General features: G+C 48.0%; 4 protein-coding genes and 1 pseudogene across 4 annotated transcripts; 1 reads left to right on the top strand and 4 right to left on the bottom strand.

Annotated features, from left to right (window-relative positions):
- Positions 1-1,246: 1,246 nt before the first annotated feature.
- Positions 1,247-1,917, bottom strand: LOC102860378 (annotated as a pseudogene).
- Positions 1,918-1,957: 40 nt separating this feature from the next.
- On the bottom strand, positions 1,958-4,292 carry ARF3 (ADP-ribosylation factor 3). Its single transcript, XM_006902480.1, has 4 exons — positions 4,060-4,292; positions 3,189-3,299; positions 2,830-2,954; positions 1,958-2,178 (listed from the first exon to the last, which is right to left on the bottom strand). The coding sequence occupies exons 1-4, from the start codon at positions 4,205-4,207 to the stop codon at positions 2,017-2,019; spliced, it is 546 nt and encodes a 181-aa protein (XP_006902542.1). The 5' UTR covers positions 4,208-4,292; the 3' UTR covers positions 1,958-2,016.
- A 20,558-nt stretch (positions 4,293-24,850) lies between these two features.
- WNT10B (wingless-type MMTV integration site family, member 10B) lies at positions 24,851-28,632 on the bottom strand. The gene is made up of 4 exons (XM_006902479.1): positions 28,522-28,632; positions 28,157-28,419; positions 26,154-26,527; positions 24,851-25,634 (listed from the first exon to the last, which is right to left on the bottom strand). Exons 1-4 carry the CDS (start codon positions 28,593-28,595, stop codon positions 25,176-25,178), a joined length of 1,170 nt encoding a protein of 389 aa, XP_006902541.1. The 5' UTR covers positions 28,596-28,632; the 3' UTR covers positions 24,851-25,175.
- A 9,469-nt stretch (positions 28,633-38,101) lies between these two features.
- WNT1 (wingless-type MMTV integration site family, member 1) lies at positions 38,102-41,142 on the top strand. Its single transcript, XM_006902478.1, has 4 exons — positions 38,102-38,235; positions 39,062-39,315; positions 39,891-40,156; positions 40,632-41,142. Exons 1-4 carry the CDS (start codon positions 38,132-38,134, stop codon positions 41,118-41,120), a joined length of 1,113 nt encoding a protein of 370 aa, XP_006902540.1. The 5' UTR covers positions 38,102-38,131; the 3' UTR covers positions 41,121-41,142.
- Positions 41,143-63,526: 22,384 nt separating this feature from the next.
- On the bottom strand, positions 63,527-66,104 carry DDN (dendrin). The gene is made up of 2 exons (XM_006902499.1): positions 65,896-66,104; positions 63,527-65,462 (listed from the first exon to the last, which is right to left on the bottom strand). The coding sequence occupies exons 1-2, from the start codon at positions 66,102-66,104 to the stop codon at positions 63,527-63,529; spliced, it is 2,145 nt and encodes a 714-aa protein (XP_006902561.1).
- Between the last annotated feature and the right edge of the window lie 4,012 nt (positions 66,105-70,116).

The following is a 70,116-nucleotide window of genomic DNA, read 5'->3' as shown; positions in this document are numbered from 1 at the left end:
AGAAAAAGTGGAAGGGAGCATCTGTAGGGTGAGGAATGAAGACATTTTTAAATGAACTAGAACCTCCAGCTCCATGCCTGCCAACATACACACACGCAAACACACACAGGCCTGCATACACCAACTGTATCTTGAAACACATCACTAAATAACTGGCACTGAGGGAAATGCCCCTGGAACTTCTTTCACAGTTCAATCTATGGCTGGGTAAGGGGGGTATTAGACTGCTTGCTTTAGACAGAAGAGGCAGGAAATCTGGTCCCATGGAGGTGGGGCTTGGGGCAGCCCTTCTGGAAAGGGGTCCCTCAGTCATGCTGTAGGGAGACTCTGGATCCTGACCTCAGAAGGGTTATGGGTAGCCATCTTGAGCTCAGAGCGCAGCCAGCACACACAGGAGCCCAAAGAGAAGCTATGGCTTCACAGAAACCACAGAGATCAGAACCCAGGGCAGGCCCACAGGCACAAGCACCCCCTGTACACACAGAGGAAAAGTGTAGCAGCAGCTTCTGAAGGATTATATCATTATCAGGGAGGAGGAGGGGGCCTGCATACTGCATCCCCTAGCATTAACACCAACTTCAGGGTTCTATTTCCTCCACTCCAAATGCCAGGACCACTTATGAGAAATGGGTATGGAAGCATGGGAATGCTATTGGTAAGGGCCAAGACAGTCTGAGGGCCTGGAACAGTATAGAAAATCTTTATCCTTTAGCACAACCTTGACTAAAAAAAAGTAAAGAAATAAGGAGCGTGATACTAAAGTCTGTTATCTTCATTACACCTCCCTCCCAGCCAGCCCTGGTAAGGGCAGCAGGACTACTTGGGTGATAAAATTCAAGCCCTCAGGACCAGAGAAAAAGGTTAGGTAGGGATAAAGGGGCAGGAAGACAGGAGTGGGACTGGTCCATGTCTCAGTTTCTCCTAGTAATATAAGGGAATAAAGATGGAAAAACCTGAGGCCTTCCCCACAGTGCCCTGGGTCCTAAATATACACCATGGGCTTGCTTCCCCCACCTCTCCCTCAAGTTCCTGAGAAACAGATCTAAGTATGGTGGGGGAGGACCACTTGAACATTTTGGGCTGGTAAGAGTGAGTGGGTTCCTCTCTCCTTCCTACTAACAAGGCAGAGAAGAATAGCATCTCCTTGGGAACAGTCTTCTAGAGATAAATGTCACCTTCCTGCCCTAAGTGAAGTGGGGAGAGGGATACAAGAAAGAGGGTGATAGAGAATCTTTCATCTGTCCTATCACCCAGGAAATCTACCTGAAGAAAGAATAGAAACCAAGAGTCTAAGATTAGGGCAGCCCAGCCTGACTAAAACTCTGCCATCTTCTTCCCTTTATCTCACAAACATGGGAGGGGCAGAAGATAGGGTAGAGTGGGCAGTGTCCTGGCTCTGAGCCTGAGCTGCACTCCACCTCCTCCACCCTTCTCCCTGGCCCCCACAAATAAATACACACACACACACACACACACACACACACACACACACACATACATATACAAACATACATGTATATACACACGCACACATGCACGCACACACAGAGAGGCCCGTGCAATCTCCATGTAGAACAGGAAGAGGGTGGCAAAGAAAGGGGAGGCAGGAAGTAAGAGATGGGTTTTGGGGAACAGGAAAGGAATTCAGATGCCAAGAACACAGCAACCAGAGCCAAACAAAGCAAAGAGAGAAAATATCCCACCACCCACCCGCCCCCAAACACTAGGGAGTGAGAGGGGGTGGAGGGCCATCCCATGAAACTATAACAATCTTGGTTTTGTTTTAAATCCAGTTAATTGGAATGATTCAACATCAGGACAGCAAGTGGGAAACTGGACTGGTCATGTCAGTGGACAGAGGAGGGGAGGGGCTGGGGATGGGATGAGAGGCAAGGTTCTTGCTGGATGTACGGACATGGTATCCAGGGCCCTTGCCACACTCGCAGTTGGAAGAAAAGGGTAGGGAGACAGGCGTGTCAGGGATGGGTGGGGCAGTCAGATAGGACTGTCTGGCTCTCACTTCTTGTTTTTTAGTTGATTGGCCAACCAGTCCAGGCCTTCATACAGCCCGTCCCCACTGGTGGCACAGGTGGCCTGAATATACCAGTTGCGATGACGAAGGGAATGGAGGCCCAGCTTGTCTGTGATCTCTGCAGCATTCATAGCATTAGGCAGATCCTGCAGTAGAAAGAAGACACACAAAAAAGAAGCCTCAGCAGTGGTAATCAATCAATGTTTATGAATTATTGTACAAAACACAATGTGCATGAATTAAACACAATGTAAAAGAAAATTAATAATAATAATAAAAGGAGCCTCAGGAGCTCCATTCACCAAAAAGAAAAAAAATTAGACCTCCCATATTTCTATTCTCCAATAGAAAACCAGGACATATCCTAAGGAGATGTTTGGACTTAGTCACCCCAAAACTTAAGATCCAAGTGTTAGAGGTCATTCTACTGGGGAGTTGGGAAACAAAAGTGGGGCTAATAGCAAAGCGGAGAGGTGGTTCAGACTAGGTGAAGGATCATGCTGTGTGACCCTAGGAGCACAGGCAGCTCCAATAAAGCAAAAAAACAGGGAAGATAAGCCAGTGCTCTGATGTGATATATTTACCACACAAGCCTGGAGGGCTAGAGGGCTGTTTGTTTTTTTTTAAAAAGGTAAGTGTGGGGACCAGAAGAGTGGCATAAGTAAGCTGATTGCTCCTATTTCCCACACTCCCTGAGTGTGCAGTCATAGGGCTTCACATACAGTGAGCCCCAAGGCCCCATGATTTCCATGGCCAAGCTGCTCTCTCCCAAATTCTAGGGTGAGGAGAAGTTATACCTGTTTGTTTGCAAAAACAAGGAGCACAGCATCCCGAAGCTCGTCCTCCGCCAGCATCCTCATCAGCTCCTCTCGGGCCTCATTTACTCGCTCTCGATCATTGCTGTCCACCACAAATATCAACCCTAGGGAGGGAGAGCATGGCTGCACAGAGGTAAGAGATGACCCTCCCTCACCAATACCAGAATACATCCTGGTCCTCATACCACCCAAATGGCTGTTCCCTTCGGCCTCCTTTCCCCAACCCCAAGAAGCTGCAGCCTAGCAGGGCAAGAATTGGCAGCCTATATCCAAGGAAAATTGCTACACTCTGCTCACACCAAGGGTGTGCCCATTCCTGGACAGTTCGTATGCCATACCTTGTGTGTTCTGGAAGTAGTGTCTCCAGAGAGGCCGAATCTTGTCTTGGCCACCCACGTCCCACACTGTGAAGCTGATGTTCTTGTATTCCACTGTCTCCACATTGAATCCTTTGGAAAAAGTAGGTATTGGCCACTAGACCTCAAATATCAAGCCTGGAAACAATGTCCTGATGGGTTTGTTTCTATTTCCCCCAGACTTGGCCATGACCCCAGCAAAAAAAGGCTAAAATTTCCCCAGACCTGGTGTTTCTCGAATAGTAGCTTAAAAGCTATAAAGTGGAAGTTGACAAGAAGGACAATTGCATAGGTAACTTGAGCTAGCCTTCTCCACCCATTCTCTTCCTCCTCTATAGTTTGGCCTCACTCCTACACACCTCAGCTACTCAGAGTCTGTCTGAGCAAAGTGAGGCAGAATGAAATCAGTAAAGCAAGCTCGATCCCAGCAACCCCAAATGGAAAACTATCAGGAGCCCCATTCATACGGCAAATGTTCTCCTTCCCATAAACAGGTCTTAACCATGATCAGGGCCACCAAAGATCTAAACTGAAGCAATTTCAGGCCTCTGGCAGAAACATCAAAGCCCCTTCACCTGCTTCCCAAACAACACAGAGAACAAACCAACTCTGGTGCCTGAGGGTGACTGTTGTGTGCCAGGCTGTGGAAGTTCCCCACATTGGGGAGGGCCAGGGTAGGTGGGCAAACAGAGTCCTAGCACCTGCTAGTGAGCTAAATAATCTTTTTTCCTGAACCCCACAGACTGCATGGACTTGCCTGGGGAGAAGAGGCCAGGTGGGGAGATCTAGAAATAGGCTGTCTGCCCTATCTCAGCCTTTAGCATGAAAGCCCACATGCAAATTGTACCCTTACCAATGGTAGGGATGGTGGTGACGATCTCCCCTAGTTTTAGCTTGTACAGGATGGTGGTCTTCCCTGCAGCATCAAGGCCCACCATCAGGATGCGCATCTCCTTCTTCCCAATCAGGCTCTTAAGAAGGTTTCCAAAGATATTCCCCATGATCACAGCAGCTGCTTTCTGAGGACAGTGAAGCCCAACTGGGGCAGTGGAAATCTGGTTTGGGCCTCGTCCCTGGTGTGGAAGACTTAACCTTAGGCAAAGAAAATCGAAGCTTGTTACCACCATTTGCTTGTTAGGGCTTCATGTACATACAGTTTGTCAAAGGAACACTGAAGTCCACTAAGAACCAACAGAAAGCCCATGGAGACTTAATATCAAGACCCATGTTAGAGACCACTCCAAAGTAATAAAAAGCAATGCTGTCACTGGAGACCAAGGTGTGCCTGATACAGGCTATGGTCTTTGCAACTACTTACTGAGACAGAAAGCTGAACAATGACTAGGGAGGATAGAAGGAGAACTGATGTCTTTGAGCTGTGGTGTTGTAGAAGAGTATTGAATATACCATGGGCTGCTAAGAAAATGAACAGGTTCGTCCTAGAGAGAGTTAAACCAGGCTGCTCCTTGGAAGCAAGGATTCTGAAGCTTTGTCTGACATACTTTGGACATGTTGCAAGGAGGGACCAATCCTTGGAGAAGGACGTCATGTTCAGGAGGGTGGAGAGACAGTGCAGGAGAGGAAGACCCTTTATGAGGTGGATTCATTAAGTGACTGGGGTTATTGGGGTGGGTATGTTGGAGACAGTGCCACTGGCAAAGGACAGAGCAGGGTTTAGGGCTGTTGTACATAGGGTCAATATGAGTTGCAGGCGATGCAACAGCACAAAACAACATACATATCCAGAGTCAAAGCAGTAAACAACTGTGTGACATCAACAGATTACTCCACCTTTACAGATCTGCAATTGTAAATTGAAGGTGCTAGACAAGATGATTTTATAAAGTCCCTTCAGTTCTGACATGCTATACTGTATCCAAAGGCACTGTGGGAACATCATTAACGCTCCTCCCTCCCTCAACCTCAGCCTGAGACTTCTAGAAAGGGTGGAAGAGGAGGGAGTGGAATGAGGAGTGGCTCTCTGTGACTTCTGACAAGGTTCAGGCTTGCCAGGTTCCCAAGGTTTGTACTCTCTGCTGTAATCAAGACAATCTGTTTGTTCCTTCCCCGTATTTTTTTAAATTCCCTTTTTCTTTATATACACTAAAATAACTGAGAGAGAAAGGGGGCAGCAGCACTCCTAAGCAAGATTGACTCTTTCTACTCTGTAAAATAGCTACTGCTGAAGTTGTACCCTAGCCATACCGAGAATTGGGGCATCCTTCACTTCTCAGCAGAGTAAATCCTTACCCATCCAAGGAAAGCTGCTCGACATACTTACCTGCATGCACTGAGGTACCCCTCCTGTACCTACTTCTTCCCTAACCTCTTCCAATCTACTCTCCAAATAGCAGTCAGAGTAATTATAAACCCAAAGTAATGTCATATTATTCCTCTATTCAAAATCCTCTCTTGGTTTTTTTCCCTTTTAGTGAAATCCAAAGTCTGTCATGCATGTCCTACAAGGTCTTGCTCAATCCATCCTCCCCCTAGTTGTACATAATCACCTATAGAAAACATACTCCATTCAATACCCTATGTGTCCCACTTTTCTATATATTACTTAACACTATCTCATATATTACATATTTTATTCTTGCTGTACTATTTTACTCTTCCTAGTACGTCAGTTCCTAGTTTTGGTCACTGCTATGTCTCCTATACCATGAATAGTGCCTGGCACATAGCAGCTGGAAACTAAATTAACTGACAGGGTCTTTTCTGGCACTATGAGACAGCCCTCACAGACAGGATGCCTGGTATATATGAGGCACTCATATTCCTGCTGAAAGAATGAAGTGGGGCATAAGGATCACTGAAGGCACAAAATGTCTATCTACGCAGCCAGTGCCTTCAACAACAGACTCATAGATTCCTTCATTCACTCCCTCTTTTACTGCCTCCCTCTATAGCACAGGGCAACCACAGAAATGCCTCTTTGAAACAATAATGACATGAGGGTACAGAATCTCCAGTGCTAGACAGTCCTCTGTGCCTGCAGGAGGCATGCGTCAGCGGGCAGCTTATTCAGCAATCACCATATGCCAGCTGCTGGCATTCTCTATAGAGTCTGGAAACCAGAGAGACACACACACCCCAAACCCAGCAGGCAAAGGAACAGGTCAAGACAAAGTGCATTTAAACCCAAGAATGTGAAAGGTAGATGCAGAGAGATCTCACAAGCTAAAGCATGGACATTTGATGCAAGTTTGGTCGTTGTTTCAAAAACTTCTGCAGGTTTGTTTGCTTGCTTTGGTTTTCCCCCCTACTCTTCTCAGTTTGCAGCAAATTCCAAACTAGTGCAAAAGAGCCAGATCAACAGCCCCTGGAGACCAAAGTACTAGTTTGTCCAAAAAACAGAAACAACCAGCACTTATGGAGTGTTTCATCTTCAAAGCCCTCTCCAAACATCCACTAATGAGCCAGGCTTGGTGCTCTCAGTAGGTTCCCCCAGATTAGCCCTGCCCATGACCCAGAGGGCTCTAGGGAGAGGGCGCGGGCCTGGCTCAACCTCAGCCAAGTCGCCCACTAGCTATCTTCCCTGCCCTTCCTGCCTCAACCCATCCACGCAGACAGACTCCCGAGAATGCCTGAGGATCCCCAAGGTAAGAGGTGACACCTGCCATGCTAGGAGATCCAATCTCACCAACCTTCGACAATCTGTGGGAATTAAGATTTCTGGTTCTGCTATTATCACCTCCAGATAGTTAAACCTTCCCCAAAGTTTCCTAGTCTTTATCTAGCCTCCTGCTCAGGTGACCTTTCCTTCAGTTCTGTATGATACTTTGCTTTGAAAGTCTGAGAACAGGCTTGAGCCCAGATTCTCAGTTGAATCTATACCACACATTTATCTTGCTGTCCTCTATGGCTGGAACTGCTGCTGATTAAATGACTACCAGCTGTGAGTATAGCAGTGGGCGGAAAAGATATAAGCAACCACTATCCCTTGCCCCAGAACGCGCATACACTGCCCTCTAGTTTGCTCCTTTGCTAAACTGTCATGCTGAAATCTTGGTTCAAAAGCTGATAACCGTGTTCCACTTATTTCTATTTCCTGGCCATCACATCAAAGGCCCTGAATTATCTAAACCGCTCGTGTAGTACTTACTACCTTACGGAGTTTCAGTTTGGGGTGAATTTTTCCCCCCTTCTTTTGTAAATCCATGTATTTTACTATATCCCCAAAATAGACTGTGTACTCCCTATGGGCAAGGATGGTGCCTTTTATTTTCAAGCTGCATTCATTCCCAGTGCCAAACCCACTGCAGGAGTTCAGTCAAACACATGGGCTAATTTAAGCCTCATTTGAAGATGTCCTTATAGGATTTCTCCCGACCTAGCAGTACTTGGTATCTCTATGTAAGGCCAGATGGCTGCTTATATATCCTGCTGATTTGTAGCCATTTTCCACACATATCTGATACCAGTACTTGTTTAAGAACACCATGAAAGACCAAAACAATGGGTGGGAATGTTCTCTCACTATTTAACATGTATGTGGTTAATGTTTGTCTGATGAAATATCCTGAGTAGCTACCATGTATTCTTTGGAGTAGCCCAGGGCCCTGAAATGAACAGACATTATGACTCTTCTTTAAGCATAACCAGGAGCTTGACTCAACATGAGCATTCCAAAGGGGAATGTTGCAAACTTTCTTGTACTGGCTTTCTCCATCCTTGCATATCACCAGGTAGTATTCTACCCTGCCACCAGGGCCGGAACAGCTTTCAGCTTTGGGCCATGTACAAGTTTTTTACTATACAGCCAGTTTTAAATTTTACCATAATGCATTGGTTAAGAAAAAAAGCTTGGGGTGGGGGTGGGGGTGGGGGTATGTAAGGTGGCAAAAAACCAAAAATCACCAAACAAGCCAACACTCCATTGTTTCCTTATGAACTATATAGCCTACAGTCACTTGCTATACTACAGATGATACTTCTGTGAAGACTGCTAGAAACCAGAATCCCGAGTTAAAACAGAAAATGAGTGGCCCAAAATAAAAAAACAAAACAAAAAAAAACAACACAAAACAGTGATGTATCTATTAACAAAAAAGAATAGCTTTACATTATATTGTATAGTCAGAAACTTTTATTTAACTTTTTATTGTTATTCTGAATGAAGGTTTACAGAGAAAATGGGTTTTCCATTCAATAGTTGGTACACATTATAATAGGCAGAAACTTTGTTATCAGAGCTAAAAATAACAATAGTTCTAAAAATATACTCCTAATTAATTTTTTAAAATATACTTCAGTACAAGAGCCCCACTTAGTAGATCTCTTTGGGGTTCAAGATGCAAGCTAGCACTTTGAGTCTTCAGCCACCTTGGCTTGTATGTTCTACCAAAATATATCTGCCTTACTCTCTGGGTGATTGAGAGTCACAGTTCAGTCTGTCATGCACACTTGCTTCAGCCAAATCCAACGGCTGACTCGGTCACCTCTAAGACACCCTGGAAGAGATCCCTCATTCGGTTTCCAGTTCAAGATGCATAGGTCCAGGTAACAAAGGAAGAAGCATCTCCCAAGCTCTCTGCTGGCAGATGGGTTGCACATCTCTTGACGAATGAACTTTAAAAAAAAACCAAAAAATGAATCTGCCTGCATTTAGATTTCCTTTAGGAAAGCTGCCTTATAACCTCTGTAAATATTCCAAGTTTCTTGTCTCAGAGCACTATAATCAATGCACAAAAATTCTAGATTAGTGCCTCAACAATTTCTACTGGATTCAAGAATTTCACAAAGCCAAGAAATAGTTTCAGATGTCAGCTTCCATCATTCATCAAACATCCTTTGAGCTTTGGTGCTAGAGGAGTGTTGAATATACCATGGACTGCTAGGCAAACAGGTTTGTCCTAGAGAGGGTGAAACCAGGCTTCTCCTTGGAGGCAAGGATTCTGAAGCTTCATCTGACGTACTTTGCGGATGTGGGAAGGAGGGACCAATCCTTGGAGAGGGACATCATGCTTGGGAGGGTGGAGTGAACAGCACAGGAGAGGAAAACCCTGGATGAAATGGATTGATTCAGTGACGGGGGTAATAGGGCTAAGTGTGTCAAGAGACAGTAAGGTTGGCTCAAGACAGAGCAGAGTTCAAAGCTACTGTACATAGGGTCGCTAAGAGTCGCAAGCCAACCTGACAGCACATAACAATAGCCACAACAACATGGAACTGGGGAGACAGAAAGGAAGATAACTGGCGAGCTCTGGTGGCCTAGTGGCAGGAAATTGCACTGCAATCCCAGAGGTGCACGGTTCAAATCCACCAGATGCTCTGCTGAAGAAGGAGGAACAATTGCCTCCTGTACCAGTCATATCCAATTTGATGGTACACACATTAAATAAATAAATAAAAATTAAAAAAAGAAAAGAAAAAAAACACACACCAAAAAAAAAAGGAAGGAAGATAATTAGATAATTTTGGCCTTCCTAAAATTCAGACTAGTGGGAAAGAAAGATTAGTAAAAAGAGAATTACAAAGCAGTGTGAGGATAAGAGTCATAAGGCACAGTATCAGGCACACAGAAACCTGGGGCAAGTAAAACTAGGGGAGCAAAGAGCAATTTTCAGACATGATTCACAGGTCACATCTGAGTTGATTCCTATTATCAAAGCAGAAAGTAATCAGACAACAATGAAGAGGGAATAGGAAATGACCATATATAGGTCTGGCAGACGGTGTTTCTACATTCAGATCAGTATATGCTATAAATACATCAATGTAGTTGAGCCAACAGAGGGCAAAACTTAGTAAACTTCTTAATCATAACCAAACACCCTGAAGGAATGAGGTGCTGTTCTTGGAACTTTAGGACCACAGAGGACATCCAGGTCAACTGGCATAACATAGTCCACAATCCTACTTTGCTGAGAAGTAACTGGAGTCTTAAATGCTTACCAAAAACAATCTAGGATGCAACTATTGCTCTCTGTGTCCTTAACAAAGTGGTTTCTGTTGTTATGTGCCCTCGAGTCTGAAGTGAGTCTCAACAGCCAACCCTCCAGTGGGTTTTCAGAGGCTGTAAATCACATGAGAGTATCCATTTTCCTCCCAAAGAGCAGCTAATGAATATGAACTGCCTGCCTTTAAATTGGCAATGCCACTCCTTACTCACTAAGCACCAGATCTCACGTCATTGAATAGTTCCACAACGAAGAGGGAAGAAAAGCAAAGACATATAGAAACAAATAGTGTAAGGAGCTAATGGGCCACTCAAACCTCAAACTCACTTTCATGACCCTGAGATCTAAAGAACTAGTGGTGCCCAGCCACCACCACTGACTACTCTAAAAGATAGCATAATAGAAGATCCTGGATAGAGTAGTGAAAATATGGAACAAAATTCAAAAACATTTAAAAAGCCAAGTTTACTGGTCCAATAGAGATGTGGAATCTCTGAGACTGTGGTCCTCAGTTACTCTGAAACAAAACTTACCCCCAGGGCTCAAATGTCAGCCAAACAATAGAGAGGTCTAACAAAGGTGAACCAACGGGGGCTGCAACAACAAACAAATCTGTCTTGGAAGAAGTGCAACCTGAGTGCTTCTTAGAGTCAAGGACGATGAAACTTCATCTTACAGACTTTGGGCATGTTGTTAGCAAGGACCAGTCCTTGGGGAAAAGACATCATGCTTTGAAATTTAGAAGGTCTGCCAAATGTGTTCAACTCTATCAGATGATAAGAATGACACAGGTTAGGAAGGGGGCAGACCCGTGAACTAGACAGTACCTAACAACATAAGATAATCAATATTAGGGGAGGCATTCTTTTTTTTTTCTTTATTAATTTTAATAGACATTTACAGAGGTTTTGGATTTCCATTCGTTCACTGCCGCACTTTTCTCCCTGCCCACCCCTCCCCACCAGTTTGCTCCCCTCTCCCAAAAGAAAAAAAAAATTCCTTCATTAGTATACAATTCCCCCATCCCTTTACTCCCACCCTGATCCCCAGGGAGGCATTCTTAAGAATTAACAACATGAGGGCAAAAGAGCAGCAACTGCCTAAAGTTAAAGCACAGAAGACAGAAAGGAGTAGGCTAGGATTAATAGAAGTGAGAGTCTGGGGAGGAAGTGAGAAGACTGCTGATTAAATTTATGGGTATTATAATTAATGCAGGTGAGCACTTTAACATCCTTATGACCTCTGATATGCTTGAGCCTAACATATTAATTAAAATTAGCTCCCACTTAACATAATTAAAGGAGCCGTGGTGGCATAGTGCGTAATGTGTCTGCTGCTAATTGAAAGGCTGGCAGTTTGAATCTACCATTCGTTCCATGGGAGAAAGTCTCCTCTTACAAAGATTTATAGCCTCAGAAACCCAACAGAGAATTGTTATGAATCGGAATCAACTCAACGGCAGTGAGTTTTGGGTATTTTTTAAAAAACAAAATTAGGGAGCCCTCGTGGTACAGTGGGTTAAGCATCGGGCCAGTCCAATCCACCAGCTGCTCCACAGGAGAAAGACGAGGCAGTCTGCTTCCACAAAGATTTACAGCCTTGCAAACCCAAAGGAACAGCTCTACTCTGTTTTATACAGTTACTAAGAACTACAATCTACAAGAAACTGAGTTCTTTGTGTTGCAATTAATGCAGATGACACAACCTTGCTTGCTGAAACTGAGGAGGACCTCATGCACTTGCTGCAAAGGGTCAAGGACTGCAGCCTTCAGTATGGACTAAGGCTCAATGTCAAGAAGACAAAGATTCTCGCCACTGGACCAATTAGCAGCGTCAGGATGGATGACGAAGAGATTGAGAGTGTTCACAGCTTCAGTTTGCTCGGCTCCACAGTCAACACTCTTGGTACCAGCAGTCAGGAAATCAAAAAGCGTATTGCGATGGGAAAGTCTGCTGTTAGGGACCTCTCAAAGGTACTCAGAAGCAACAGTGTCTCTCTGGAGACTAAGGTGCGCCTGATACAGGCCATGGTATTTGCAGTCGCTTGTTATGCATCAGAGAGTTGGACAATGACTAGGGAGGACAGAAGGAGAGTGGATGCTTTTGAGCTGTGGTGCTGGAGAAGGGTACTGAATGTACCATGGACTGCCAGGAAAACAAACAGATTCATCTTGGAGAGGATTAAACCAAGCTACTCCTTGGAGGCAAAGATTCTGGGGCTTCGTCTGACATACTTGGAGAGGGACATCATGCTTGGGAGGGTGGAGGGACAGGGCAGGAGGGGAAGACCCTCTATGAGATGGATTGATTCGGTGACTGGGGTAATCGGGATGGGTGTGTCAGAGGCAGTGCGGTTGGCGCAGGATAGAGCAGGGTTTAGAGCTGTTGTGCATAGGGTCGCTATGAGTCGGAAACATAACAACAACAACAACAGGTGACCTGGTGGGGCAGTGAGTAAGCATTTTACTGCTAACTGAAAGGCCTGCCACTTCATGGGAGAAGATATGGCAGTCTGCTTCCGGGAAGATTTACAGCCTTGGAAACTAACTCTATAGGGGCAGTTCTACTCTGTCCTATAGAGTCGCTCTGAGTTGGAATCAACTCAGTCATTTTCTCTCCCGTTGCCTTCTAGTGGGACTGACTCTCCAGCGGATTTTCCGAGGCTGTAAATGACACAGGAGAAGACTGCCCATCTTTTTCCCACAGAGCAGCTGGTGGACTTGAACCACTTGCTTTTGGATTGGCAGCACAACTCTTTACCCACTACGTCACCAAAGCTCTTTCAACTCAGCAGGAATCAGCTGGTAATTCAGTTGGTAGTTTTTAGGCTCAGGACAGAAATGTTATGCCCATTTCCCTTCTAGTTTTCAACAGAAACAAAAAGGGTCCTGGAGAATTCTCCAGTACAGGAAAGCTCAAAGGATGCTACCAAGGAAGATCCTGAAGAACCAACACTGTGGGAAGGGTCAAACTTTACCATGAACAACTCTCAGCCAGTGAGTCAGAACAGCACTCAGGGTCCATTCTGAATGCACGGACTCAGACAGATCAAACAGTGACCAGATAAAAACTAGGTTCACCTGTTTCCTAGGAATAGTCTGTAGCACCTCCTCTTTGACCAAAGCTTTCAAGCTTACCCTGTTCTGAGAATATGACCAGTTTACAACTAACTGTTCCACCTCAATAGTCTTGATCTTATGATAATCTTGGATAATGAGTCTTCCAATGCTCACACTCATAGCCTTAGGTAAGTAGCTCTGCTATAGAATGTAACATCTCAAGTTACTAACAGAAAGTCCAATGGTTTCAATCTACCAGTAAGATTTACAATCTCAGAAACCCAGTGGAGGGTCATAAGGAGAAAAGACTCAAAGACAGTGTTTTATAGGGATTCTCCCCATTTTTTTAGTTATAACCTTAGACATCTAGAAAACTCAGCTTTCACAATTTCAAAATAAAACGAAATTCCATGGCTAGTTAGTCTAAAGCTCTAAACCAATCTGGTCCCAATTAGCAGATTTCTTGTTCTGACAGTGAATTGGGGGGGGGGGGAAGACACTAATATAAGAGAACAGTCAAAGGTCAAAAAGGGAAAGTGCCTACCTTGGGGGAAAGGGGCTGTCTGTACCCTCAGCACCTGAAACACATTTCTACCACAATATGTCTAATTCATGTTTGTAGGTTTCTCTCGCTGGAGCTGAAACTTCCTCTAATGGAAACAGTTGGAGATACTAATTCTGTCAACCACTAGATGGTTGGGCAGGGAATGGAGTGGCTAGGGGTCCTGGCCAGTCATCTCAGGTTTCACTGTATAGATATTATCAGTAGTACTACTTTCTGTGTATGCCACAGTGGAGAAAAGGCTAGCAAGCATTTCCCTAAAACTATGAGATACTTACTAGAAGGGATCATGCTTTATTGTATTTTGTATCCAGCACCAAGACTGACCTCTAGCCAGTGACTGACATGCTTGTTGTTTAAGTTCAGTGTTCTCATTATTGTGGCAAAACATGGATGAAGTTGAAAAAGAATTCTAGAAGTATTTCCCTGTATCTGAAAAACTGAAGACTTCATTTCTGTTTTCAGAGCCCAGGACTTCCTGGAAGATGAGGACTATGAGGGCTCTAATAGTCTCCCAACTCCACACTACTACAAGAGTAACTCTAATTTCATCCATTTTATATATATATGAGCAAGCAAAAGTTTACATAAAGAAAGGTTTAACTGCTTTAAAACAAACAAAAACTCCACTGCTTTATGTACAAATGCTCTATTACATCCTAAATACACTCTGTACATAAATTAATAAAGGAAGAGTTGTGCCAGGCTATCAACAGTAAGGAATGATACAAAGTATCAAGAAACCTCACTCCTCATCTCAGCTTTCTTTAGGAATATGCTGATAATAGTGGATTATCAGCACTTGATTAATTTAAAGCAGTTCTTTTCTGGTCCATATGATATGGCACTCTTTAGAGAAGTCCATTATGAAGTTCTGATGTATTTGTCAAATCCCTCAGTCAGAATTTAAGTTCTTTCTCAAACTAGGTACCAAAGCTTCCAAACACTTTATTTTTCCAAAAGCTCTTTTTTTTAATTTTATTATTTTTTGTGTGTGTACCATCAAATCGGATCTGACTGGTACAGGAGAAGATTGCCCTTCCTTCTCCAGCAAAGCATCTGGTAGATTCGAACTTCGCGACTCTGGGATTACACTGCAGCTTCTTGCTACTAGGCCACCAGAGCTCCTGATTTTCCAAAAGCATTTTTTTTCCAAAAGCATTATTAATACTCTATATTTGTGGCAGATAAAATATTGTGTATTTACTTTGTAAAAATGCTCTGTATTTCTGGCAGATGCTGAAAAAGTTATAGTAGACAAAGTACTAAAAAGATACCACATTTTGGGCATTTAAAGAAGATACAACTAAAAAAAGAAAAAAGAAGATACAACTAAATAGAAAGCTTGATTCGGGAAATATAGACTCCTAAAATTCTCACGGAAGTATTTTAATCTCAAGTCTTGACCTAAGTTAATCAGGATGCCCTTTTTTTTTAGATTTTAATGAAAATGTACAAAGAACTTGGATTTCCATTCATTCATTGTTGCACATTTTCCTCCCTATTCCCCCTCCCAGCCCCAGTTCACTTTTTTCTTTGGAAAAATAGTTCTTTCATTGTTATACAGTCCCTCCCCACCCTGGACCACATTACTATGTCATGTCAATAATACCTAATTATATATTCTTTTTATATAGTTCTCTCCTTCATCTGTTTCAATGCCGTGTACATTATTTATCCCCTCTTTTGTTTCTCCTAACCCCCACATCAGCCCTGTTCTCTAATAGTGGCATTATGCAGTATTTGTCTTTTTGTGACTGAGATATTTCACTCAACATAATGTCCTCCATGGTAACCCATTTTGTATTTCATGAATTCTTTGGTTTTCAGTGCTGCATAATATTCCATTGTGTGAATATATCAGTTTCTCTATCCATTTATTTGTTGATGGACACTTGGACTGTTTCCAATTCTTTGCTATTGTGAACAAAAACCAGGATGTGCATCTATCTGCTTAGGTGGCAGTTCTGGTTTCTTTAGGGTATATTCCCAGTAGTAGAATTGCTGGGTCAAATGGTATTTCTATTTCCAACTTTTTGAGAAAGCGCCATACTGCCTTCCATAGTTGTTGCACCATTTTACACTTCCACCAACAGAGAATAAGGGTTCCAGTTTCTCCACAACCTTGCCAACATTTGTTGTTTGCTGTCCTGTTAAATTTTGCTATTCTTTTTTTTATAATTTTTTAAATAATTATACCTCTTTTTAAATTTTTATTTTATTGTTTTTTGTGCATGTACCGTCAAATCAGATGTGACAGGTACAGGAGGAGATTCTCCCTCCTTCTCCAGTAGAGCATCTGGCGGATTCGAACCACACACCTCTGGGATTGATTGCAGTGTAGCTTCTTGCCACTAGGCCACCAGAGCTCCCTAAATTTTGCTATTCTTACTGGGGTGAGATGCTATTTCATAGTTGTTTTGATTTGCACCTCTCTTAGAGCTAGGGATTTTAAACATTTCTTCATGGGTTTGTTCGCCATCTGAATGTTTTCTTTGGTGAAGTGTCTGTTCATGTTCTGTGACCATTTTGCAATTGGGTTGTTTCTCATGTTGTGGCATTCAAGTATTCTATAAATTTTAGATAAAAGTCCCTTATCAGACCTGTCATTACCAAATATTTTTCCCCCAGTTTATAGCTTCCCTTTACTCCCAGCTGGAGAAGTTTTTGGATGTGCCGGAGTGCTTTTTATGGAAGACTCAACCAACAATTCAGAATCACGTGGACTTTTCTAACAGGAGCATTATTCTCAAACCCCATGTCCTCATCCTACATCCATGCTGATGGTTTAGGGTCCCTGCCTGGCTCCAGTTTCGCCTCCTACTCAGGCAGCAGGAGCTACTTCTATGAGGTTGATAATGAAAAAATATCTCACTGCTCAAAAGCTTACAACTAGCACAGAAAGTCACCATAACAATCATCTCTCCACACAGGGATCTCAGGGTGTAGGATGTTCTATTGTAAAACTCTGAGTGTCCATATTATTATTACTATCATGATGACAATTATTACCAACAGTTAATAACTGGTGCTTACTATGTGCTTTGCACAATACTATGCACTTTAGAAGTATCTTCTCATTTTATTCTCATCACAACCCTAGAAGTGTTCCTCTTCACAGATGAAAACGCAGCTATGGAAGAACAAGTAATGTCACCAAAAATATGCAACCAGTAACTCCCTGAGGCAATATTTAAATGCAATTTTGTCTGATTCCAAAGCCCACATTTTCAATTACCACAGTATTCTGCCTCTAAATTCACCCACAACCAAAATGGTGAGAACTACACACAGCAATATACTTAGAGTCTTGGACCTCTTGGCCTCCATTTCTATTATTTGGGAAGGCAGATAGCAGATTTCTCTCAACTACATACTCAACTTTAAAAACCTGGTTTTAAAGAAGTCCTTCCTTCCAACCAACAAATCCCACCTAATGTTCTCATAGTTCTATTTCCTCTTATTCTGACACTAGTGGGAAAGAGAACCACAAATGAACACCTAAATACAACCCTTTGTGTACTTAAGATAGTACTTCCACTCCTTCAATCCTCCTGTATGCTTTCCTTTATATCTGTACTCAGCTACAATCCATTGGGACCAGTACTGTGCCAGGTACCATACACTGGCCTCTCCCCTGTTATCTCCAGAATCCCAATTGCTGACAGCACTGGAATTTTTTTTCTTTTTTAGTACTGGAATTTTAAGTGTAATGGAGAATCCCTTCCCCCACAAAGGAGAAGTAGGAACTCTGTGATTTCAGATTAATGATTTTATATACTAAAAAGATTTTTTCTTTAGGTATTAGCTTACAGACATTATCCAAGTCTGTGTTATGCCTCTCAGGAAGGCAGAAAGATTAGGATTTCTTAATTATAGAGTCCAAAGGGTCTCTATGTCCTTGTGTGGTTATCTTCAGACACACTTTCTGGCAGCCAACGAAACTCCTTCCCTTTTTTTAACTATTGAGTTCCAGCTCATCATGCTGGGAAAGACAAGGTGGTCAGTGAAAGGGAGGAAGACCTTCAACAAGACAGACAAATACAATAATTAAATGTGGGCTTGAGTATGGTAGAGACTGTGATTATGGAGGCCAGATAGGGCAACGTTCCAATCTATTGTCAATGTGAGTCGAAGGTCACTTGACAGCACCTAACAATAACCATCTATTCACAATTTTTATTCACTTACGCATTCATTTTAAGTGCATACTGTATACGAAAGCATTCTGGGAGACAAGAAATAAGATCTAATTTCTGTGCTCAAAACTTTCTAGTATCTTTGGACAATGGTTTACATGTTTAAAACTTCTGACTATGCAAAGTACTAAATCTATGCAGGGAGATAGAAGCATCTGAATAGATAATACATGGAAGTCTTTTCAAGCTGAATCTGAGTTCAAGAACTCTTTCTGAACTTCAAGAGATCAGCTTCTTTCATAGAATGAGCTTTCACACAAGAGTCATTCAGCTTTGGATCTAATACTGTGCAGTGACCATTCTACTGTCTTAGTTCAGTCACAGCAAGTGCAGACATTTGCCCCTAGAACGGCAAGCAAGAACTATCACCACCTACCTGGGGACAAGGAAGAAGGTATTCAAAACCAGGATTGAGTCCTGTTGCACTGACCCAAGCAATCAGACTCCTACAGCAGATCTCCTCCCAATAAAACTTTCATGCCATAGACCAGGGGTGACCCAATCCAACAGCAGCAGAGGGCGGTTTTAAATTACACCCGGATGATCTCACTATTTCTTCTCACTTCTGACCACCGACCACACTCCTCCAGGCCTGGCTTGATGGAAGATGAGCAAGCGGGTAGTAATATAACCCGAAAATAAGGAAACTCCCCAGAAAAGAGGTGCTGCTACTGTGCTAATCAACCGGTACGTTTATAACAGGGAGGTCCACGACCTGTCCCCCTCGTTCCCTCAAAACCATCAATGCAAGCAATGGCTCCATTTTCTGTTCCGGGATTCTTGATACTTCCTAAAGAAAGAAAGCGGATTGGAAGATACAAACTCTGGGCCAGCCACAAGATGCGCCCTCCTCCTGAGAGACCGCCTCCGCTTTGCCTGGGGGAGGAAAGCCCCACCTCTGTTCTCCAAGCAAGATCTGATCCCCCCCTCCCCCTTCTCCTGCCTCCTCTCCTCCCTCTCTCCACCTGCTGCCCTTTTCCCTACCAGCGATTCTCAAGACCCAATAGCGCTACCAGAACAGCGACCCCCGGGGTGCCCCAGTAGCCAGCTCTGCCAGCTACTCCCTAAACCCTTCGTTCCCATCCCTTCATCATGACTGGGAACAAGGTGTCACCTCAGCAAGGCTTCTCTCTCCTGTCTCCGACTGCTATGGGGTGGAGGAGAGAAAAGCGGCATTCCCTAGCCCTTTAATAGAAAAGAGATACAAAACATACATCACCGCCCCCGCATCAGCCTAAGGACCGCTTTCCTCCTTCCTTATACCGACCCCCGCAAGTCCACCTCTCTCAGGAAAGAGAAACCTAACTGCAAACCCAGCCCGTCCCTTGTGTGAGGCAGAGGACAAACCCGTGTGCGCCCCCCACCCCCATCCCCACCCCAGCTCTGCGTCCTTCAAATGCGGAGACAGGCGTGGGACTGGCCTTGCACCCCTTTTTCGAAACCGTAAAGGACCACATTTCCCTATGCCAGACAGAACCGCGGGTGAGGGAGCTATCCCCTTAGCCTCCACCTGAAGATTCTCCCGTACGAAGACCCGCCTTCCCTCCCTAGCCCCTCACCTGTTCCAGCTCCCAGCTCAGCCGCTGCGGCCGTTGCCTCCACCCCCACAGGTTCTGCTGGGATCGCGCTCCGCTCCCTCCAGCTCCCCCAGCCGACTTCGGTGCGGCTGCTTCCCGGACCCCGCTCCCCGGCTCCCTCCCTCCTTCCCTCCACCTAACACCGGAAGCCGCGACGGCGACAGGAGATGTGCGGCTCACCCCCACTCCTAGCCCAGGACACTTCCCACCTCCCGGATCACGCGAGAGCTGCGTGGTGGCTAGCGGCAGTTCTCGCGAGATCTATCACCATGGCAGCGGTTGCAGCAGCGACAGCCGGCATCAGGAACTGAAGCCTGGGTGGGAGCCAGAGTGGGGGCTGGAAGTTGCGGGCGTCGCAGGCGAGAGCCCAGAAATGGAGATGAGGCAGAGAAAACTAAGGTGAGAATCCCACGTCAAGCCTTACCCCTAATTTGAGGGTGGGTACTTGTCCTTACAGCACAAGAGATCGAAGTTGAACTGACAGACCCCAAGACTCTTGGACAAAGCCATAAATGGAATCAGTTCTTTGCTGCGACCCACCTTACCCTGCCAGACCTTACCTTTCTCAAACACAGCCAGCTGCATCTTCCGGTGAAGCCTCACTGAACCAGTGCTGTTCACTACTCAAGTATAGTTTACTCTGGGATCTGAATAAGAGCTCCTTTTCCGTAGGGTGAATGATAAATTGAAGAAAGTAAGAAGGAAATTGGACTCTGGGCCAGTTGGGAAGCTGAATTTGAAAGTTACGAAGTAGTCGGACAAGTAGCTTAGGGAAGTACACGTGTATGAGTATGAATTTTAATATCTCAAACAAAATTAAGGACTTTGCAACCAGTGTTTCTCATTTCCTATCCATCCCCACGTCCCTTAAACTCACTCTACGCCTAGTGGACTTGCAAAACTGTGTTGAACTGTCATGGCTGTGATCAAAGAACACTAGTAATACTAAAATAGAAAAAGAGTCTTTAAATGTGCAGTATACAGAAACACATGATTCTTCCCTAAGCAACAGAAGGTATTGCTTTTCTTTTTTGTTGTTGTTTTGTTTGTTTGTATTATTTTGTGTGTGTGTACCATCAAATCAGATCTGACTGGTACAGGAGGAGACTGCCCCTCCTCCAGCAGAGCATCTGGTGGATTCAAACGGCATACCTCTGGGATTGCAGTGCAGCTTCTTGCCACTAGGCCACAAGAACTCCCTGATACTGCTTTTCTTCATTTTTCCCCCTTCCAAGAACTAAGTCAGTCTGCTTACTCTGCCTCCTCTTTTATCCTCATTAATCCCTGGTCCATGAACTCACCAGCTCAAACTTCCTATCCCAGTCATTTTACTCTTTTAACTTAGAGAATAACACAAGTGGTAAGTCAGTTGTTGTTATGTGGCATCGAGTCGCTTGTGACTCATAGCAACCCTATGTACAATAGCCCTAAACTCTGCTCTGTCCTGTGCCAATCTCACTGTCTCCGACATACTCATCCCAATTACCCCAGTCACTGAATCAATCCACCTCAGGGCTAGTAGGGCCCTATTTTAGGATGACAGGGTATAGATAGGTGAATGACAAGGAGCCTGGTTATAAAGAACAATCTCTCTTTCCTGTGCTATTTCTGTTAAGGGCCTTTGCCCTGCTCAACCCTGTAATTTTAAAAGCTCTACAAGACTCCTTAGTAATATTACAGGTTCCTGAGGTTAGCCCAGTGATATATCCATATGGATGTTGCACTATAAATTTCTTTTCCTAGATTTTTGTAGTAGCACCTCACAAGGTCATGCTTCCACAAACTGACCACCAATAATATACTTTACAAGCCCCTTTTTCCAAGTTTCCACAACTGACATGTTTTCTAACACTCTGATAAGATATGAAACCTGTCAGTGTACCTACTCAAGACTTCAGATCCTCAAAACAACTATGAGATATCATCTCACCCCAGTCAGAATAGCAAAATAGAACAGTAAGCAACAAATTCTGATGAGGTTGTGGAGAAACTGGAACCCTTATTCACTGTTGGTGGAAGTGTAAAATGGTGCAACCACTGTGGAAGGCAGTGTGGCGCTTTCTCAAAAAGTTGCAAATATAGGTACCGTTTGACCCAGCAATTCCACTACTGCGAATATACCCCAAAGAGACCATAACTACCACCCAAGCAGATATATGCACACCCATATTTATCGCGGCTTTGTTCACAATAGCAAGGAGTTGGAAACAACCTAAGTGTCCAACAAACGAACAGATTGAGAAGCTGTGTTATATTCACAAATGGAGTACTACGCTGCATTGAAAAACAAGGACTCATGCAATATTATTCAAAATGGGTGACCCTGGAGGATGTTATGTTGAGTGAAATACCTCCATCACAAAAGGACAAATACTGCATAGTGCCACTGTTGTAAAACAAGACTGACATCGGGGTTAGGGGGAAACTGAGAAAGATAGGTTCAATAATGTATACTGCATTGAAACAGATGAGAGAGAAAACTGTTTAAAAGGGATATGTGTTTAGGTATTATTGTCATGACAGGAGTCCAGAACTAAGGCTGCATAGGGTGGACCTGAGGAGAGGGATTGTAAAACAATGAAAGATTTTTTTTTTTTACTTTTCAAAGAGAAGAGTGTACTGGGAAGGAGGGGTAGGCAGGGAGAAAAGTGCAACAATGAATGAAAATCCAAAGCCTCTGTAAATTTTCAGTAAAATTAATAATTTTTAAAAAGGTAAAAAAAAAAACAAAACACTTCAGATCCTCTAGTTTGGGTCCCAGGTATGACAGAAGGACACAAATGGTGACATCCTAATATGGTGCAAAGTACCACAATACTAGAGTCAGAACGGAGGGAATAGAAGAATCTCCAAGCTTTTCTCTTTCACCCCTTTGGAGTCTAGAAAGGAAAGGCTCTGTTGTAGCACCAGTAAAAGTGTCACTCAAAGCAGAAAGGAGTACACATAAAGTCAATGCCACCTACCTGGCATTTAGCCAGTCACTCACTTTTCAGCTTCCTACCTACTTGTTGCTGGCTAAAGACAGAAGAGCTCATCCAGAGCTAAAGACAAAAAAAATCTTGACTTACAGTTCCTCAGGCTTCCTCCCTCCCTCTGCTCCCACTGGAACTGAAATTGCAGTCACCACTCTGTGGGTTGCACACACCCACCCTCGTCACTGACCCCAGGCCTGGGCCTGAGCCCAGTGCGTGTGCCGGGAGCAGGGGGGGGGGGGGGTTGGCCTTGCTGACAAAATCCATTTGGAATTTCTCAAGGTTGTGGTTTGGGGTTTAAGTTTGCCACAGAGTGTGTCTGATGAAAGAAGAGGGAAAGCTAGAAACAGAGCAAGAATTGAAGGAAATACAGAAGAAGGAAATAAGAAAAAGCTGAAATATACTTGCTAGGACTCCACTGGAGATTCTCCTCACTTTTCTGGAGTGGGCAAAATCCTTTCTGGTTAGACTTTGTCAATATTCTCTCTCAAACCCTATATCCACTCTATACAAATGCCTGAACTGAGGATGAGATATCTTCCTGCCTACATTAAATTTCCAAACCCAGAATTCCCCACACTCAAGTGGTAATCCAAATATAAAGGATTGCCTTAACCTAGTACTCCTCAAATGTTCCCTCATACTGTGTTATACCTCATCCTTCCGTGTAATCTCAAAGATTATTCAGATAGCAAATACAGTTATTATTTGGATAAGAGAAGAGAACCATTTATACCTTCTCTGGCCAAGAAGATGACCTATTGAGTTCTGCCTCTGGGAGCCTCATAAATAAGAATCATGTACAGTGTTCTAAATGTACTAAGTGTATCTTTTTTTCTGCAATGAAGATAATTTCTTCTCAAAGATATAAACAGCTAGGAATAAAGAGAAATTTTTTAAAATCTTGGGAGGTCTGGTGGCTGAGTGGCAAGAAGCTGCACTGCAATCCCAGAGGCATGTGGTTCAAATCCACCAGATGCTCTGCTAGAGAAGGAAGGGCAATATCTTCCTGTAACAGTCAGATTCGATTTAACAGTACACATACAAAATAAAATTTAAATAAAATAAAGTTCTGGGCAAGCTCTGGTGGCCTAGTGGCAAGAAGTTGCACTGCAATCCCAGAAGTGCGCAGTTAGAATCCACCAGATGCTCTGCTGAAGAAGGAGAGACAATCTACTCCTGTACCAGTCAGATCTGACGGTACACACATAAACAAAAAAGTTAATAATAATAAAATTCTATTCTTTGTAGTTATGTTTTCTTTTTTGCAAATAAGTTCAAATAAACTTTATGCAGAAAAGTCCTTAATAAGGGAGTAGAAAACACATAGGCAAATAATTCAGTGGGAAAGTATACTGGTTTCTGGGGTAGGAGAGGGGGAAATCTTGTCTTAACTATAGAAAGCCCCTTTCTTTGTTTCCCATTATTCTTATATCTACCTCCCAAGTTCTCTGGTTTGGAACCAGAGGGAGAAAGCATCCACTCTTTTGAGTCCAGGTTCAACACTGAAATACATTCAAGACTTGAAAACTCCAAACAGAGGTGATGTTGGGATCTAGAACAGAGGTCCAAATCTATTTCTGCAGCCTTATTTTTTGTGAATTAAGTTTGTTTAGACACGGCTGTGCCCATTCATTTATGTCTGTTTTTCACCCTATAGCCTCAAATATTATCTAGTCATTTACAGAAAGAAAGAATAATTTAAAAAAAATGATCCTTTTTCTAGGGCAGTGACAGGTGAACTTTAGAAGAGGCATAGAGTAAACAGGACCTAGATTTCAGTGTCTGGCACCTGCACCTAGAAGTCTTCCTGATGATTTTCCACAGTAAAAGTTGCCAACCAAGTCACAGAAGACCATTTGAAATCCTTTATAGGAGATATATATATAATTATTTCCTTTAGAAGAGTTCACTTGGAAAAGAATGCCTGGACTGAAAAGCGAAATGTGGGTAGAAATATCACCATCTGCATCCAGTGGTCCAGCAATTTAATTTATTTTCGTTACAAACAGGAACCAAGAACAATTCTCAGCACAATAAATTATCCATTCCCACCCCTCCTGCTAAAGAAGGGAAAAGGCTCAGAGTTTTAAGGTAAAATCCTTCCTTTAGAGGATCCCTCTTTAACATTTGAATGGAGACAGCTTCACTAAGTTCTGGACTGACAACTCTCTGAGGACTCCAAAAGAGCACTTCTTAGCATTCTGTCTGTCCCTCTACCAACAAAAACCTGTACTGCTGTCTCCTGTGACCCCACAAGAGGGGGCCAAGGCTGCAGTAGAGGGAACTGCAAGTAGGAGTAGTTGATCTCTTTCTGAATACAAATCTTAGGGCATCACACAATGTCTGAGATTATTCCTCCAAGAAGAAGAGTAATTAAATTACAGGTACTCCCCAGTCAAAAGGAATATGAACCAGGGTTAAAGGGGTCCTGGAGTTTGGAGGCAGTACAGTGCATTTACTCTTAGTCCGTTCAGGTATTTAAGAGCATAAGAGAAGTGACAGCTTCCAGGTCCTCCAGCTATGGGAGAGAAGCCTGCACATCACAGACTCTGCCTGGCCCTCACCATCCCCAAAACTATCTTCGGGGAGATACCAAGGCCAAGATTGACCCTGTACAGAAATCAGAGCAAAAGGCTGAGATGGTGTCCCTTCCACACACTTCCTGTTTCCAGTTCAATGGGGAAACAGATCCTCACTTGCACACATTGACCCACTCTGTGACCTTGCACTCATCACACAGCACATAACAACACCAGTGGAAACGGCAGTGGCAACGTTCAACTCGTGTCTGTCTCAGCACATTGTGCCCACGGCCACAGCACAGGCTGCCACAGCCATCCAGTAGGCGGCTGGTCTTGTTGCAGGCCCGGCCTCGTGTGCCTGGGGAGCCTACTGTGGGGTCTCGTTCACAGAAGTCTGGAGACTTTTCAAAGTAGACTAGCTCTCCTGAAAGACGACGAGGACGCAGTCTGGGTTGGAAGGCTCCTGAGTTGCGGTTATGGGTGTCGATGAAAATGGCCCGACCTAGCCGCTCCCTCAGCGCTGCCCCCACTGCCCGGAACTCTGGGGCAGCCCTCCAGCAGGTCTTAAACTGGCAGCTGCCTGAAGTGCCATGGCACTTGCATTTCCGCTTCAGATTTTCAGTTACCACCTAGAGCAGCAGAGGGGCAGAGGTAGATGGGAGGGCAGCACATGGAAAGAGCACAGAGGAAAACAAATGGAGATAAACATAACCATAAAGAGCACTTAGAGGCTAGCTAATAGCCCAGCTCCTTATTTTATGCTGGGAAAACGAAAGCAAGGCCAGTGTGACCTGCTCATCTTCAGTCACTAGGGGTAGCCCTCAATCCCTGTCATCCTGACTCTCACTGCCAGGCAGGTGGTGGCTGCACATGAGGTACATTTGCTAGGACTCAAACCTGGGCCTCCTGTATGGAAAATGAGCATCCTACCGCTGAACCACCACTGCTCCCTTCTTACTTGCTAGCTCAGTCTTAGAGATATTTTAAGGTAGCTGTCATTAGGCTCTTGTACAGATACAAAACTGAGGTTAAGTGACCTGCTTGAGGCCACTCAGCTGGTGAGTGGCATCACCCTCCACACCTCACCTTACTACTCTGCTGAGCCTCTCAAACTCTAGCAAGGCCTCAAAAGATAGGGATACACATACCTGGCGTCCCACTCTGTTGTTGTGGATCTGCATTCGTGCCTGGATGTCCCGAGGGGCTTCCCTGGAATCCAGGAAATCCCTAGAGAATTTCTCTCCAAAGTCCATGTCATGGTTACAGCCACCCCATTCCCAAGTATCTTGGGGGCCAGGGCTGGAGCCTGAGCCAGGTCCAGGGTTAGGCAGAGAGTGAGGGAAGCTCTTGCCTCGGGACAATGCTTGCAGCTGCAGTAGTTTGGCCCTCAGCCGATCCTGTTCACCACTGCCCTTCCAGCCGCAGCCGCAGCTCACCAGCTTGCCCAGGCTGCAGGCTGTGGCTACGGCATGCATGACACCTGCAGCCAGCATGGAGAAAGAAAAAGCACTCTCACGGAAACCTGGAGAGAAGGGTGTAACGGCAGATGTAAGATTGACAGGCAATTGGGAAGGACGGGAAAATAAACAATTTACCAGCTGAGTAGTTTGGGAGAAATCAGAAAGGGAAGGGTGCAAAGTGTAGAGCATTAGTTTCCTTGTTTATAAAGGAAAAGGATGGATCAAGATGACCTCTGAGGCTCATTCTACTAGTCTTCTGATTTTCAGATATGAATGCAAGAACGACCCAGAGGGATAACCCCTAGGTCAAGAGAGAACTAAGGAGGACTTCCTGAATTCTGTACCCCAAAATGAGAAAATTTCCAACCCTGCAGGGAACTTGGGTGCTGTTAGAGCCTTTGGGACTCTTATTTGGCTTCCAGATCATTTTAATCAAACTTTTAACCTGACCTACCTTAGCAACCCTAATAGCACCGGAGCTGCCCTTCCCAGGTTCTACTTCTACATTTGTCCTTCAAGACTGCCCTTTATGTTTATCCTAACCTACTATTACCCTATAAACACTGGGAGGAGGTAGAGATGGGGGTGATTTTCCCCCTGAGATCCTCTTAAAAATTTGGCTTTTTTGTCATGAATTGGGGGTCAAAGAAGCTCAAGATGACAAGACTTTCCCAGACTTACATAAACTGGCCCTGAATTGGGAAGCCAAACCCTTCCTAACCCATCAGGAGAAAGACTGTGGACAAAGAGAGGGTCTCTCATTTCCTTTAAGGCACAAAATCTCTGAAGCCCTGGGAAGATTTGAGATAGCACCTCCTTAGGGCCCAGGCCTCTCCCACCCCAGGATGCAGGGCTCCTGGCCCAGCCTCCATATCCCCCCAACCCCAACCCTCCAGGGGTGAAGCTGTTTGCACACGTCTTGGGAATTCCCCTGCAGATGGCAGCTGCCTATTAACCCCATAGTCCCCAAAGCAATGCCCCCACCCCTGTGCAAACCTGGAGCCCCATGGATCTTTACATCTTCAAGAAGTAAGCTCTGGCAGGACCTGAGGAGAGACAGCATGCCTCCCAGACCAGGCCAGCAGTGACCTGTTCTCTCGCCCCTCCAACTGCTTTTCACCTGCTCAGGTGAGCATCACCTGGGGCCTCCACAGTACTGAGGAGGGGGCTGCTCCCTGGCTTCAAAGCCATCAGGGTCTTTGTTCCCAGCTTCTGGCTCTTGGGAACCCCAGCAATTAGGGGAGCAAGTTTAACTCTTAAACAGCTGGGGGCGTCTCCCCACCTCCGCTGAGGCTCTGGGGACACCAGCCTGGGCTTGTCTCCAAGAGAGGCAAGGGGGGGAACAGAAGAAGGAATGGGGGGGCGTTTGAAGCTTCCAGGGCTGGGGGCATCTCTTACACGCAGGTGCAACCCAGGTCGAGCTAGGTGGAGGTAGAAAGGAGAGTGGGCCCTGGGGTAGGAGAGCTAGACCCAGCTGCCTTGCCAACAGCGCACAGGTGGAAGTCAGGAGCTCCGGGGCCCAGACGGGTGGCCAGACCCGGCTCCGCGCGGCTCTGGGGGGGGGGGGGAATTCCCAGGAGAGGCCCTCCAAGAGGCACGAACCGGTCCCTTCCCGCCTCCGCCCGCCTCTGCCTGCCCCTCGCCCCAGCCCCAGCAATGGCACAGACCCGCCCAGGCCTAGGCCCTCTCACCGCGCTTGAGGATGGCGCTGTGGTGCGGCAGGCGACCGCCGCCCTCGAGAGCCGAACAGTTCCAGCGCTGGTCGCGCAGCTGGTGCTGACACTCGTGGACAGCGATGTGCAGCCCCTGCAGCGCAGACGCCGTCACGTCGGGGCTGCGCAGGCACAGGCCCAGCTGTCTCTTGCTCAAGCCCGACAGCGTCAAGCACACGGTGTTGGCCGTCAGTGGTGGCTCCCCAGGCAGCTTCAGGCCCAGAATCTCATTGCTGAGGGCCCTGGGGACAAAGAACGGCTTGGAGTCTGTGCCCGCTCCGACACTCCCTCACCCAGGGCCCCCGGTTTCTCCAATGGGCTGGGAGACAGGGGTTACTGCTCACCGACTGCACAGTGCAAGGAACAGGAGGCCCACGAAGCCCGAGGGCGGAGGCCGCGGCCGGGGCTCCTCCAGCATGTCGAAGCCCGGCCCGGAGGCCTCGGTGAGCCAATCGGTCGGGCCTGCGGGACAGGACGCCTTGAGGTGGCTTCAGATCCGGGTGGCCCTCCAGGACAGTCGAAAGATGCCCTATTTCAGGTCTCTAACCCACCACATTGATTCTTCTCACCCTTCCCCAAACCTAAGGAACCACAGCAAGAATCACCTTCGACGTTCAGAATCCGTGGCTTGTAGAGACTGAAAAGAGAGTAACGGCCTCACAGCTCCGAACTCGCTCACGCGAGCGCCCCTGGCACCGGTCAGGGGCAAACACAATGCGGGGCGCACAGACACACGCACACTAGACACAGGCGCTCAACACCGCGCAGTCACCTCTCTCACAACTCCCTTCCCGAGGGCCCCACGATCGCTTCCCCCGCCCAAGCCAGTTTCACGCCCCCACAGTGCTGGGGGCGGGGTCACAGGGGGTTCCCCACCACCTACCTAACTCAGGGGGAGGGGTGTCGCTTCCAGGTGCCGTCGAGGGCGGGTGGGCTCTCAAAGCTGGGCGTGGGAATTATCTCCCCAACCCACTCTCCAATCTCCTCCCAGACAGAAGGGAGGAGAGATGAGGCAAAGGGGGGGACCGGGACACAGTTCTCGCCTCAAATAGACCGTGGTGCACACTAAGTCCACTTCCAGGCCGCCCCTCCCGCTTCCTAACTGCATCCTCCCCTTCTCTGCACGCCGCCCGTCTAGTCCCCAAGGGTTCCAGCCTCTGTCCCCACCCTTTACTTTTGCGTTCATTGCCCTTCCAAATCTGGGGCTACTCCTTCATTCGCTCTGCGTCCCTGCGCCCCTGTGGATGGATGCCTGTTTGCCCGCGTGCCTGTCTCGTCCCGAGTGCACGGCCCTGCCCTCCCTGCTTTCCTGGTTCCACAGTACCTCCAGCGGTTGCGGTGTGGGATCCACGTCCGGCGCAGTTGGGTCGGCTCGGGCTGCTCAAAGCGTGGCGAGGCTGCGTCGGGTTCTGCCCCCTCGGCAGAGCCGCATTCTTCCCGGGCAGGGCCACTCCTCTTCGCCGCTTCCCAAGCGCTCAGGCGGCAGCAGCGAGGAAGGGAGGGAGGATAGGAGGGAGCGATCGAGACTGCTAGCGAAGGGACGAGCAAAGAACTGGGGGCTCTGGCTCCGATCGCACGGAGTTCACCCGTGGCTCCGCCGGGACTGACGAGCTGCGGTCCCTCCCCAAGCCCAGGGCATCCCCACTCCACCCCCTGCACCCCCGCCCTGACCGGCGAACGCAACCGCTCCCCTCCTCCCAGCGCGCGCGCGCGCACACACACACACACACACACACACACACACACACACACCCTCTCCCCTGACGCCCTGCTTGGGCTCGGCCCTTTTGAAAGGAGAGGTGACTGGAACGTTCCTCACCTGCTCTGGGGTCGCCAAGGCAGCAGGGAGCTTGCAGCTACCCGGGCTAGCGAGCGGGGATACCTAGCCCATGAAGCCAAATCTTCCATCATGTCTCTTTGCCTCGGTTTCACCACCAAGAAAAGACAGCTGGAGGGCGCCTTCGGCAAGATGAGGACTGAGCTGAGAACCAACTTCAGGCTGTAGGCAGTTCCCAGTGAAGTCCACAGCCTGAGTGCACCCGGGGCACTCGGAGCCCGCAAGGAGAGGCGCGTCCGGACTGTTGGGCTCCCGCCCACCTCTGAGCCTGCGCCTGCCCCTTGGGAGGGGTCAACCTTGACCTGAGTTTGGCCTTCGCAGAGGCTCCAGTTGCCCCAAAGGTCTTACAGCTTCCCTCAGCTTGCAAGCATTCTTACCCTCTGAAGTCACAGGGTCTCCCCGCTTCAGGTGGCCTGGCTTCCTGCTCTAGACATAAAGACTTGCTTCGCAGGAGCAAAGGAGGCTTTGGAATTCCAAATTGTGTCCAGCGAGGACAGCCGGGAAAGAGCCTGCTTTCAGGCGCACAGATGGAAGCGAACGGCAGCGAAGGGGTTATGCACCACCGCGCTACGGCCTGACTCACGCTAGTAGCTCTAACCACTTCGGGCTATTTTTGCCAGAGAGGGGCCTCAGGCTTCTCAGCCGCCCCCCACCCCCTCGACGCCCTTACCAGACCGCAGCCCACGGCATGGCTGGCCCCGCGCACCAGAGACTGGCGCGTTGACTCAGAGACCAGCGCCTGGGCAAGCAGAGCCACGCGGCTGGTACACCCACAGCCAGTCAGCCCTTCCTCGGCGGTGGCCTGGCAACTCTGCTGGGTAGCCTGCATCAGCCTCTAGCGTGTGCTGCTCCACATCCTCCCACACGCTGCCCGCTGAGCGGCAGTCCAGGGGCCAAAACAGTCCTCCAAGGACAGTTCCTGCGCTGGACTCCGAGCGGACTGGGGAAGGGAAAGTCCTGTAATCTCTGACCTTGGACTGCAGGGACCACAGGTGGTGGTGTGGTGGGAGGAGCTTGCTTTTCTCTGCTTCCCCACCTTCAGGAACCCTAGAACTCTTGCCCTGCCTCCCCTTTTAGGGGCCAAACCCTGTGTGACTTGTGACGCCATCAGAGTCTGTAAGCCCATCTAGGTAGCTTTCATCCTTATACCTAGAACCGGTGACCCACTCACCGCCCCCGGCCCCCCCCCCATGACTTTGTTCTCATCCTTCCTGCACTTCAGCCTGAAATTCCACTCAGTCTGGGGTGGAAATAAGAATGGGGTTTCCTAGGTCCCCTGTCTCCATGGGAACTTTGTGGACATTGGTCTTTCTCCATGTGTCTCTGAGTGTCACTCAGGTGTCATATTGCTTTTTGCCTTCTGATTCTACCTTTGTCAGGCTGCTGTAGAGAGAGTGGGGGCGACTAGAAGAGCCTGGGGTCAGAACTATGTGTCAACTTCTCTGTGATTCCTGGGCTTTCCAAGTGGGCTGGTTCCAAATCCAAGACCTCATGTTCCTGTTCCCTCTTTCCACTGGATCCCAACTCTGGTATAGACAGGCAGACTGGGTGGCCTGAACTAGCCCACAGTGCCCTCAGCTCGACTGACCAGCTGGCCTGAGTGCTGACCCACAGGCGGCTGGAGGGCGGTGGGGCAGGCGGGGCCTGGAGAGGGCTTGAGTGCACACCCATTGCCTAATACCCCAAGCACGCAGCCAGCTCCAGGAAAGGGGAGGGACGGGAACCAGGGAGACCTTGGGGCTCTGATATGAGGAGCAAAGTGGGGGGCTATCATGAATGAGGAGAGGGAGCCAGAATGAGAAAGTTCCTTTTTCATTCCAAGAGAGCCAAAGGCTGCTCTTTCCATCATGGGGATGGATGGTGTATGACAACAATCTGAGAAGAATATTGGGGCCCTGGAGGGCGGGGGTCAAACATAAGAGGGGCCCTGGAGATTGGGATATCGAGCAACTGAGGCGGTGGCTAAAGCCAGACACAGGCTCGGGAACCTCCTCTCACTCCTCCCCCTGTGTTTGCCTTGGCCCGGGGTCTCGGGTGACTCATCTACTGCTGAGCCGCTGATAGGGGTGGCCAGACCCAGGGAACCCAAATTATAGGCCCCGGAGGAATGGATGCGCCCACAGTGGTGAGCTCAGCTTTGCTGCCCACCCTCTGCATCTCACGCCTTCTGTTGCAACGCTGGAGGCCACCACCCAGCGGCACTAGAGTCCAAAGCTCAATTGCACTGGACTCTAAGGATGTCCCCCATTTTCAGCAATGACCCCAACAAATCGGTGGAATTACCCAGGACGGAATTTTGCTCGCTTCTCCACCATAGGCAGATGGGCCTGCTGTAGTAGGCGATGCCGCCTGCTGGTGTTTCAAGGGAAGACAGGCTACAATATCCTGTGCTTCCTATTCTTCAGGGCAAACCCGCCAGCCCTTTCACAGCTCTCTCCCATCCCCATTTCAGAAGGAGTGTTTGTTACTGATGTTCTCCTTCAAGTCTTTGATGTTATCAAGGTAAAAAGTGATAAAGATAAAAATAAATCGAGAATAGGGATCTGGTTGTTGTTAGATGTCTTCGAGTAGAGTATGACTCATAGCAACCCAATAAACAACCAATCTGAACATTTTCCTATCCCATACCATCCTCCCAGTCTCTGACATACTCAAGCTTATTGCTGCAGCCACCATGTCAATCTAGCTGGTTGAGGGTAGGATTCTATTTTATATAAGGGGGAAGTAGAAGAAAGTAATGGAGCAAATGCATGAAGATATCTGGGGAAGAACATCTCAGGAGACAAGGAAGTAGATGTAAAAATGCTCAGACAGCAACATATTTCTCTTTCTTTCTTGTGTTTAAGAAACTAGCAAGGGCACAAGTGTGACTGGGGAAAAGAGGTAAGCAATTAAGTTGGAAAGAGAGAAGTTGGGTCTGATCATAAGGGGCTTTGTAGGCCATGACAAAGAATTTTACTTTTGTTTTGAGTGAGATGGACATCCATCAAAGAGGTCTAAGCAAAGGAATGATATTATCTGACTTTTGTTTTAAAAAGACTGACTTTGGCTTCAGAGTAAATAGACAAATGTAGGAACAAGGAGAGCTATAAGGAGACTGTTGTGATTGAGGCAAGAAAACCAGAGCTGTGAGTGGTGAGAATATATGAATACCCTGCTTATATTTTGAAGATAGAGAGAGCATTTGCTGAGAGATTGGATTTGGAGAGTAACACATAATGAATGTAGGGAGATTTAAAAATTTTTGTTCTGAGGACATAAAAAAGATGGAATTGTATTTTACTGAGATGTAGTGACTACAGAAAGATGGAGAAATGATAGAAACTCTACCTACTGAATCTTACTTGGATCCACAATCAATATCATTGGTATTATTGGTACTAGCAGTCAGGCGATCAGGAGATGCATTGCACTGGAAAAGTCTGCACTCTGAGACCTCTCCAAATTATTGAGGAGCAATGATGTCAGTTTGAGGACTAATGTGTGCCTGATTCAGATCATGATCTTTTCAATCAGTTGCTATGCATCTGAGAACTGATAAACAAAGAAGTATGATAGAAGAATTGATGTGCCTTTGAGCTGTGGTGTTGGGAAAAAGTACACAAATTGCCAAAAGAATAAACAGATATGTCTTGGACAAGGTGCAGCCATTTTTGTCTACCTAGAGGCAAAGATGATAAAGCTTCGTCTTATATATGTTGGGCGTAATACTAGGAGAGGCTATTCCTTGGAGACAGACATCATGCTTAGAAAGGTAGAGGGTTTGAGAAAGAGAAGAAGACCCTCAGCCAGGTGGCTTGACACAGTGACTTTAGCAATGGGCCCAACTACATCAGAAATTGTGAGGATGGCACAAGATAGGATAGTTTGGATTTGTTGTTCATAGGGTCATTATAGGTCATACTTGACTCAATGGAACCTAACAACAACAATAACAACAGTGACTACAGAAGGAGTATGTTACAGGGAAGAGTCAAAAGTTCCTTTTTAAGGGGAGCTCTGGTGGCCTAGTGGCAAGAAGCTGTACTGCAATCCCAAAGGTATATGCTTTGAATCCACCAGATGCTCTGCCGGAGAAGGAGTGACAATTTCCTCCTGTACCAGTCAGATCTGATTTGACGGTACATGCACAAAAAATAATAAAATAAATTTTTTTAAAAAAAGAAAAAGTTCCTTTTTAAACATGCCAATTTTGAGATGGTTATCAAGTGTTAGATATGCACATACAGAGTTCAGGTTTGGAGATATAAATTACTGAAGGAGTGTGGAGACAGGGATTTCTAGAGTGAACCTGAGTGTCCCCCAGTGTTTACAAATTGGAGCTACAAGTAGGAGGAACCAGACAAGAAGGCTGAAGAGTTGAGCAGCCAGTGAGCAGGAACAGGATTTCAAAAAGCAAGTGAGAATGAGATGTATTTCAAGATGTTCAATTGTGTCTGTTGTTCAGAAAAGTTTATTAGGATAAGAATAGAGAATTGACTGTTGGCCCAGGTGGGTGACATGAGGTCATGGGTGATATTAATGAAGTATAGTGGATTTAAAGGCCTGATTTAGGCAGAAAGCACCTAATCTGATGCTATTAGTTAAAGCAACGAAGTTTACAACAAAGTAGGATAGGGGAATGGGACAATCTTGAATGACAATATGCAGGATCAAACAGAAGTTTGAGATGAGAAACATTTCCGTATGTTTGTATACTGGTGGGTTTGATCCAGTTGAGAGGTGAAGCAGGAAAGAAAGAGGTCAGCTGATAGCCTTGATTTGATCCAAACACAAATTTGGATCAGATCATACTACTGCCCAGCTCTTCCTCCTTCCCCCACTAAACCTGGTGGGTAGGACAATAAAGCAAAGAATATTGGCTCCTTTTTCTAGTTCTGTTTGTCTCCCGTGGTCATAGACAGGGGTTTCAGGTCAAAAGATTTAATCCAGACCCAGTGGGAGGAACCCCTAACCAATACCAGGCCTTCCATGGTACGTAATCTATTAACTTGATCATCTCTATTGGATGTTCTCTTCAGAGACTGCTGGTTTTGGGACCTGTGGAGGATGCTGGGTCAATACACCTTGACCTTCAGAAATGAATCCTTGTACAGGTGAGCTGGATGAAGAACCTGAGAAAGACATTTTCCTTAAACACAATAAAAACAACAGCAACATACAGCAGGCTTCATTTGGGTTAATAATTATGTCTTTTAAAAGCCAGGTGTCATGGAAGTCTCATTAAACTTATCAAGCATTTCACTCCTTAGAGTAATATTCCAGATGTAGTAGGGAAGCCTGTTCTTTTTGAACCTTGAAACTCATTCCATAGGGTTAGGTCAGAGTTAAAAAAAAAAACCAAAAACAAACAAACAAAAAAACCAACCACAAAACAATGGTGATGAAAGAAAAAAAATTAATAGAGTGAGGAAGACCCCTAAAGATAGTTTTAATCTGTCTGTTGATTTTGGGATGACTCATCTTGTTATTGCTGCATCTTATACAGCTGGAAAGATGGAACAAACACAGAATTTGAGTCTAGCTGCCCTAGACAATTGTCTAATCTATATTCTTTCCTTATAAGAACGGAGAGAGGAGAAATATTTCTGAGAACCCAGTTTTGTGACAGTAGAGTATGATAGCCCAGGCTGGTGGTGCCCCCTATGTTCCAGTTATGGAACAGCAGGCACTTTACTAGAAGGACAGGCGACTTAAAACTGAGTTGGGAGGGAAAACACCGCAAAAAAAACTGAGTTGAAGTACCTTGAGAAGGGAGAGAAAAAAATGTATAATGAGTGAGACAGTGCAAACACTGTAGGTATCCTAGTGCGGTGAGAATGAAGAGAGTCAGAATGGTGGAGAAAAGATGGACACTCAGTAACGGAGAAAAAGCCAAAGTGGCAGAAACATGGAGGAAAAGAGCCCTCTTCTGGTTTCAGTTCGGTTCAGGGCCTGTCTTTCAGGCCCTCCCAACAAACAGTGATATCTACCCCACCACCTTTCTTTTCTGAGTCTAGTTCTACTCAGGCCATGTTGTTGTTGTTGTTAAGTGCTGTCGAGTCATAGATGATTCATAGCGACCCTATGAACAAAAGATCTGAACGCTTGTATAACTTTCTGTGCTTCTCCAAATTTATAGGGTTTCCAGAGGCAAGTTATTTTGGAAGTGGATGTCACTCCTGCTTCCAAGCTTTTTTTAATTGGGGAGCTCCACCAAACACTGTCCACCATAGGTAACCATTATCTCGTTTGACACATCGGTGTCACAGTGTTCAGCATCACAACAACCATGAGTTACCTCTGTACAGCAAATGGACTCAGGCCAAAGTCTTTGCAATTACTTGCTATGCAGCAGAAAGCTGGACAATGACTAGGGATGATAGAAGGAGAATTGATGCCATTGACCTGTGGTGCTGCAGTAGAGTGTTGAATATACCATGGACTGCTAGGAAAACAAACAGCTTCATCCTGGAGGGGGTGAGACCAGGCTGCTCCTTGGAGGCAAGGATTCTGAAGCTTCCTCTGACATACTTTGGACATGTTGCAAGGAGGGACCAGTCCTTGGGGAGGGATATCATGCTTGGGAGGGTGGAGGGACAGTGCAGGAGAGGAAGACCCTCGATGGGATGGACAGACTCAGTGACTGGGGTACAGGTGTGTCAGAGACAATAAGATTTGCACAGGGTAGAGCAGGGTTTGGGGATGTTGTGAATAGGATTGCTGTGAGTCGCAGGTAATTCCATGACACATTACAAGTTCTATTCAGCCACTGTAGGTCTTGATCCCCTTGTTATAACATTAGCTGCAAACTAAGCCTACTCTCCAGTCACATGCACAGGTTGACACACACTAGTGGGTGACACATCATAGGATGATGAAAGGTACACAAGGTAAAATAGTGACATGTACATGCATAATCTCCCCAAGCACACACTCATCCATCCACCCACCTCCACACACAAACAGCTCTGCAGCCTGCAGTCAGCCTCTCCTGCTTCCAGTCACCACCTTCCTTCCGGACACACAGGGGCTAAACTGTCCCCAGTAGGGCTGTGAGGAGGTGATAGGATGATTCCTTCTGGTCTGAGCTAAATATAAAGATGCTTTATAAAGAGTTCCCAACATCTCTCCTCAATATGGAGTTTCTGCATAGAGTGGATGCATAAGAGCACACACCCTCAGAACACAGTCATGCATTTACATTTATATTGTTATGTTGCACGCACTCGAGCGTGCGCACACACACACACACAGAACCACTTGTACTCTTTCCCACCCACGTGCACAAACTGCCGCTGTCTCGCTGCCTCGGGTTTCTTTCCACCGTCTCAGGCTCAGTTTGGTCAACTCACCCCTAACCCATTCCGGGGATTTCCCTGACCACAGCCCCACCCCATCCCACTCCCAGTCTCCCCCTTTTCCTTCCCAGTCCAGCCGTCGGGGCTCCTGGGCGGGGAGGCATCTCCCCAGAGTTGCTGCCCAAAACCGCACCTTCCTTCCGCCACTCAGGATAAGGGAGAGAAGGGACGCCGCTGGCTGGCCCCAGGGTGACGTCGAGGGGACAGCCCTACCACCAAATACGGGGAGCCTGGCCTGGCGGGCTCTCTCCGCAGCACATTCCCGCCGCGCCCCCTGGCGGACAATGGTCCCCGACGGACTCCGGACGCGAGGTGAAGTGAGGCAGGCGCGCGTGGGAGGGCGTCCCAAGGGGAGGGGTCGACAGCCTGTGCAGGCCCGGAGGCCCCGGCCACCAGGCAGGGGGCGGGGGTGAGCCCCGACGGCCAGCCGGCCAGCTCTTGGCTCAGACAGGTGGGAGCCACGGCCCTGCTCGCCGCTGCCCATTGTCTGCGCCCCTGACCGGTGCGTCCTGGTGCCACAGCGCGGCCCAGCGGGGCAGCCTCCTCCCGACGCTGCAGCCAGCGCCGCAACTATAAGAGGCGGTGCCGCCCGCCGTGGCTGCCTCAGCCCACCAGCCAGGACCGCAAGCCATGCTGTCCGCCGTCCGCCCCCGAGGCTGGTAGAGCCAGACTGCGAACTCTCGCCACTGCCGCCACCGCCGCGTCCCGAGCCACCGTCGCGGGCAGCAGTCAAAGCCGCCGCAACTGCAGCACAGAGCGGGCAAGGCCAGGCAGGCCATGGGGCGCTGGGCGCTACTGCCCAGCTGGGTTTCTGCTACGCTGCTGCTGGCTCTGGCCGCTCTGCCCGCAGCCCTGGCCGCCAACAGCAGTGGTCGATGGTGGTAAGTGAGCTGGCGCGGGGCCGCCACAGGTCCTGGGGCGCAGAGCCAGGAAGCAGGCTCTATCCAGCTCCCAAGCTCTAGGATCCATTCGCAGACAGGCTCCCTCCAGCGCTCAGACTTCTCTCCTTGACACCGAGAGTGTCCCCGAGCTGCCCCAGAGGCTTTAGTCCTGCCGAAGGTGGGGGCGAATGTTCCACCCGCGGTGGCCCGCTGTGGCCATGGTACCTTGGGCAGGGCGCCCATTCCCGGGTAGGGTAGGGTAGCTCATTCTGCTCTTACCCCAACTCCAGCCTTATGGTGGCAGCCATTCCACGAATTTCCCTGCCCAGGAAGCCAGAGCTAGGCATGCCCACTTGAAGCAAGAAGAGAAGAGTGGGACTCGCGCAGAGCTATTGCTTTGGGTGGGAGAGGAGGAATTCAGGACAGGACTTCTGCACCTAGGCTGCCCAGAAGCAGGCTCACAGAGCCAAGGTGGACATCTAGTCTTTGGACTCCCTACCTTCCACCTTCCAGTCCCACAGATACAGGGTACCAAGCAGATCTGGTACTGGGGCACGAAAAGTCCATATCTCATAAAGTTGCCATGGAGTAGAAGCGCATTCCTGGCAACCCATGTAAATCAGAAGGTGTGTGGGATTTTAAAAGCCCATATCCTTAGCTCTTCCAAACTAATGAGCCCAGGAGCGCGGAGTAATTACCTTATTTCTCATCTCCCACCGCTTTCTCTCTGCGCAAAGAGCCCCAGGAAGATATGGTGGGCACAGACTTTTTGTTTAGGGCGCAAGTCCCCCTCCTGATCTTGCGCTCCTATCCTCTGTTCCATCAGGGGCATCGTGAACGTGGCTTCCTCCACGAACCTGCTGACCGATTCCAAGAGTTTGCAGCTGGTGCTGGAGCCCAGCCTGCAGCTGTTGAGCCGCAAACAGCGGAGGCTGATCCGCCAGAACCCGGGGATCCTGCACAGCGTGAGCGGGGGGCTGCAGAGTGCCGTGCGCGAATGCAAGTGGCAGTTCCGGAACCGCCGCTGGAACTGTCCCACGGCTCCGGGGCCCCACCTCTTCGGCAAGATTGTCAACCGAGGTGGGTGCCCAGGAAGGCGATGCTTCCGGAACCAAGGGAAACGCGGGGTCACCCCCAGGGCATAGGTGGGCGAGTGCAGGGAAGATGTCCCCAGCGCCTGCAGGGTCACACAATCAACACGCTGAAAGTCTCTTGCCCAGTGCCAGCTCCAGGCCAGGTTCTCTCGCTTTCGGCACTGCCCCAGAGAAAGGAGGCTCCTTGTTCTGGACGCCTCTCTCTTCCAGCCTCCTTGGAAGGCGCTTGGGAAGCTGCTCTTTCAAGCTGTGTCTGCCTCCAGCCCAGAGACCAGATGGGCCAAACTCTGGGCTGCCGAAGGTTTTTTTACTTTGCTCCCTAGGGTTGCTCCACTCCAGATCTGGAGCCAAAATGAGCACTGGACCCAGTAAGGCGTGCTTATGAGCGTGGACGCGGACGCGCACGCACATTTGTGTTCTCTCTATAGGACATAGAGACTAGTTTCCCGATCCCGACTGCCACGAGTTTTCAGGGCTCAAAAGCAAATCGGACACGGGGTCCCCAAGCCCTCCGCTGAGGGTGCCGGTCCCCTCGCTGATCTCCTCTCCCTTCCCCCACAGGGTGCCGGGAAACAGCGTTCATTTTCGCTATCACCTCAGCCGGGGTCACGCATTCAGTGGCGCGCTCCTGCTCCGAGGGCTCCATCGAGTCCTGCACATGCGACTATCGGAGGCGCGGTCCTGGGGGCCCAGATTGGCATTGGGGGGGATGCAGCGACAACATTGACTTCGGCCGCCTCTTTGGTAGAGAGTTTGTGGACTCTGGGGAGAAAGGACGGGACCTGCGCTTCCTCATGAACCTTCACAACAATGAGGCCGGCCGAACGGTGAGCTCTCAAGCAGCAGAGGGAATCTTGGGGTTCCTGCGCAGCGGTTAACCCCGGGCTAAAAGTCGGTGAAAAGACAGAGGGCTAGGACCCGAAAAGGTGTCCTGAGGGAGAGTGTGGCTGGAAGCTTGGAAGGCAACCACGGGATGGAAGAGGCAGTGATTGAGAGCAGAGGAATATCTGGGCTGAGGGCAGGTAAATCAGGAAAGGTTAAAAGTCATAGACCTCTAGAACGTGTGGCTGCAGTCCTAAAGTAAAGATTCCCAAACTAAGGCTGAGAGACACAGGCTGATTCTCTGGAGTAGCGATGGGCATGATCCCCAAATCTCTGCAGAACAGTGCGCTTCCCATCGCCCTGGAGGTTAGGCCTAGACGGTGGCTGAGGTCCCGGCGGCGTCCAGGAGGGGGCGGCATCTGGGGTGGCATCATTGGTCCCGACAGGGCTGGAGACAACCTCTCTTCCCGCTCTCCTCAGACCGTGTTCTCTGAGATGCGCCAGGAGTGCAAGTGCCACGGGATGTCCGGCTCGTGCACTGTGCGCACGTGCTGGATGCGCCTACCCACGCTGCGCGCCGTGGGCGACGTGCTGCGCGACCGCTTCGATGGCGCCTCGCGCGTCCTCTACGGCAACCGCGGCAATAACCGTGCCTCGAGGGCGGAGCTGCTGCGCCTCGAGCCAGAGGACCCCGCGCACAAGCCGCCCTCCCCTCACGACCTCGTCTACTTTGAGAAATCACCCAACTTCTGCACGTACAGCGGACGCCTGGGCACAGCGGGCACGGCGGGACGCGCCTGCAACAGCTCGTCGCCCGCGCTGGACGGCTGTGAGCTGCTCTGCTGTGGCCGGGGTCACCGCACGCGCACGCAGCGCGTCACGGAGCGCTGCAACTGCACCTTCCACTGGTGCTGCCACGTCAGCTGCCGCAACTGTACGCACACGCGCGTCCTTCACGAGTGTCTCTGAGGTGCAGCGCGGACTCGCCCCCCAAGAGAGTGCTCCTCTAGCCTGCCTTCCCCCCGACACACACCCGAAACACACTTGCTGGCATCTTTTATGCGTGCATCGTGTCTCTTTGGCCATATTCCCCTCAGTGCAAATATATCCCCGCTCTTCCACCTCCTCCTATCTAGGAATTCTTCAAACCACTTGCAAGGGGCAGCACGAACTCTTATCCTCCAGAGAAAGACCTGCTCGACCTACCTCCCTCCCTCTCAGCGGGAGACCCTTTGTTGCACTGCCCCCCTGCTTGGCTAGGAGGTGAAATAGTGATTCATTCCCTCCCCCAGCTAGGATCAACTCCTGCCGGTGTTGCTCCACTTCCTCCACCGCATCAGCAACCTCTCGAAGTGTCTCTCCCTTCCTTTAATCTTCCTTTCTTTTGAGCTCCTACATGACCCCTCTCATTTTCCTGCCTAGGGTGCAGACCCTAAATACACACCTGGGCCTCAGGGCCTTTCTCCTCCCCACCTACAGGTGAGGCGGAGGGCTTTGGGAAGGTCCCAGGGTGAAAGGACAGCTGTGATGATGTGGAAAATGAGGTTGAGGGACCAAGCAGAAATTGCCCCTGACCCTCCCTGCCTCAGAAATGGAGCCATTGAACAGCTGTGAGCTATGCCTCCCTCAGCCACCTCCTACCCCTTCCTGACCTGCCTCTTCATCAGCGTGTAAATAATTTGCACTGAAACGTGGATACAAAGCCACTAGTTTGGTTGCTGTAAATAAAACTATTTATTGTGCTGGCTTCCAGCCTGGTTCACAGAGACCACTCCCATCCCAATCCCTCTCCATTTTTGTCCTCCATTTACCCCCTAACCTTTTCTGTTCTCCTCTTTTTTACTCATCTCTCAATGCCTTTGCCTACCGGAATCAGTAGCTATCCACTGTAGCTATTAGTGGCCTTCCACCCCCACCAATGTAGCATTTTCCTCTGCAGAATAAAAACTCTATTTTTATCAATGATTTAGTGGCATTTCCTCGAATCCAGAACATACCATTGTTTGTGGTACCCTTTTCCCTCTCCCAGTCTTCGGGTGTTTACTTCTCAAACAAATGGGAAGTGACAACTAGAGGACTGGTTTTTGCGTCCCAAAAGAGAATCCTGAGAAATTCTGACCTTTGGTTGACCCTAATGAGACTACCGAGGATCCAGATCTCCTGAGAGAAGAGCCTGGTCGGAGGCTAAAACACACTGAATAATTCTTTCTATTCTAAAACAATTGGCTAAGTGTGATATTGACCAAGTGAAGTGCTTAACTGTCTCAATTTCTTCCCTTGAACTGAGGCTGCCTTTGCTACCTGAAAGAGCTATTGTGAAGACAACTATAGTTAAGCATTAGCTAACTTCTTTCTTTGTGGAATAGAAAAAGCTGTGACCACATTCTAAACAGTGGAAGGAGGAACCCATGCAGAAAGGTGCTGCTGCGCCAGGGCAGACTGCCCAATAAGCAGGGTAAGCATAGGTTAATTTACTAATCTGCAGTGAGCAATTCTTGCGTTTACTGGGTACTCCATTGCTGTCAGGGATTGTAAATTGGAGAAAAGGGCTTTGATTCTATAGGAAGGTGCTATGAGTTGGGAGAGACAGACGGCAGCCATATACAGAAGCAAAATCTTTGATGTGATATTGTTCATTACAGATTACCCAGTAAGCACAAGTAAACCTATGCTTCTCTTGTTTACTGGGGAGTCTGACACAGCTGCTACCTATGTTGAGCAGATTGGTCTCTGAAGCCTTTCTGTGCCAGCTGTAGTCAGTGCATCAGGTAGTAGAAAAGACATTCCTCTTCTATAGACAGGAAAACACATCCTCGAGATCCCAGACTCATGGGGATCCAGATAATATATGATAAGATCTAGCCCTGGACCTGAAAGCTTAGAAATGATAGGTTTTTGTTGTTGTTGTTGTTGTTATGTGCCGGTCGAGTCGCTTGCAACTCATAGTGACCCTATGTACAACAGCCCTAAACCCTGCTCTGTCCTATGCCGATCGCACTGTCTCCGACACATCCAGCCCGACTGCCCCAGTCACTGAATCAATCCACTTTAGAGGCTGTCTTCCCCTCCTGTACTGTCCCACCATCCTCCCAAGCATGATGTCCCTCTCCAAGGATGAGTCTCCTTGCAACATGTCCAAAGTATGTCAGAAGAAGCTTCAGAATTCTTGCCTCCAAGGCTTAACGCTCTCCTGGATGAACCTGTTCGTTTCCTTAGCAGTTCATGGTATATTCAATACTCTTCTCCAGCACCACAGCTCAAAGGCATCAATTCTCCTTCTGTCCTCCCTAGTCATTGTCCAGCTCTCTGATGCATAGCAAGTGATTGCAAAGACCAAGGCCTGAATCAGGCACACCCTAGTTTCCAGAGTGACACCATTGCCCTTCAGTACCCTGGATGATAGTAGGAAAGAGAAAAAGGGATAGGGCTTAGAATCCAAATATAGTCCAGGCTTAACCCAAGTGTGGTCTATAACCAATTAAGTTAGCCATTTCTATTAAGAGCATGAAAGAATTCTATTGCCAACAACTACGATACTTCTACGTACACATTCACTAGAGTTGGCTGCAGTCCACAATTCTAAGGCTAACTCTAGCCCTCTTTCTGTCCCTAAGTCTAACCTTAGCCTTAACCCTAACTTCAGGGAAACACTAACCTTTTCCCAAACTATATCTATTCCTAATCGTAACTGCTCCCTGGCCAAGGGAGGACCTCTAAGGGCAGGAGGAGCTGTAAAGCACCCCCCTACCACAGGAAATGACAGGATCCCAGCCAACTTGAGAATCTCTCCCTCTCCCCAGGACTCTTTCTCTGTTGTCTCTGCCTCCCACCTCTCCCTGGATATATGAACTCTGACCTCCATTGGCCTTTGGGACATGAGTGGGGGTAGGGGAGTGGAACCAAGAGTTGTTCAACTTTGCAACAAATCCATTTCCCTTTCCATCCACCAAGCTAGTACCAGTTCTGTGCTGAAAGACAGCCTAGTGAGAGGGTTAAAAGTGTTATTGAATCTAGGTAGAAAGAACCACCAGAAAGACCTTGAGTTTCCAGTAAAGAACACTCTGCAGAAAATGCTCAATGTACAATCCAAAGAACTATTAGCTCCCAGCCCCCAAAGCAAGAAATTAATGGGCTACCAGGGGCAGGAGATGGGGCTTGGGTCCCTATTGGACAATGCTCAGAGTTAGGGAGGAGCACCTTGCCTGATGGATTCGCCTGATCTCATCTAGCACCAAACTTTAAAGACAGGCTAGTGATGGGCATGGTTCAATGGTGATTAATTTTATAAAACATAGTGCATGGGGGGGGGAAACAAAACAAAACAAACCATAATGCATGGGATGGTTGTATGAAACATAATATGAATGAGGAGTGGTGTGAAACGTATATACGAACTTTGTAAGCAAACTAATATAAAATAAAACTTTAAAAAAAAAATTAAAGTATCAGTTTTGAGTCCTAGAGGTCAGAGGTCTCTGGGCTGAGCTGATAGAAGAAGAGCAAAGGAGAGGAAAGAATTGAGCCCTGTCTCTGACTAGGCTCTCAGCAATTCTCTGGCTTTCTCAGCTTCAATTGCTTTGTCGATTAAATAGAGATGGTTATCTCTGGCTATGGCTACTTAGTCTTACCCTTTAGGCAGATGTGGAAGTTGGGAGAAGACAATGTATGTGAAAGTTCAGGTCATTCGACCACTTCCTGACAGCACTTCTGTGTCTGGCACTCTGCCAAATGCTAGGGTTCCAGGGATGTACAAGCCATAGTGCCAGCTGGGAGGAGTTGGTAGTCTGGCCAAATAATCAAATTTGTCAACAGACATTATGAGTATAATGGGAGGAATTTGCTGAAAGCCTGTAAAGTGTAAAGCCAACTGCATGTGCATGAGGTTTAAGGACAGACTCCCACACTCATGTCTGCAGAATGGAGGCCCTTCCTTTTCTTTCAAGGGCTGGAATTTTGAAGGTAAAGAGGCTAGGGTAGGTCAAAAATGGTGCTAGGCCCTCAACAGGACTGCATTAGTAAAATGGGGGAAGTGAGAGGGCTGTTGTCATGTGCTTTCAAGTCGCTTGTGACCCATAGGCACCCTTTGTATAGCAGCTCTGAAACCTGCCCTGTCCTGAGTCAGTCTCACTAATTCTCTAATTCTGACACACCAACCTCATTGCCCCAGTTCCTGTATCAATGCATCTCATCCAGGTCTTCCTCTCCTGTGCTGTCCCTCTACCCTTCTGAACACAATGTCCTTCTCCAAGGACCGGCCTCTCCTGGCAAGATGCCTGAAGTATGTTAGATGGAGCTTCAAAGTCCTAGCCTCCAAGGAGAAACTTGGTTTCACCATCTCCAAGACAGACCTATTTGTTTTCTTGGTGGTCCATGGTACATTTAAAACTCTTGTCCAGCACCACAACTTGAAAGCATCAATTCTTCTTTTGTCATCCTTAGTCATTGTCCAGCTCTCTGATGCATAGCAAGTAATTGACAAGACCACGGCCTAGATTAGGCACACCTTAGTCTCTAGACTGATGACATTGCTTTTCAGCTCTCTGGAGCGGTCCCTGACAGCAGATTTTTCCCAGCACAATTCATCTTTTGATTTCCTGACTGCTGGAGAGGGCTGTAGGATCTGCAAAGTGCTACCTAAGAACCAGTTATTTTGTTATGACTGCCATGCCATTTTCCTATTGGCTGCTGTTATTAGGTGCCACTAAGTCAGCTCCAATTCATAGCATGTTGTTAGGAAGGGCTAGTCCTTGGAAAAGGACATCATACTTCGGAAGGGAGAAGATCAGAAAAGGAAGGGAAGACCCTCAGGGAGATGGATTGACACAGTGATGGCAGCAAAGGTCTCAAGTATGTCAGAGATGGTGAGGACGGCCCAGGATAGGACAGGGACCAGATCCGTTGTTCATAGGATCACTATGAGTCATAGTCGACTCGATGACACGTAGGAACAATGATGTACAACAGAACAAAACACTGCTAGATTATGAAGGTTTTGGGTTTGGCTTTGTTTTATATTTGAATAAGAGTTCACAAGTAACATTGATTTTTCCACACATTCATAGACATTTTATTTTATAACATTACTTACAATTGAGAAATATAATTAATTCATTGCAGTGTCTAATCATCCCTGAAAAGTGCTACTCAGGAACCAATCAGTTTCTTAAAATTACCTATGCTGTCCTCTAGAACACTGAAAAGCAATGATATCAGTCTGAAAACTAAGGTGTGCCTAATACAGGCCATGGTCTTCGCAATTACTTGTTAATGCTTCAGAGAGCTGGACAATGACTAAGGTGACCGAAAAAGAATTGATGCCTTCAAATTGTGGTGCTGGAGGAGTCTTAAACATACCCTTGGACTGCCAAGAAAACAAATACATCTGTCTTGGAGAGGGTGAAACCATGTTTTTCCTTAGAGGCTAGGATTTTGAAGCTTAGTCTGACATACTTTGAGCACATTGCCAGGAGAGATTGGTCCTTGGAGAAGGACATCACGCTTGGCAGCGTGGAGAGACAGGGCAGGAGAGGAAGACCCCAGATGAGATGGATTTATACAGTAACTGGCACAATGGAGGTTGGTGTACTGGAATTAGTGAGACTGGCTCAGGATTGGGAAGAGTTCAGAGCTGCTGTACGTAGAGTCGCTATGGGTCACAAGTGACTCGACAGCACATAATGACAACAAAATTATAAGTTGTATAATATTTGGTTGATTGGGTTTTTATTTAAGCCTCTTGTTTAGAGTCAACAAGACCTGGTCCAGGGCCTTTGTACTTAAAAGTAGGTTGGGTTTAAGGGCCTATGGCCCACAAGCCCAGTGTTACTGTATTTTGGAGGAACATTCTTCTAAATGGTATAGCAATGGTCTGTCAATTTGCTGTACTAAATGCAAAGGCATTTAACTGTGTGGATCATAACAAACTGACTGACTCAGAAGAATGGGAATCCTAGAACACTTGATTGTGCTAATGTGAAACCTATACTTGAACCAAAGGCAGTCGTCAGAACAGAGTAGGGAAACACTGCATGGGTCAAAATTGGGAAGGGTGTAGACAGGGATGTGTCCTATTTCCATACCTTTTCAAACGGTATGCAGAACAGATTATTCGGGAGGCTGGGCTCTATGAGGAGAAGTGTGGCGTTAGGATTGGTGGAAGATCTATCAACAATCTGCGTTATGCAGAAGACATTACCCTGCTTGCTGAAACTGAGGAGGACTTGAAGGGCTTGCTGCAGAAGGTCAAGTCCTACAGCCTTCAATATGGATTGAGGCTCAATATAAAGAAGACAAAGATTCTCACCACTGGACCAACTGGCAGCATCAAGATGGATGGTGAAGAGACTGAGACTGTTAACAACTTTAGTTGACTTGGCTCCACAGTCAACACTCTTGGCACCATCAGCCAGGAAAGTAAAAGATGTATTGTGATAAGGAAGTCTGCTGTTAGGGACCTCTCCAAAGTACTGAAGAGCAATGGTGTCACTCTGGAGACTAAGGTGCACCTGGTACAGGCCATGGTCTTTGCAATCACTTGTTATTCATCAGAGAGTTGGACGATGACCAGGGAGGATAGAAGGAGAATTGATGCCTTTGAGCTGTAGTGTTGGAGAAGAGTATTGAGTGTACCATGGACTGGTAAGAAAACAAACAGATTCATCCCTGAGAGGGTTAAACTGGGCTGCTCCTTGGAGGCAAGGATTCTGGGGCTTTGTCTGACATACTTTGTACATGTTGTAAGGAGGGACCAGTTCCTGGAGAGGGATGTCATGCTTGGGAGAGTGGAGGGACAGTGCAGGAGGGGAAGACCCTCTATGAGGTGGATTGATTCAGTGACTGGGGTAACCGGGATGGGTATGTTGGAGGCAGTGCAATTGGCACAGCATAGAGCAGGGTTTAGGGCGGTTGTACATACGGCCGCTATGAGTCGCAAGCGACTCGACGGCACATAACAACAACAACAAGGTAACCTGGGGTTGCTGTGATGTTGAACCCTGTACCACTGGTGTGTCAAATGCCATAATGGTTATCCATGGTGGACAGTGTTTGGTGGAGTTGCACGACTGAGACAGGCTTGGAAGCAGAAGTGGCATCCAATTCCTAAAAAACATACCTCTGGAAACTATGAACTTTGATAAACAACAATAGTTCTAGAACAGGGTTCAGGTCTTTTGTTCGTAGGATCTTTATAAGTTGTGCTCGACTCGACGGCAATCAACAGCAACAACATGCTATCCTCCTGTTGGCTGCTTTTGTTAGGCACCACTAAGTCAGCTCCAATTCATAGCATGTTGTTAGGAAGGGCTAGTCCTTGGAAAAAACCATTGTGTTTGGAAAGGCAGAAGATCAGCTAAGATATGCCTGATTCAGGTCTTCAGGGTAGCACATAACAACAATAACAATGATTCCTATAGGGAGCTCTGGTAGCCTGACAACACAAAGATACTCAGTTCTAATCCACCAGCTGCTCTGAGAAAGAAAGATGGGTAATCTCCTTCTGCGGGATTAACTGCCTCTGAAAACCTCCTAGAGGGTCAGCTATGGATCACTTCTGATTTGATGGTGTACAACACCAACAATCACCCTTGTAGAGAGTCTGGTGGCTTGCTGTTGTTTTTATGTGTCATTTGAGTTGCCTGCGACTCATAGCCACCCCCTGTACAACATTTCTGAACCTTGCCCTATCCTGAGTCAGCCTCAATGACTCCAGCACAACTAATCCCATTGCCTCCAGTTATCATGTCAATCCATCTCATCTGGGGTTTACCTATCCTTCCCTGGTCCCTCCACCTTTCCAAGAATTATGTTCTTCTCCAAGGACTGGTCCCTTCTGGGCATGAGCCCCAAGTATGTGAGATAAAGCTTCAAAATCCTTTCCTCCAAGGAGAAACTTGGTTTCACCCTCTCTAGGCCAAGACCTATTTGTTCTCCTGTCTGTCCATGGTATGTTCAAGACTCCTCTCAGCATCATAACTCAAAGACATTAGATGTTCTCTGTCATCCTTAGTCATTGTCCAGCTCTCTGATTCATAGCCTGGCTATGGCCTGCATGGCCTGGATTAAGCTCTCCTTAGTCTCTAGACTGACATCACTGCCCCTCAGTACTCTGGAGACTTCTCTAGAGCAATTCATCTTCTGGTTTCCTGACTCCTGGTGCCAGGAGTGTTGACTGTGGAGTTGAGGCCCGGTGGTGAAAATCTTGTCTTCGCAATGTTTAGCTTCAATCCATATTGAAGACTACGGTACTTGACCTTCTGCAGCAAGCATTTCAGGTTCTCCTCAGTTTCAGCAAGCAGTGTTTTGTTATTTGCATAGCACAGTTTGTTGACGAGTCTTCCTCCAATTCTGATGCCACACTCCTCCTCATAACATCCAGCCCCAAGGATGATCTGTTGTGCATATAGATTGAAAAGGTACGGAGACAGGACACATCCTTGACACACTCCTTTCTTAATTTTGAACTATGCATTGTTTCCTTGTTCTGTTCTGACGATTGCCTCCTGGTCCAAGTATAGGCTTTGCATAAGCACAATCAAGTGTTCTGAGATTCCCATTCTTCTCTAGGTCAGCCACAATTTGTTGTGATCTACACAGTCAAATGCCTTTGCACAGTCAGTGAAGCACAAATAGACATTCCCCTGATACTCTTTGCTTTCAGCCAAGATCCATCTGACACTGGTGATAACGTCTCTAGTATCACGGCCTCTTCTAAATCCAGTTTATATTTCTGGTAGTTCTCCGTCAATGTATTGTCCCAATAATTTTATTTTATTGAAATATGATTGGATTAATGATTGGAATGTGGGATGTGAGAAACATGAATGTAGGAAAATTGAACATTGTTAAGAAGGAAATGTTGTTAAGTGATGTCAAGTCACAGGCGACTCATAACGACCCTATGAAGGAGAGTCCTCAACGCTTGTGTGTCTCTCATCCTTTCTCCAAATTCATAGGGTTTCCAGAGGCAAGCTATTATGGAAGTGGTTGCCACTCCTCCTTCCAAGCTTGTTTTAATCGGGGAACTCCAGCCCACACTGTCCGCATTGGGTAACCAACCATTAATGCATTTGACACATCAGTGTCACAGTGTTCAACCTCACAGCAACCATAAGTTACCACTATGCAGCAACTTGTACACCAGGGCTATACGACCTAGAGGAATGTCTGAACCAAAATAATGAAAAGACAGGCCTGAGGGCCGCAGATTAAAAGTCATCACCTTTGGCTTAGTAGCATCGCTTTCTGTCCACTGGGCCAAGGGATCTCTCTCTGTCTTGATGTTATTGTCGAGTCGCAGCCGACTCATAGCGACCCTATGAAGGAGAGTCCTCAACGCTTGAAGAAAGAAATAGAAACACACAAATACTGATATCCTAGGTATTGGTGAAATGAGATGGACTGGCTTGGCACATTTTTAATCAGACAGTGAATGATCTACTATGCCAGAGATGAAAAGGTGAGGGGAAACAGGGTCACTCTCATAGTTAAAAAACCTAATTTCTAGATCCATCTTTAAATACAATGTTGTGAGTGACAGGATGACATTCATATGCATACAAGCAAGTCTAGTGAATAAAACTCTCTTTCAAATACGTGCATCAACAACCAGAGCCAAAGAGGAGAAAAATAGATTTCTACCAATTTTTGCAGTTAGAAATTGATCAAACATGCAATCAAGATGCATTAATAATAACAGTTGATTGAAATGTGAAAATTCAGAACAAAGAAAAACAATCAGTAGTGGGAAAACATGGATTTGGTGACAGAAATGAGGCTGGAGATAGAATGATAGAATCTGTACAATATATTCATTGCAAATACCTTTTATAAGAAACATAAATGCAGACTAAATTTGTGGCTGGTTGTTGTTGTTGTTGTCTTTAGTCAAGCACAACTCATAGCAACTCTATGAACAAAAGGCCTAAAGCTCCTCTACAACTATCGACATTTATCAAAGTTTATAGAGTTTCTAGAGGCATGTTGTTTAGGAAGTGGATGCCACTCTTGCTTCCAAATACTTGTTGCTGAGTGGTAAGGAATTTCCCTGTCAACCCAGAAGCATGCAGTTTGAATCACCAGCTGCTCTAAAAAAGAAAGATGGATAATCTCCTCCTGTGTGCCCTCAAGTCATCTGTGACTCATAGTAGTCCTATGTACAACAGCTCTGAGGCCTACCCTACCCTGCCTTGAGCCACTCTCTCTGACTCCAACACATCTCTCCCACCCCCACCCCCCACCCCCGATTGTCCTAGTTACTGTATCAATCCATCTCATCGGGGCCTTCCTGTCTCTCCACCCTTCCAAGCATGATGTCCTTCCCCAAGAACCATTCCCTCCTGGCCACATGCCCAAAGTATATGAGACAGTGCATCAAAATCCTACCCTCCAAGGAGAAACTTGGTTTCATCCTCTCCAAGACAGATTTTTTTTTCTTTCTTTCTTGGCAGTCCATGGTATATTCAAGCCTCTTCTCCAGCACCACAATCCAAATCCAGCATTGATTCTTCTTACACCATTGTTAGTCATTGTCCAGCTCTCTGATACACAGCAAGTAATTGTGAAGACCGTGGATTGGATCAAGCCTGACTTAGTCTCTAGCTGACATTGTTGCTTCTTAGTACAATTTACTGTCTCTGAAAACCTAATGGAGGGTCAGCTAGGAATAGGCTCCAAATCCATAGTACAAAACAATAGCAACAATCAACCCTATTGTGTATTATCTTTCCCTTCACTCAACTTATCTCTTAAGGTCTCAGGTCTTATCTATTTTGCCAGACCATGTTGACTGCTTCAAGGTTTTCAGAGGCAGTAAGTCTCACAGGAGGGGATTGTTCATCTTTCTCCTATGGAACAGCTGGTAGGTTCAAACCACAGTTCCTTACCACGGAGCCAGAAGGTTAATCCTGGGCCCAGGAGCACCTGCGCCCAGAGAGAGGCCTTGTGAAGGTCTCAGTTCTAGAGCAGGCTCTGGTTGGTCTTCTACCAGCTGATGTTCTCAAGACTGCGCCTGATGCCCCAGCTCTGTCCTATGCACTGAGGCTATTCTCCTGCTCACTTCTGATCTTCAGGTGCCATAAGTCCCAGAGGATCTAAGGCTGGCAGGGACCCCAGACACATGGCTGGCCCCAGCAAATGAGGGAGTAACTACTCCTAAAATATCTGGGAGGGGGCAGGGGATTGGAAAAGCTGAGAGAGCTGAGATGGCAGGCTGTGCATAGTCCCTGGGGGGTCAGCAGGCCAGCCCCACGCACACCCTGCCACACGCACCCTGGAAAAAGCCTGTCAGTGGGACTGCAAATACCCCAGGGTCTAGTCCCCCCACCCGGGCTGGCTCAGGCCTCCTCTCCAGGTCAGAGGGAGAAAAATAACAAAATGAGGAGAAAATAAGCTGTTTGGCTGTGGTGTGAGCAGGAATATCCATGCAGAGCTGCCCACCACTCACCCTTACTCACTCTTTCCACACCCAGCCAGGGCGCCCAGCATGAGACAGACCACCCCCCTGCCCCCTCCCCCGTCTGGGCTAAAAGCAGATGCTGGTGAGCTAGCAGCAGGTTATAAATATGCCCAGGGAACTGCCGCCAACTCGCTGCCTTGTCATCCCTTGGGAGGGTGTGGGGTGAGGTGGCTTCTGGGGAGGAGCCAGGGCTGCCCTGTTCTCCTGGGGCAGGAGGAAGTGGGGCTTCCAGGAGGCTACTGTTCCCCCCCCCATCATTTCCAAGAGGAAGCAGTCCTCCCTCCTCCATTTCCCTGGACATTTGCTCCTCTGCTCAGTGGTAAGGTCCCTAAGTCAGGGCTAGAAACTCATAATGTAGTAGCCCAAGGCCACCCTGTGCCACCCTGCAGCCCAGAGCCACTTCTCTGCTTCATATCCATTTACTCTCAGTTAAACTGAAGGCTTTGCAGTCATTCAGCAAGCTCTTACTGTCAGCCTGATGAGTGCCAGGTCCTGTGCACAGTTGACATTAGGTGTTAGTCAAGTACAACTCATTGAGACTCTGTGCACAACAGACCTGAATCCTGTCCTATCCTGAGCCATCCTCATCATCTCTGATACACGTGAGCCCATTCCTGTAGTCATCATGTCAATCCATCTCACTGGGGGTCTTCCTCTTTCACTGACCCTTCACCCTTCCAACTATGATATCCCTAGAGAGAGCCTCCTAGCAACATGTCCGAAGTATGAGAGATGAAGCTTCATCATCCTCGCTTCCAAGGAGCACTCTGGCTGTCCTTTTTCCAAGACATAATCTAGTCATTCTTTTGGCAGCCCATAAAATATTCAGTGCTCTTCTCCAACACCACAATTCAAAGGCATCAGTTCTTCTCTTGTCATTCATTGTCCAGATCTCAGATGTATAGTAAGTAATTGAAAACACCATGGCCTGAATCAGGCACACCTTAGTCTTCAAACTGACATAATTGTTCTTCAGTATTTTGGAGAAGACCCTGACAGCAGACTTGCCCAAAGCAATATGTCTTCTAATCTCCCAATTGCTGTTGATTGTAGATCAAGGTAAGATGACATTATTGACAGTTTGAATTCTTTCTCCATCTATCATGATGTTGCCTATTGACCCAGTGGTGAGGACCTTTGTTTTCTTAATGCTAAGCTGCATACACACGGACACATGCACACTCAGAATTCTGCTGCCATTTTTGTGTACACCTTCCAACCCCTCTTAAGAGCCTCTTTAATTTGGCAATCTCATCCAGAAACTTCAGGCTCCTGGTTCTGCCTGTGACTGGTTTGTATGTGCTGGGGAGGGAGGACATCCAACATTCCTGCTTTCTTTCCTGCCCTGATTAATGGAGGAGTCTTCACCCCTCTCTGGCCAATCATACCCATGTAGATGCCTTCTCAGTAAGAAAGAGTTGCTCTGTGGGATGCTGGTGGGCACCTGCTCAGTCACCCAGAGCCTCTAGTCTCCCAGCTATTTGTCAAGTAGGTACCAAGCTGGGCAAGCAAGGGCAGTGCCACCCTGAGAAGCTTTCAACTCTACTTGCCAAAGATTGAAGGCCTCCCTCTTCCCTATTAATCCTCCTCGGAAGTAAAGGGACTGTTCCTGGAGGCCCCTCAGCCCTATTGTGGCCCCTCGCCCTCCTCGCCTGGCGTCTAATTAACTCCTCCTGCCCCTGGTTTTGTGTGCCCCCCTTACCCCACCTTGTCGGCCCCGCCCCTCCGCTTGGCCTCCTCCCCCCCACGGACATTCCAGCCCGGCCGGGCCAGTGTGCCAGGGCAACCACAGCCGGACCAAGGCCTAATCCCCCCGCCGCCTGGCTGGGTTGGGGGAGCCCCACTCACCTCCCCGCTCTCTGGGGGCTGCTCGGCTCTGCTGTGGCTGAGACACACAATCAGGACAAAGGCGCAGCCCCCAGGGGGCTAACTCAGCCTTCACGCCCAGGTTGTGCAGCATTTGGGGAGTTTAATGAATTGTCCATCACGCCTTTCAGAGCCCGCCCGTCAGCCTGGATTAATCTTCGGAGCCCTGGTGGGGTAGGAGACACTAAGCCTGTATTTATTACTCTCCCATTGTCACTAATTGAGGTAATTATCTGTGACTCTGGCCTGGCCAACAATGCAGCATTCACTCCTGGGACCTCTGTGGGCCCAGCTCCCACTCTGGGCACCAATCCTCCCTCCCCTCCTCTTGCAAACCCGCCAAGGGCTAAGTTGGGCCCTGGAGCATGTTGGGAAAGTGGACAACGTCCCAAGGGAGCAATTCCCTCAACAAGTGTCTCCCACAGCTGTTACCATGGAATTGCCACCAGGCAGGTATGGTCCCATCTAAGAAGGTGAGAAAAGAAGACAGTCTCTGTTGGGGTACAGGTCTGACTGGCAGAACCCCCAGGCCGTGGAAAGTTTGCTTCTGAGGTCTTTGGTCTTCTGAACTCCTCAGATCCTTACTCCAGGGACTAGGCACCAGGCTCTCATAAGACCCTTCTGCGGACCCACCCTCATTCTCTGTAGCCTCTAGGACCCCAGGGTATGGGGATACCTTATCCCATCCCAGGTCTGCTCTGAAGAGGTCACTTTATCAGGGCTGTTAGAGTGGCTATGGAGATGATGAAGGAGATTGGGGAAGAGAACAGGAGAGGGCTTGTCAGTGTGCTCAGGAGAACAGCAAAGGAGTCATCATGAGAGGCATTCTCAGGGCTCACATTAATGTGGCCACGCAGAAAACCACAGACGGAAAGTTGGATTTAGAGAGGTGAGCAGTGTCAAAGAGGAGATTCCATAGGGAGACAGTGAGGTGTGTGTGTGTGTGTGTGTGTGTGTGTGTGTGTGACTGAAAGAGATTTGGGCCGAATTAGACTGCAGCCTCCTTAAAGGCAGGGACTGTGTGTCTTGGTCACTGAAGTTTTCCTAAAAACCTAACATTGTACCCGGCACTTAGTGGGCATTTAATAATTTCTTGTTAAAGGAATGAATGGACAGATGAGGTGTTGGAGATCTGCTTGTTCTTCTCTTCCACAATTATCTTTGTGTTCTTCAGTTGCTCTCAGGATCTACTGGAAGGCGGTCTCGGTCATCCTGGGGCATTTCTTGCATGGGCACTTCACCCTCTGGAAACGCTAAGGACCCTGGCAGAGCACAGTTGGAACAGCGCCACCTTGTGGCACCTATTGGGAGCGCTCCAAATCTCAGTAAGAAGACAGGATTATCCCTGGAAAGGGTGATGAAGGAATGTAACACTCTTGTTGTTATGTACCATCGAGTCAGGATGAACTCAGAGACTATAAGTCGCACGGGAGGAAATTTGCCATCATTCCGCCTAGGGGCAGATAGTGTATTCAAACTGCCTGCCTTTGGCTTGGCAGTATGACTGCCATTATGCTGCTACCAGAACTCCCAACTCACACTTGTTATGTGCCATTGAGTTGACTCTGACTCATAGCGATCCTCTGTACAAAAGCTCTGAGCTCTCCTCTGCTTAAACCACTTTCATCATTTCTTTTTTAATTTTTCAATTTTTTTTTTTAGTTTCATCATCTCTGACACAACTACCTCTGTTACTCTGAGTCAATCCATCTCATCCATGGTACTCCTCTCCTGTTCTGTCCCTCCACCCTCCCAAGCATGACGTTCCTCTCCAAGGACTGGTCTCTCCTTGTAACATGCCCAAAGTATGTAAGATAGAGCTTCAAAATAATTGCTTCCAAGGAGCAGCCTGGTTTCACCCTCTCTAGGAGGAATATGCTTGTTCTTGTAGTAATTCATGGCATATTCAATACAAAGATTCTCACGACTGAATCAATTGGCAGCATCACGATGAAGAGATTGAGATTGTTAACAGCTTCAGTTTGCTTGACTCTACAATGAACATTCTTGGTAACAGCAGCCAGGAAGTCAAAAGTTGAATTGCACTGGAAAAGTCTGCTGTCAGGGACCTCTCAAGAGCACTGAAGAGCAATGATGTCAATGTGAAGACAAAGGTGCGCCTGATGCAGGCCACAGTCTTCGCAATTACTTGCAATGTATCAGAAAGCTGGGCAATGACTAGTGATGAGAGAAGGAGCTGTGGTGCTGGAGAAGAGTATTGAATATACTATAGACTGGTAGGAGAATAAACAGGTTCATCCTGGAGAGCGTGAAACCAGGCTGCTCCTTGGAGACAAGGATTCTGAAGCTCTGTCTGACACACTTTGGACATGTTGCAAGAAGAACATCATGCTTGGGAAGGTGGAGGGACAGTGCAAGAGAGGAAGACCTACGATTGAGATGGAGTGACTGGAGTAATGGAGGTGGGTGTGTCAGAGACAATAAGATTGGTTTAGGATAGAGCAGAGCCCAGAGCTATTGTACATAGGTTTGCTATGAGTCACAAGTGACTCACAGAACATAACAACAACAACAGCTCCACAACTCAAAGACACCAAACATCTTCTGTCATCCTTAGTCATTGTCCAGATCTCTGATGCATAACAAGTAATTGCAAAGGCCATGGCCTGGATCAGGCATATCTTAGTCTCCAGACTGACATCATTGCTCTTCAGTACTCTGGTGAGGTCCATGACAGCAGATTTTCCCAATGCAATTTGTCTTTTGATTTTTCTGGCTACTGGTACCAAGACTGTTGATTGTGGAGCTAAGCAAACTGAAGCTGTTAACAATCTCAATCTCTTCGTCTATCATGATGCTTCCAGTTGGCCTAGTTGTGAGAATCTTTGTTTTCCTAATGTTGAGTTTCAATCTATATTGAAGGCTACAGTCCTTAACCTCAGGTCACATTAGATGGCATTACATATGACATTGCATCAAAATGCCAATTTTTCTGTGGCACAATTTATCATTTGTTCCTTCCAGCAACATTTGCTAAGAGTTTGCTTCATGCCAAATATGTAGGGGACACGGAGCACAATCAGAACTTCTTATTCAAGATGTTAAGCAAGTTAGGTGCTAACTGAGAGGCTGGAAGTTTTAGCCCACCCAGAATCTATGCAGAACTAACTAAGACATAGTACCCTGTTCCCCCAAAATTAAAACCCAGAAGGTCTTATGGAGCAGTTCTACTTTGTTTCACGGGGTCCCTATGAGTCCTATAAAACTCCTTTATGGAGATCTGGTGGCTTAGAAGCAAGAAGGTGCACTGCGCTGCAATCTCAAAGGCACATGGTTCAAGTCGACCCGCTGCTCCATGAGAGAAAGATAGACTATCTCCTCCCCTGCAATTAACTGCCTCCAAAAACCAGCTGGAGGATCTGCTATGGGTAGGTTCCAACTGTATGGTACACAACAGCAAAAACTATGAGTCCAAATAACTCAGTGGCACCTAGCAACAACCTCTGAGTTATTAACTTATTGTCCATCTGAGGATTTCACAAGTTAGCAAGACCAATAAGTACCATAATCAAGCAGCAGAAGGAAAGGGGGGGAAAATAAAATTCTATAGAGGAAAAGACTTGAATATTTACTGCTTAAAAACTGTTTATAAACAAACAAACAAACAAAAAAACCAAAAACACACACACACACACACACACACACACACACACACACACACCCCTCCCACAAACAAACTCTGTTTCTCACCTTCCTTTCAGTTCTTACCAAACATTTTCTCCTTGCTTTCCAAAGTCCATGATTTCTCTCTCACACACCCTTCCAGAATTCCTTCCCTCTCTGTCACCAGGGCCTTTTATGCTCAGTAAAGTTCGTGCACTTTCCCACCTCTCTACTTTCGAACATACCCTAGTAGACACAGCTCCTCTATACTCTCTTCCTTCCCTCAAAGATCCCTTCTTCCTTGAAGACTCCTCTAATTTCCCTTGAAAATGACCTTGTTTTCTGTATTTTTGAGATCCTAAAGCATCTTCTTGGTAGGGCTTTCATTAACAGCACATATTGCCGGTCCCGTTGATGGTTGAATATTACTCCCTTCATAAGCTTTCTGTTGCATGAAGAAATGGGCTCTGTGTTTTCCTCATCTTGGCATCTTTTAAATCACTAGTATAACACACATCATATGCCCCCATTAAGTGGATGATGATCATAAATAGTAGATGAATGGATGAACAGGTGGACTGGTAAATGGATATATGGATGAATGGCTGCTTGGATTGTTGTTTAATGGTTGAACATTTGTTGAATGGATGATTGGATAGATGGTGATGGAATGGATCGTGAATGAATAATTGGATGGATGGATGGATAGATGACTGATTGGGATAGATATGTCTGTCTGTATGTATGTTTAGATGAATGAGAGTATGGATAGACGAACATGTGGATTGATAGATGAAGCATTTTTTTTTCTAAAAGAACTCACAAAAGGCTATGTATTACCAGGGACTTTTAAAGGAGGTAGCTTACCTCACACTAGGACAGACAGAGAAGGAAACCATATCTATACCAAAGCTTCTTTCACTCGCTTGTGTGCTCTAATATGTGCCCCAAAGGCCTGGGTGTGTTTACAATCCCCAGAAAGTAATCTGGGAGCTGTTCCTTTCTTCATACTTCCTTGACCCTCTGGAAATGACTCCATTAATATATATTGTGCTAGATTGCCAACATTGTAATGAGCCGGTGGGTTTTCTGTTCTATATCCTTTCCTCTGTCACAAACACACCCTAGACTGAAGGCAGGAAGCATCTCTCAGACCCTCTTATGTCCCTAGTGTGTGTCATACGTGCTTAATGGCCGAGTACACAAATGAATTACAGTATGGACATTCTGATTCTCTTCCACATAGACACATTTTGCACACACTCACATTCAGTGATCTCTCCTAGTTCTCTCCTCAATCACATACACATTAACCCTTGACCCAGAACTTCACTAAAGACCCAGAGTTTATGATCTGATTTCTGGTTCTTTTACCCATTTCTGACTGGAAGTCTCTGGGTCCTTTGACAGTCTGAAAGAGTAGATTCCTAATTCCTCCAAAACCATAGAAACTGGGCCCCATGTGAGGTAGATTCTTCCTGGGGAAGAACCTAACAACTGGTAGGATAATAGGGCTTTGGACTAATCTGAGAGCTTTTCTCCCAATCTGACCAAAGCCTCCAGGGTCTGCTGCCTTTAGTCCTAACCTGTGAGGCTGTCCCGGGATGGGGGATGGTTATGGCCTGTCTCAAGGCTGGCTGGCAGGCAGACACAGCCAGATTTAGAAGTCATTTTCACAGCAGGGAGCCTCCAACTTCCCACCCACAAGGCCCTGTAGTCTGAGATATGGCTCACCAGGATCTGGCCCCCAGACCAGGTGGCTCCTCCCCTTTTCCTCTCTCTTTATTTCTCCCAAAAACTTTCAACCGGGGGCTGACTCCATCTACAGGTAAAAATGGGAGGAGGTCCTGGGCTGAAGGTGAGGGCAAGTGAAGAACGTGATGCTCTGACACTTAACCATTCTGTGTTCCCAGTAGGGAGCCCTGGTGGCCTAATCTATAGAGTATTTTGCTGAGGATGAAAAGTCTGTGTCTCTAGCGGTTCAAACCCATCAATGGCTTCTCAAGAGAAAGATGGACACTCTTCTCCCATTACAGCCTCTGAGAGACCCAACAGAGGAGGGTTGCTATGAATTTGAACTGACTCTATGGTAGTGAATTTGAACTGGTGTTTATGTTTCCGGTACGACATTCGCCACTTCCAGGAATGTTCATCTCCACCCAGAGCACCTTTCTCTTTCTGACCTGGCCTGCTGTTGTTCTTTCTCCCCTATTTCCTCCACCTCTCTTTCCTATCCTGCTACCAGTTGAGAATACTGGTGAACTAGCTGTTATTACTGTCACCCTCAAGAGAACTAATAATTGTGGCTAAAACATAATATTCCCAACAACTCTATACGAAAAACACGATTAATAACTCCATTTTACAACTGAATACACTGATGCACAAAAAGGGTAAGTACTTTGTCCAAGGTCACACAGCTAGTATGAGATAGAGCCACAACTTGAGTCCTCAGGTTCCATGATTTCTACATACTACCCTAGTTCTATGCAGATACTGGCAGTGTGAGTAAGCTCTTGGAAACTGACTTCTGCTTGCTCATCCTTAAAGGGGTCCAGACAGCCTGGTGAAGCCCCTGTGTACAGTAGCCCTCCACCCCACCAGCCTCATAGTCCTGGGCCCCCCAGGGTTAAAGCAAAATCCAAGGCAGATCCTCTCATCTGTACCCAGGACTTCCTGAGTGGTGATCTATCTTTATCTCAGGCCCAGAGGACAGAGCCGCACACTCCTCAATTAAACCAAGCTGATCACAACTGGGCCTCAGTCACTTACACCTTACCTTCAACAACTTCCCTGAAGGCACCCTAAACCTCAGTCAAACCAGACCTTTTGTCAATTCCCTAAATGCATCCTACTTTCCTACACCTATGCCTTTGCATTTGCTGTTTCTTCCATCTAGACTGCCCCTTCTCCAAATTCTTACATGCCACTTCCTCCGTATAGTCTTCCCTGCTCTCATTAAACCATTACAGTCTTGTCCATTTGCCCTCCTACAGTGCTGGGCATGCCGTCATGATGTGTGTGTTTTCATCTTTCTCTATCATAAACCGCCCTAGACCATTGTCAGACAGGCCTCACTTCCATCCGGAAGCCCAACCCTGTTTAGTTCCTAGTAGGTGATCAGTAGATGCTCTGGAGTCAGAACTGAGTCTGTAGGTGGAAGGGAGACAGACCTCAAGAACCTTTGATCTTTGGCCAAAGTGACTCCTACTTCCTTAGAGCTAACGGGAAACCTTTCAGTCTGGGTTTCTTACAGGTTCTGCAAAGGACCTTCCTGGGTGGGTGGCTCTGGCAGATGGTCTGCGCTCTAGTTCAGAACGCTAAAGAACACAGTCCCTCTGCTCTCCCTTACCACCAACTGAACTAAGGCCAACTAGTTCGGTTCCGGGTCCCAGTGGCCTCTTAGGCAGCCCTGACCCACTTTCTGTCCTGTCCAGAACCTCTCCTGGTTCGGATGGAGAGTGACGTCGAGATAATTGAGGACTAAAACCGTCAGTGGTTTGAGAGTGGGGCTGGGGAGCTGAACGCTGAGCGGGGAGTCGCTGGACGGTGGGGGTGGGGATGGGGGGCAGAGGCCGAGCTAGGGGTCGGAGCAGCACCTGGAGACCGAGTCTGGGCAAAGCCCCCGCGCCTGCCCAGCCAGTGGCTAAATTTACCCAGGCTGACTCAGCCTTTGCCAGGAATGGGGGGTGGGGGGAAGTGCGCCAGGGCAGCGAGAGAAACCGGCGAAGGTGGGGGAGCAAAGAAGAGTCAGAGCTAGGGGAGACAGGGGCGGGCCTGGAGTTTCCATCAAAGAAAGGAGTCCACCTCCCCACGGAGAGGAGCGGGGAAGGAGCCCGGAGCACAGAGGGTGGAGCATTTGGGGAAAGGGTCGGGGAAAGAGGAAGGCACCAAGTCTGGAGCAAAAGGGAAGCTTAGATTTATTGAGCGCCTACTGTGTGCCAGGCACTGTGCTAGGCGCTTTTTACATACATTATCTCATCAAATCCTCACAACAACCCTGCGAGGTAGGTGCTTATAAACCCTCATTTGACATATGAGGAAACTGAGGCTCAAGGAGGTGAAGTGATTTAGCCATTGTCACATGGCTACTAAATGGCAAAGACAGGTGTGTCCAGGATGGAAGAGAAAAGGTATTTCAGTGTCTGGGTCTTCAGTCGGTCGGCTTGGATGAAAACAGAGAGGGGCGGGGCGCGCTTCCTAACGGGCGCTCCCGGCAGCGCACGGCTGGGCGCACGACTGGCGCGCAGAGACTAGGAATCGCCGATTAATTGTAGGGGGTGAGGGACTCGAAACTAGCAACCGGGGAAATCCGCGACCTGCGCGCGCCCCACAGTGGCTACAGTGAGTATCACACCCCACACCTCAAAGCTTGGGACCAGCCTCTCCTTCCCTGCCTCGCTGATTAAGAAGCAGAAACGAGCGACTTTCTCAGAGTTCTTTCAGGTGGACGATGCCACCTGGCAAATCGTGGTAACGTTCCGGAGCAACGTTAAGAAACACTGGGGAAGAGGAAAAAGAGAAGGCTTTGCGAGGTCCCAGGATTCCATCCAGCCCTGCCCTGGGAACCCTCAAAACCGAGACTGGCGTCCTTTGCGTGCCTCCTCAGCTCTGAACAAACACAGACCTGAAGGTCTTAACTGAAGGTGACTACAGGTGATACGGAGTTTCCCCAGGGTCCATCAGGCTCTGTTCTCAACTCTTTTCCTTGGGCTGTAGAAGGAAGGCCTTCTAAAAGAGTTCAAAATATCAGAGATAAAAAGATAGGCCTTGGAACGCCTTTGTTTTACACACTAGGAAACCTAGACGTCTGGGAAGGGGCAGTAACTGGCCTAAAGTCACGGAGCAAGTCAGTGGCAGAAGTGAGATAGAAACCAGTTACATGTGACAGAGTGAACCCTCTTTCTGTTTTGTTTTGTTGTTTTTTTGTTTTTGTTTTTGTTTTGTTTTGTTGGGGTTTTTTTTCTCTTTCTGGAGCCTTCAGGACCCTTTGCACTTCCACCCAAAGCCTCTCTGTCACCAGTCCGTCCAGTTCTCCACGGCTTGTCTTCAGCCTCTCCAGCACTTTCTCCCTTCTACCTAGAAGCTCTGCCCTGGGTGTCTGCCATCCCTACTCTCATAAGGAATCGAGGCCTGTTTGCTCAGCTCCACAGCTACTACTGAATACCATGACCTCCTCAGTCATGTACCCGGGATGTGGAGGGCTTTAAAGTCTACTTGCTTCATCTTCACCTCTGCTGAAAAAGGAACAGTAAATAAATAAACGGGCAAATGGCCCCTGTTCTCTCATTTGGGCAAATTCTACTCCAGGTTCAGGAAAGGGAGGGGCAATGGTGCAGGGACAAGAGAAGCGGAAGGAGAGATAGTGGGAAAGAAGAGAATGGGTGGGACCCAGGATGGATTGAGGAGCATAACTCCGACAAGAGATCTCTCACTGGTCCTCCGCATCTCCTTGTGGGGTCCTTTTAGTGTCCCCCACACGGAAGGCTTCCTCGGTTCGGCTGATGACACCCAGAATCTCCCGAATACTGTCACTAAGCTCCGCTCTCTTCCTCCCCTCCCGGGGCCCCATGGAGCCCCCATCCCTGGCGGTCGTCTGCTCACTCCGCCAGGAGGTGCCAGAAGTTTCCGTGTCACTTCCATCAGAGGAGCCGCTGTGGACGCTGAGTTCGGCAGCTTCATCAGAGTCCGAGTCTGGGGCAGTGTGGCGGCGGATGCGGGACACAGCTTCCCGCAGAGCGCCAGCATAGGGCCCTGGGGTCCTCGCCCAACTGCGACCCACAAGTCGCGGGACCGCTGACGCTTCCTTCAAGCCCTCGGTGGTGGTGCCCACAACTTCCAAAGCCGCTGCCCCTAAGGCTGGGTGCTCTGGACTACCTGGCTGTGTGTGGGTGTCCCTCAGGTTCAGCTCCACGACGGGGAGCCCCAAGATGCTGGAGGCGCGCTCCTGTAGAGCCGAGTCCCCTGGCTCCCCGCCCTCAGCTTCGCTCCCGCGCCCCGCAACGGTCTGGTGCGAGGGGCTGCTGCGCTGGAGCAGCTTCTGGCAAGGAGAAGGCAAGGCCGCGCGCGCCTCTCCTTCCTCCTTGCCGCACATCGGTGGACTTGGGGCATCCCCCCCAACGTGTGGCACCCTGGCGGGCAAAAGCTGTACGTGCTGGGTTCGAAGAGGAGTCGGAACATACTGGGACCGGATCACCACGCACGTGGCGTCAATGACAAAAATGCCTTCTCCCCGAGTGGGGCGGCGGGAACTGCGAGGCAAGGTGTGGGCGCGGCGGGTCACCTTCCATCCCTCTAAGGCCCCGGCTTCGGCCCCCTCCCTGTGGCCCAGGGACTCTTTCCATCCGGTACCTCCTGGAGCCCAGGGTCTGGGGAGGGTCTGGCTATGGCTGGGCAATTGCTTTTTAGGGGAAGGGATCCAGCGTTTGGGAAGCCAACTCCGCTCCACATTTTCTTTCCCTTTGCGGGCGCCCTTTTGATGAGGCCTGGACCTGGGGGCGGGGCGCGGGGGACTAGGGGTGGTTGGGGCCTGCCCTGCGGGAGCGGCCTCTGTGCCCCCAGGCTCCGGAGGGCTGGCTGGGCCGTGGCTGTCGCTGCTTAGGCCAGCAGCAGGGAACTCCAGGCCTTTCTCCGCTGCCCCCTTTCTGAACTCTGGCCTAGCCCTAGCCACTCCGTAGCTTGAGGAGCCTCCCAGGAGACCTCGCCCCTGTCGGAGACCCCAAGCCCCAAGGACGTCTTGGTAGATGCGAGGATCCAGCCTCTTCTTTGAGCGCCCTGTCTCAGTCCTAGCCAGGGTCGGAGCCGCGGTTGGGGAGGTAAAGGTGGGCGCCCGGGAGACCTCCGGACCTCGCTTAGTCCCCAGGGTCCTGTGGGGGCCATCGTAAGAAGGTGGAGCCACATAGGGTGGCGGCCGGTCCCAGCGACGTCGCTGGGACGATCCGGCAGCGCCTCTCAGCAGCAGATGAGCTTCGTAGCTGGGGGGGCCCGGCCGCCGACCTCCCCAGGGCCCTGCCCATGCGACCCCTGGTATGCTCTGAGGCTGCGCACATGGACGGGGCGCCCGCCCCAGCAGCCCAACGCGCTCCGGCCTTGTGGAAGCGCAGAGCCCTGCAGCCTGTGCCACCCGAGGGGCGTTCCGGGGCTCTGGCCGGGCCCAACCTGGCGGGCTCCTTCGGGCCCCACCAGCTTTGCGCCTCTTTCGCTCTGTCTCCTTGGCCTCCCGCTCCTGCGACGCCGCTTTCCTTTTCTCTTGCTCCCGGGCTCGGGCCTCCGTCGGGGGCCCTGCCCGCCAGTTGGTCGCCTCCTGCAGCACCCTGGAGGCCCAGGGTCGGCGGGGCGGCTCAGGGGATCCTGGGCGCGGCCCACACCTGGGACAATGAGCAGGAACCCAGGTGAGCAATTTGTAAGGGAAGGGAGCCGAGGTCCGGGGAGCTGGGAGTACTGGAGACCACTTGGGATCACTGTGTGGAGGGGCGTGTGTGAATGTGTGCGCGTGTGCACGTGCGTATATGGCGGGGCTGAAGTCGAAGCGGGACTCCTCACCGTGTCTCCATGCACACTTTCCCAGCGTCTGCCCCATCTCACCTCCTGCCCCTTCTCATGCCCACTCCTGTCCCCCCAAGACAACACGGAACGAGTCAGATCCTAGCCCTCGGGATGGGATGGGGGAGGAGGCGTCGGGAAGACAAGGGGAGCCCCCGCAGCTCGCTGAAGCCTGTCTGCGTGAGTGCGTGCGGAGAGGTCTGGACCCCACTTCTCCCCCACACTCCACTCTCTTTCCCAGGTCCCTCTTTCACTCACGTGCGACTCTGGGTCCAGCGGGCCCAGTGACTGGTCTGGGAATCCATAGGTTGTTGAGAAGGGGCGCGGCGACTATAATGACAGGAAATAGTCTTCACTTCGATCACCAACAGCTTGGACTTCTGCACCCAGAGGCAGCTGCTAGACTCCTTCTCATGGGGCTCCCGGGGGCTATCGGGCCCCTCGGAGAAAAGCGGGCCATCCAACATCCTGCCCCACCCTACCCCGGCCCCCCCCCCTCCCTCCCGCCCCTGAAGCCCCCTCCCAGCCCGGGAGCGGGCGCCCACTGCAGAGCGGCGGGCCTAGAGCCTAGGGACTATATATACCCGGGCACACGTGTGTGCCTGTCTGTGTGTGCGCGCGCCCATGTGACACAGCGCGGACGGCTCCGCGCTGCTACCTCCCCCACGTGCACGGCCGCCCCCTGGGGCCCGCGATTGGACGCCCCTTCCCACTGCTCTTGTCCCCCAAGCCTGAAGGGACCTACACGAGTGGGCGGGGGACTTGTGACTCTTGCCAAAGTGACCGAGGACAGTGTCCCTCGCCCCACCTCGTTCCTCCAGTCTTCTCGCCGTTTTAACCCTTCATCTTCCTCTTCTCAGGTTGCCATCAGGGTTCGGCCCTTACTTCTCGACTGGACTTCAGTTTCCCCAACAGAGAGGGACACTGGGAACAGAATTTAAGGTCTCTGCCTGCCACTCTGCTGGTTTCCATGGGGTTGGGGTGCAGGAGGGGCTGGGCCATGGCTGGGGGGGGCTATTTTTAGCGGCAGTGGCTGTTCGGGTGCAGAGATGAGATAAGTAACCAGCTTCCAGGCTGGAGGGAGGAGGCGGTGGCTTTTATGCAGCTTTTGTGTGACTCTAGGGGGTGGGGGAGCTGCCTTCCTCAAGCTCAGAGGGGGCGACGACCCCCACACCTTTAACACTGCACTTCAGTGCTGAAGCATACAGCTTCTGGGACAACAGCCTGGTCACCCAAACTGCCCCACTGCTCCTATTCTAGATGTTTGTCCTTGGGCACCCATGGAAACCTACCCCGCCTCCCCCTCGCAGTAGGCTATTTTCCCCCAGTCCAGAAGCCAGGATGCTGGGGTCACATTGTTCTGTGCCCATACATCTCTGCCCTGCCTTGTGGAGGACAGACTAGAGTGCTCTGTACTTGCACCCTTTCAAGAAGGGCTAGAGGACTGATGCTCCCTTGGCACACTAATCTCTTAGCAACTGAAATGATAAAAGCGACCTCTATTTCTCAGCATAGAGCTCCCTCCTCTCCCCATGACAAAAGCTGGTTTACTCAGCCCCCACCAGAAGTGATGCTCACCTTTTAGGTTCATCCTGCCCTGGGGGGGTTGTTGCTTGCATCTATCCACATGAGCCCTTCCCCCAATCCTATACCAGGTGTCCCCTGATTCACCATGGTAATGTTAGTGGCAGCACAGCCCACGCCAACCCTTACATGCAGAGACTTAGCAACCATGCCTGGCAACCATGGCAGCAGCTCCAGTGGAGGGGAAGAAGGAGGGTGGGGGAGGAAGAATGTGTATGGCAATGGTTCCTGAGAAAGAGCTCAATTGCTTCTCCTGAGAGGAACACTACAAGGCTCCCAAATATCATCCCTTTTCTTTCCCTCTGCCCCATCCTCAGACTCTTCAACCAACTGGTTGAATTTATTGCGAAGTGGGAGGAGTGAGAGATCCCAATGTATCTTTCATTAAATAATCTGTAGTCCTTTGGATACAGACCATCCTTTTAAGGGATGGGACTAGAGGGTTGTTGTGGAGCAGAACCTGACTGAATGGGAACCTAGGCCTCTTGCTTTTGTCCCATCCACTTTATCCCCTTAACCCATGTACCTACCAGCTGGAATGATGACTCTGAGGGTTCTTCCTTCCACTGAAGACCCCACCAGAGTCCTACCGCTTTTTAAAGCCCTTGCCTGCCCCCTAAACAAACTCTCACTCATGATGGAATGTGACACAGAGACATCTGTCCTTTCTACCATGCACCCACTCCCACACACATAATTACTTGGAAGCCTCCCTCCCCCAAGTTTGGGAATGTGCTGTGAGGCCTGTGGAGAGAAATGCAACAGCAGAGGACTTTTCCATTGACATGATGCAGCAGCAAAAGCTGAGCTCTAATAAGTACCTTGATGCTTTCCCCTGTGATCTACCCATTTAAGAAGGCTGATTTGGAGATACCTGCATGGTAGGGCTTGGGGGGTTTATCAGAGGGCTTAGTTAGGCACAGTGACTAAGGGCAAGGAGTAACTCTGAAACTACTTCCAGTCCTGGATCAAGGCAAAGTTAGATGATAGCTAGCCTTTAACTCAAACCCAATTAGCATGCCTTTTGATTCTTACTGCTGTGTTGGTCCACAGTTTCAGTACAGGGAAGGGTGTTATGGTAGACCATAGTCCTGTTTTTCCGTTCCCTCCATTCTTTGAAAGAAAAGCAAAGATATCAACCACTCAGCAGAATTCATGTATAGCCCTGCTATCTAGGCCTGAAGGAAACCTTCAGTCTCACTACTCTATGATGATCTAACATTGTCATGGACTTTTCCTTGGGCCCAGTTATGGCCCATGAAAAACGAAAAGGGAGATAAAAAGGGGGTGGAGCAACTGCTCCTTAAGTACTGTCAATTCTGACTCACAGAGTAACAGATGACCGTTATCTGAATTTTGCCCTATCCTATACCATTCTTGTGATCTCTTTGGTGCTCAAGCCCATTTTAGAGTCGCAGTGTCAATTCACAGATCTTCCTCATTTTCCTTACACATTTCCCAGCATGATTTCTTATTCCAAGGACTAGCCCTCTTCTGCCAACATGTCAAAGCATGTAAAATGAATTTCACTATCTTTGCCTCTAAGGAACACTCTGGTTGTACTTCCTCCCAGACAGATTTGTTTCAATACTCTTCTCTTACACTAGTATTCAAAGCATTGATTCTTTGGCCTTATTCATTCTGCAATTTTCACATGCACATGAAGCAACTGAAAATACCATGACTTAAGTCAGGCATATCTTAGTCTTTAAAGTGACATCTTTGTACTTTAAAGGTGTCCGTAACAGCAGATTTCCCCATACATCTGATTTGCTGCTACCATGACTGTTGATTGTGGATCTAAGTAAAAAGAAAAAAATGATAACTTTAATCTGTTATCTTTCATCTCTTGGTCCAATGGTCAGGATTTCTGTTTTCTTTATACTGAGATGGATCCCATACTGAAGCCTGTAGTCTTTTATCTTCTTTAGTCAGTGCATCAAGTCTTCTTCACTTTCTGTAAGGCTTTGCTATCTGTATAACACAGGTTGTTGAATCTTCCTCTAATCCTGATGCCACCTTCTCTAATGATTTACTCAACATATAGATTGAATAAGTATGAAGAAAAAAATACAACCTTTACATACACCTTTCCTGATTTTAAACCATGCAATGTTCTCGTTTGGACTACTGCCTCTAGGTCTACATACATGTTTCGCATGAGCAAAATTAACGGTTTTGGGATTCTCATTTTTCCAAATACTAGTAATTATTTGTTATGATCCACAAATGCCTTTGTGTAGTTAGTAAAACACAAGTATAAACACCTTTCTGATATTCTCTGCTTTCAGCCAAGATCCATCTGATATTAGCAATAATCCTCATTTCACAATTTCTTTTAAATCCAGCTTGAATTTCTAGAGGTCCCTTATCATTGTATTGTTTCATTTTTTTCTGAATAATCTTCTGCAAGATTTCACTTGCATGTGATATTAATATTGCTTGGTAATTTCCACACTCTGAACATCTTTTTTTGTAATGCAAACAAATGCGGATCTCTTCTAGTCAGTTGAATTAGAAAGGCAGAAGTCTGGAGTACTGGTAAAGTGCATGAAATATTCAGGAGTTAGAATGTGTGAAATCAAATCTTAGCTCTACTTTTTACTAGCTGTGTGATTTTGCGCAAGTTATTTAACCTTTCTGTGTTTGTTTTTAAAAGTCTGTAAAAGTAGAAGAGCAATAATACCAAATAGTGTTCTGAGAATTAAATAAAGTTAAAAACAAAACCAAACTCCAACTCACTGCTGTTAAATTAGAACTGACTCATAGTTGACCCTCCAGGTTTCCAAGCCTGCAAATTGCACAGCAGATGATTGCCCATCTCTTTCTGGGTAAGCAGCACAGTTCCCGATGGACTGCACCAGGATTAAATATGTTCACAGCAAAGTACTAAAA

The sequence above is a fragment of the Elephantulus edwardii genome, unplaced genomic scaffold, assembly GCF_000299155.1.
Source record: "Elephantulus edwardii isolate Elephantulus edwardi_28Jun2011 unplaced genomic scaffold, EleEdw1.0 scaffold00418, whole genome shotgun sequence".
Taxonomy (NCBI): Eukaryota; Metazoa; Chordata; class Mammalia; order Macroscelidea; family Macroscelididae; genus Elephantulus; species Elephantulus edwardii.
The sequence above is the reverse complement of the archived record's forward strand: the minus strand, read 5'-3'. Positions and strand labels throughout refer to the sequence as shown.

Bases quoted from the DNA above. Each gene is read 5' to 3' on its own strand.
- DDN (XM_006902499.1), bottom strand. From the start codon at position 66,104: ATGTTGGATGGCCCGCTTTTCTCCGAGGGGCCCGATAGCCCCCGGGAG. The intron at 65,463-65,895 runs GTGAGTGAAAGA...TCATTGTCCCAG, and splicing joins CGCTGGACCCAGAGTCGCAC to GTGTGGGCCGCGCCCAGGAT.
- WNT10B (XM_006902479.1), bottom strand. From the start codon at position 28,595: ATGCTGGAGGAGCCCCGGCCGCGGCCTCCGCCCTCGGGCTTCGTGGGC. The intron at 28,420-28,521 runs GTGAGCAGTAAC...CTTTGTCCCCAG, and splicing joins TTCCTTGCACTGTGCAGTCG to GGCCCTCAGCAATGAGATTC. The intron at 25,635-26,153 runs GTATGTGTATCC...CTGCTGCTCTAG, and splicing joins ACAACAGAGTGGGACGCCAG to GTGGTAACTGAAAATCTGAA.
- WNT1 (XM_006902478.1), top strand. From the start codon at position 38,132: ATGGGGCGCTGGGCGCTACTGCCCAGCTGGGTTTCTGCTACGCTGCTG. The intron at 38,236-39,061 runs GTAAGTGAGCTG...CTGTTCCATCAG, and splicing joins AACAGCAGTGGTCGATGGTG to GGGCATCGTGAACGTGGCTT. The intron at 40,157-40,631 runs GTGAGCTCTCAA...CGCTCTCCTCAG, and splicing joins ACAATGAGGCCGGCCGAACG to ACCGTGTTCTCTGAGATGCG.
- ARF3 (XM_006902480.1), bottom strand. From the start codon at position 4,207: ATGGGGAATATCTTTGGAAACCTTCTTAAGAGCCTGATTGGGAAGAAG. The intron at 3,300-4,059 runs GTAAGGGTACAA...CTTTTTCCAAAG, and splicing joins CACCACCATCCCTACCATTG to GATTCAATGTGGAGACAGTG. The intron at 2,179-2,829 runs GTATAACTTCTC...TTTCTACTGCAG, and splicing joins TTGTTTTTGCAAACAAACAG to GATCTGCCTAATGCTATGAA.